This window comes from Miscanthus floridulus, chromosome 3 (assembly GCF_019320115.1).
Source record: "Miscanthus floridulus cultivar M001 chromosome 3, ASM1932011v1, whole genome shotgun sequence".
Taxonomy (NCBI): Eukaryota; Viridiplantae; Streptophyta; class Magnoliopsida; order Poales; family Poaceae; genus Miscanthus; species Miscanthus floridulus.
Window position 1 is genome coordinate 128,185,268 of NC_089582.1, and position 60,948 is coordinate 128,246,215.

Genomic DNA, 60,948 nt, shown 5'->3' on the forward strand with positions numbered 1-60,948 from the left:
GGGGCCGGCCGGCAAGCCCCACCTGGCAGCCACTCGCGGTCTGCCTCAGCGCGGTATCCTCTGGAACCTTCTAGTGTCCGTTTCGCGGCGAATAAGCATGATTAATTCTAACATGTAGGTCCACCTTGACGGTTTTCTAATTAAACCCTACATAAATCATATATTCACCAAAACTTATGGAATTTATTAATTTAGACCCTTGGACCTTTGTTGGTGATTGCTTTCATGCCCTTGTTCATGTTTTATTGATGGTTTATAATGGTTGTTAACTACCATCAACAAGCTCTCCTAAGCTTAACCTTTGCTAGTCCCTTAGGATAGCTAAACTCAGCAAAATGGATCAAGAGTTTCAAGATTTTTGAAAACATTTTAGCAACTCCTTAAAAGTACACATGCGTTCAAATAAGAATTCTTCTTTGGATTAGAGTAAACCGATCTAACTTTCAAACTTACCCATATTATCTTCAACCATGGGGCTTCTTAGCCTTCACTTGAGTCTTGAGCAATTGAAAGACAGAATGATCAAGTCAAACACTATGTCTCAAGTTCTTTGCTCAACCATTATTCTAGAGTTTTTATAAGTTTTCAAAATAAAACTTAGAGCTTCTATTGTATGACACTCTCAAGTCTCTTAATATATGTGGTATTTATAGATCCTCACTAAGGCAATAATAATGTTATGCCTTTCTCTTCCTACAACTAAGGCTTACGTGGAGCTCATAGAAGTGGAAATAGCATGAAAGAGCATACTTGCAATACATATATTGTAAAGTCAAACCTCAGATCCAAAGAGAGTTGAGTCATACAATCAAATCAAGATATGCATGTGTATGGATGTATATGGTGGATATATATATATATATGGTTGTAACACCCTCGTTGTTACGCCCTAAACCAACTACTAAATTATGTCACGAGCATCGTGTTTGTGTAACGTGTTGATAAATTTCTTGTAGCCTTAAATAATCAATAAAAATGTTAAATCAATATTGATACAATAGCTCATGTATATCAAGTAGGGTTTAAAATCAATTTTTATTAAGCAAAAATACTATAGAACATGTGTGTGATACTTAAATAAAGTTGGAAGTACAAATTTTATAGATGATAATGAAACACTTGCTGTTGAAAAATAATATTACTCAGTAATATTTTTAATAGCTTAGAAATGTAATTTGAAATAGAGTTCAACTCAAAAAACTTAGAAAATTTATAGCTTGTGTACAGCTGGACATTGCTAAGTTTAGCAATTTATTTAGAGAGATTGGGTTAGAAGGTGATGCGGTGTTTTAGCTCGGCTGAGCAGCCTCATGCATCAGTTTGATCGTGGTGAAGTCGGTTTCGGTTTAGAGGCAATGGTTTAGTGGTAGTCGCTGCTTTAATATCCGTGCACAACACGTTCTCGGGCTAGCCCTCTGGGCTGGGCGCGGTCACCAGGCCATGGGGGCATGCTGTCGCAGCATTGGCGTGCTCTACGTGCACACGTGCACTACCGCTTTGGCTGGCCTGGTCACCCTGACCCGACCGCGAGGAGCCGACGTTGCTATGGCTTGCCCGGCTAAGCGGCACTGCCCCTACTCTGCGCGCTGCCACCCCGCCGACCCACCTCGTGTGGTGATGTAGCCGCTACCGTTGTTGTCGCATCACATCGTGCTCGTGCCTACCCACTGCATCGCACTACGTCGCCTGCTGCTGCACCACGCTGTGTCGCTGGCCCGCTTTGATGCCGCGCGCACAAGGCCAGACAACGTCGCCATGCCATTTATGGCACTACAGTGTGCGGGCCACGCCGATCGCGAGCATGCACGCCTGTCGATTAGCGTTTGGCCACGGGCCTTGCTAGTCGCGTCAACCACGTCCCGCCAAGGCTCGCCTCGTCGAGTCACCGGCCATACCCCGTCTCTCTCTTCCTTTCCTTCTCTCTACCGCCGAGCCGCGCCAACACGCCTACCTGCGAGGGGTCGTCTCCCATCAATTCCATGCACCCACAGTTCCATCCTCATAGCCTCTCATCAACCGCCCCCACCCTGCCTTGATTACGGCTAGGGCAAGCTCCGATTTTGTAGCTTTGCTCCTGCCATCGCGCCATTAGCCCGCCTCACCGTGGCCAGCTCCAACCTCACCATCTCGTGTCGAATTGACCGCACCACTAGCCCCACCTAGAACCCATCTTCGTCGTGTGCACCCAAGTCATAGCCCTATAGCCGCCTTCACGCCGCTGACACGGCCGTGTCGCTGTAGTTCACCATCGAGTTCGCCGCGCGCACACGGCTAGACTTGCTCAGGGCATCTCTGGCCAGGCCACCATCACGGCTAGGATCGTGGTGCGTCATTGATGCTTACCCATCACTTCTATTATCTATTGCATGATGTGGCTCACCGAAACGCGGTTGCCGCCACCGTAGGTCGCCCACCGCTGGGGAGAGCCCGCTCTGCTTTACCTCCGTTTGTGCAACCACCGCCCATCGTCGTGCGTCGGCCCATAGGTGAGCATCGGTCCCATAGCTAGGTCTGCAAGGGTCCTGGTTGGCCGGTGTAATGGGGCCATACTGGTCCACGCCGCGTCGGCGAGTGCGGGGGTCGCGGGGATCTCCTCGATGCGAAGACAGCTTCTCTCAGGGTCTTTCGTGCATAAGTGTTGACTGAGTAAATAGGACAAATAGTGGTTGCGAGAATAGTAGGAAGCTTAGAGGCATTTTTGCTAAAACACCAGCACGCGTGCGGGTTCCCCACCGTGGGCCGTCTCTGCGCGTGGGCCGCGATGGGCCAGTTTGGTTCGTCTTTATAGTAAAGAATTAGAAATGGTTTTGTATTTTTGTTTGAGAACCAGTTTTGTGTAATTAATCTAAAATCATGTTGGTATCCAAAAATTGTGAAACAAATTTTGTTAGGTTTCTAAAGTTGTGATCTATCTGTTAGTATGTTTTGTTCACATAGTTTTTTAATATTTCTAGAAGTTATCTAATTAATTTAAGATGCTTAATATTGTAAGATATAAACTTGTAGAAATTTTTCTGAGGAATTGGTGATAGTGTTGGCTCTGAAACTTTTACAGTAAATCCCTAACATTATTAGGTGCTCACTGTAATTTTTGTAGCTCCATAATAATTAGTTTGCTAAGGAAGCTAAATGAGCCCTAGTTTGAAAATATATATTTAATCGATAAAATACCAAAGCACCCTGTGATTTTAAAACTAGAATACTTTTTCAGAGACAAAGCCTTACTTGATGACGTGGATATGTAGACCAGTATGTTACTCATTAAATCTAGCTCATTAGCTTGTGGAGCGTAATCTTATATTTAAGAGTTGTGGTTACCATTGATTAATTGTGTCTCTGTGTTGTATCCACGTATATCATAATAGGAACAACGATGGATCATGAAGTCGACTAAAGTAGCGGAAAAAATGATGCCTTGATGATCGTGTCACTATGATAGAATGCGAACTTTTGGTTATATCTTATCCAGGCAAGCCCCGCTGTATAACCCCTATTATTCTACACTTTATCATATGTTTGTGCATTAAGTTTAAATGAGTTAAATGAAAACCACTTGCATATATATATATATATATATATATATATATATATATATATATATATATATATATCCTTATCCTATGAGTCCTACTAGTATGTCAGGATCGTGTAGATTGCTATGCTATAGGATTCGGTAGAAATCGAGTGATTACCTGTCACTCATGAGAGATAGAAAAGATATAATTGTTGTTATTATATTACTGTCACATGGAATATATATGAATGATAATTGAAGACCAGGCGGAATGGTACTTTGGATCTGGACTTGGTTAGGCATTCGAGCGAGGCTCAGATTACACTTGTTCCGCCTATATCGATTGAGGACCGTCCATTACTGTGGATGGTAGTCAGGTTATAGACTTATTATCTTGAGCACATACTTGCGTATGAGAGCGGAAAGACGTGTTACGCTCCTGTCGTGGGTTTCGGCTTTTTTCGAACCGACTAATTGGAGGCAGAGAAAGGTGAAGGTCTAAGCACCATATTGAGACCGGGTCTCAAGTGTGGGGGCTTGGAGTCCAAGTTTAGACGGTGACCTGGACCCCGTGACAGGAGTGGAATGGGTTGGTCTTGTTTGTGTGTGGGGTACAAATAGGGCGTGTGTTTTAGGGTACCCAGCCGGGATACATTGGTTCGTGAATCGTCGTTTCTGTGAGACGGTGCGACTTGGCTATGGTCTAGCACCGTAGTAAGAACTAGAATATGAAAGATGGTAAAATAGTTTTAATTGCTTACCACCTGTTTGAAAGTAGCATAGGTGCTTACATAGAATGGTTAGTTAATGAACTAATAATGACTGCTAATGTAGTTGAATATAAGGATGCACATTTAGTAATGCTCCCACAGATACAATAACCCACAAGTCAAATAGCCTTGCATATTCTTGGAGTCTTTTATTTTTCTCCTGTCGGGTAAGTCTTGCTGAGTACAATCGAGTACTCAGGGTTTTATTCCCCTGTTGCAGGTGATCAGAGGATACTTGGAGCAGACTCTTGTGTGTGGAAATCTCCTAGTGGGCCAGAGAGAATTCCTTACACGTTACGACCGTAGTGTTTATTTATAACCCTCACGAAAGGTTTTTATAAGAAAAGATGTAAAATCTGCTAGCATCTCTTATATAAAAATATCACCATGTCCTTAAATTAATCCTGCTTCCTCTGTACCTCTGATAACATTGTTATATTCTGCTATTATAATAAATTGAGGAAATATTCTGGTAATGTAATAAAGTGATGTAAGAAATGACTTAAGAATATTGTAAGCTTTATTCTCTCATTTATGATCCTGATGGAAAAATGTGGATTTTTGAGTTCTTTCTTGGGGTGTGCTCGATGGAACTACGTAGTTTAGTGTCCTCTCTTGGGGAACTTTGTGTCTAATGGAAGATAAGTATTCTTGGGAAGCATTAGATTAGGTGGTTCTGCCACAATGGTGGCTAACCTGTTTCTACTATGCTCCTTGAAAACATATCTCTCTTTTGAAACATGGAAACAACTTTGCAAGAGAACATGAGCTATCTTATTCATCTTTTTCTTTTTTTAGGCGGGCATCGAAGTACCCATTGTTTTAGATGTCTCGAACACTTGTCCATTTTTTCTCAACTTTTTTTCTTCTTTCTTTTTTTATGAATAACTTTTGCATAGCCCATGCCGCTTTTCTACAACAAAACTTTTAAGAGATAACAATAAGAACTTGGAGCATCTGTTTAGTAAAAAATCCTATGAACATGTTCTTGGTGTTTTACTCCTAGTGTAGCAGTGAAACATTTTTTGTTGATTTAGATGGAAGGCATGTTTTTGCACCTACCCCCATTGTAGGAGTAGTACATATGTGAGTGATGTGTATGTGATCTTAATTTTAAGAGCATGACAAACCTCTTATAAGGGTTAACAAAGCATGACTAAACTCAATGCAAAACAAACAGCATGTAAGTAAAAGTTTTTCTAGTCTAAATATTATATATGGCTCTAGTAGGAATTCAAGCTTTGTCATACAGAAGCTCATCATGTAATATTTTTATGTTTTTCAAAAGATGAATCTCTGGAACTCTAGTATCACTTGGAACAAGATAAACATCAGCTCAGACCTTCTTATATCATATCCGTCAATTATTTAGACTTAGATCAAGCATATGCTACCCACGAGTTTTAAATTCAGAGTAAATTCTTATGTCAAAGCAGTCTTATCCAAAACTCAAAAGAATTCAAGACTGAAAACTAAGTACTTGAAAGGAATTACAATAGAGTAACTATTCATCATTTCCTTTGCAAGAGATTATCCTCATAGTCCATTTATTTAACTCTTAAAAATCTAGACATACCTTACTAATAAAGATCAATTTTTATTTTGCTTTTAGCTATTATTTTTAGCAACTATATAGCAAACTTAAAAATAGCAAACAGAAAGAAATACTTAGCTAGATACATAGGGGATGCTCCTCCCCCAAGCTAGATGTTGGCGTGGTCGAATGTTGAAGTTGAGTGATCCTTCTCAGAGCAAATTTGCTAGTAGATGTCTTTCTCGTCCATCAGGAAGTTAGGTTTCTCTCAGAGGGTGCACTCTTGGTGGAACGAGATGAAGTCGACCGAGTGAACTTGCTCTTGATCTCATGTATATCATCCTGCAAAATACTAACAAGAATACCAAAACTCGTGAAACAGATTAGGATAAAGGGTTAGTGGTCAGACGTCCTGAGATTAGTTGTTTTTTAGGTTCGGAAATATTTTTGTATTGGTAGAATTTTAGCAAGATGTTTACCTAATATATTTTTTGGATTTTCTTATTTATGATATGCAGAACAGAAAAATATGTGTGCATGGTATTTTTAATTTTTATGCCACCACAGCGAATATTCCCTTGGTTACTTACATCGCAGATCAATTCACATGGGGCTTAGAATTTTATGATGCAATAATGCAATTTTTATTTTATTTTACTAATGCAATGCTAATGCAGAAGAGTAAATATGCTCAAGTGAAAAATAATTTATGCAATGCAGAAAAGTAAATATGGATAACTACCGATGTTGCCTCATGGCGAGGGTTTGGATTTTTAAGTCCTCTGAACAGGACTCGGCTAGAGAAGATCCCTTTTATTCTTTAGGTGCATCATCTGGTCTCGGCAATGGAAACCTTGATGGTTGCACCTCTTGTGATGGTGATTTTTACAACGTCGCCTTTTCCTTCCATACCTGCTTGGCCTGTGGACTAGACTTTGGAGGAGTAGGTTCATCTTTCATAGGTTCTTTAGGTTCTTCATCTTCTTCCCATCCATTCTTTGGAGATTGATTCTTCTGGTGTTGTGATGATCGATGTCTCCTCCTAGAGTGATTCTTGTTGGGCTACTCATAAGTGGTATAACTATTGAAATAGCATCGTACCTTTAATCCAGGGAATTGGAAGTGGACTTGTCTAGATCCAACGTAGATGATCGCATTGGTGGTGTTGATGAACGGTCTTCCCAGGATGATGGGTGTATCATCTTCTTCTTCACCCATGTCTAGAACCATGAAGTCGGCTGGGGTAAACTGATCGTGTATTCTTACCATGACATCTTTTGCTATTCCCTCTAAAAATCAAATTGATTGATCTACCATCTACAGTTGCATATATGTAGGGAACAAAGGTTCATCACTAAATAAAAATTCATACATTACCTTGGACATTATATTGACACCCGATCCAATGTTGCAAAAGTTCTTGTGGAAGATTCTTTGTCCAATGATACACTCGATCATGGGTACACCAGGATCATCCTTCTTAGCAAGGAATGGTGAAGTGAGGAGGTGGTCGTACTCTGATCTGAGTGTGTTGATCATGTTGACTGATTCTTCTTGTGACTGTCTAGCCTTGTTCTTCCTCCTTCTATTGTTTTTCTTCTTGGTCACTATTGTATCTTCGGGCAGGTGTGGCGTTTGTAGATGTCCAGGAGATTGCAACATACGATTCTTGAAAGAAAACTTCTCATTTCTATTCTTGATTGTGAAATAGATCTTGGCACTATCTGCTTATATGATGGCTTTCGCGGTGCTCAGGAAAGGTTGACCCAAGATAATGGGTGCCCTTTCATCTCCACCTGTTTCCAAGACCACAAAGTCTACGGGAACATATGATTGTCCCACTCGAACAATGGCATCTTTTAGAACTCCCTTGGGGTAGCGGAGTGATTGGTCTGTAAGCCGCAAACGTATATTTGTGTACAACAAAGTATCTCCATTAATTTTATCATAGATTACCTTAGGCATGATGTTGACACTTGCTCCGAAGTCATAGACAACTTTTTAGAAAATGTGAGGTCCAATAGCGATGAGGATGATAGGTCTCCCTGGATCACTCTTCTTCTTAGGCAAGGTGTAATCTATCCACCTTCCTATCGATGGTTATATATAGTAATATGCTACATTATGAATATCAACAAGATTTCTAGTTTCTAGATCTTTCGGTTGCCCTAGAATCTTAGCTTTATCGATCAAAGGAACAGCGGCCACCAGCTGAGCTATTTGCGATTCTATCATTTTATTAAATCTATGCTAGTTCTTAATGGCAGAGGAGAGGTCATCCATTTTATTACTCATGTTTTCTAATATTCTATCATTGGAAGCTAGTTTTATAGATAAGTTCTCCATAATTTTAGCTTGGCCAGAAATCCATTCTCTCAAGGGTGGTTGATTGAAATTATTAAAATTATTACCTTGAGGGTTACCTTAGTAATTACCTTGGTAGTTCGACCTTTATTATTGATTCCATCCTTGATTCTGTTGAGGATGAAAGTAGTTGTTGTTGACAAAGTTCACATCCTCATGGGTTTTAGGACAATTGTTCCCTGAATGCTCAGTGTTTCTATATTCTTCACATGTTATGCGGGAATCATGAATGTGCATGACTTCTTGCTTCTCATTAGCTCGGTCTTTGAGCTTCTTCAGCAGCAAGTCCATCTTGGCAGACATCATATCTACCTCCTTGAGTTGATGCATACCTCCACTTCTCTTACGGGTCTAAAGAATTTCTTCATTCCAACCTTGGTTGGAGGCCATCTTCTCCACAAGAGCTGTTGCAGCTAGGAGTGTGAGTGACAGGAATGCACCTCTAGCAGCAGCATCCATAGTCTCATGGGTACTGTTAGTCAACCCATGGTAGAAAGTCTGCATGAGTAGCCAATTCTCCATCCCATGATGAGGACATTCTGATATTTAATCTTGGAAGCGCTCCCATGCCTTAGGGACAGATTCATCATGTTGCTATTGAAAGCTTGAAATTCTCCCACGCAGAGCATTGGTCTTGCCTATGGGAAAAAACTTTGTTAGGAAGGTAGTGGAGCAGTTATCCCATGTAGTATTTCTATCTTTGTTGGAGTAGAACCATTGTTTTGCCTTCTGATGTAGACTAGGCCCGATCTTCTGAAAGGTATGATAGCATCGATTGGTGGAGACTCGACGTTCATGATCTAGGCTTTGAACCAAGACTGATTCGGACCCCCGCAACCATTACACCACTGCTCTATTGGTTATCAACCACGCGAACGCGATTGACCTTGCCGAGAAGGCTTTCCTGCAAGCGAATCAAGAACACAAGCAAGAACGAGATAAACGCAATCTGAAATTACAAATAAATATGAGGCTTTTGATAATGAGAAGGAGTTTAAGTCTTTATTCAAAAGGACTAATCACCACAGGCGAACAAGATCAAGAACTGGGGCCCTGGTTCACAGCAAGCGGCCTTGGCGGCGACAGTTGCAGCAAAACGATGTCTATTTCACGAGGAAATCAAGAACTAAATAAAACCCAAACCCTAAGGAGAGCAACGGCTGGTATTTATAGAGTCTTGGGCATCACCCCCCTGGATGCACCCCCTAATGGGCCCAAACATGATACACGGTCCAATGGACCAAAAACTGGTGTCACAGCACCCTGGTAGATTCTAGACGCTGACTTGTTTTGATGATTCCTGTTGATTTCGAAGAGCTTTTGATGTAAAACTACTTGGATTGGCTTCCTTATCAAATTAGCTTTCCATCCATATGTGGATCATCGAAAACAGAGTCCAGATGCATCCTAGGTGACCAGCTTAAGGCAGATTGGTCCTGGAGCCCGAACCGGGCTCGATCTTGAGTTGGACTCGGCTTCCACCACGAAAAAGATGAATTGGACGCCCGTGCTGGACCTCCTCCTCTACTTGGCTTGTATACGATGAAGTAGTGATGTCCTCATCATCCTCCCTTTCTTGAATTGAAGTCGTCCTCGACTGAAGTAGATCGTCTCCTCCATTGGATGACAGCAACGATGGTTCTAGACAAAGACGTTCATTTTGGCGCCCCATCCTTCTCAAAGGCGGCTGCCATGGTGGCTTCCCTATTGGGAATTCATCCTCCTTCACCTGTAAAAGGTTAGTACCAACAAGAGGCATAGCACTAGGAGTAGGATCAAGTGGACATATCGGTGATGTACAAGTTAGAGCATAACATGGTTCATCATGATCAGCAAGAACAGATTTAAGAGCAAATAAAACTTCTTTCATGTTACTTGATGGTTCATTTGTTGGTTTGCTAAAGTCTTTATCATGGCATTTCTTTTTCTTTTTAGCAAGTTTCTTTTCATATTGCACAATTTCAGTAGGTGATAAAGGAAGTAAAGCAATAGTCTTTCCTTTAAACATAAAAGTATATCTATTTTACCTACCATGATGTACAACATTATTATCATATTGCCAAGGGCGGCCTAACAAAAGTGAACAAGCTTGCATAGGCACGACATCAAAATCAGCATAATCATGGTATGACCCGATAGAAAATTGCACACGAGTAGATTGTGTTACCTTTGCCTTGCCACTATTGTTGAACCACTGAACATGGTATGAATGTGGAAGAGCACGTGTAGATAAACCAAGAGTCTTGACAAGCTCAGAACTTACTAAATTATTACTGCTCCCTCCATCAATTATAGCACGAACACGGAAATTATTGACAATGAGGAACATGTGAAACAAATTATGGCGTTGTAGCTTGTCTACTAGCTCAACTTGTGTACTCAAAATATGCTAAATAAGGATTGATTTGTAGTTTGCAGTGCATGCCACACTATCAATTACCTCATCAAGATCTTCAGCACTATCCGTAAATTTATCTACATAAAGATCAATTGCAAGTGCAAATTCATTCTCTTCATCACTAGCACTAGCATACCCACCATCATCAGTAGCAATATATGCACGTTTGCTGGGGCATTCTTTAGCAATATGCCACATGCCCTTACAGCGGTGGCACACAACTTTAGAAGAGCTGCTAGAGGAAGGTGTAGCAGATCCATTGGAAGAAGGTGTGATAGGAGAATTCTTCTTTACAGGCGCTGATGGTGTCTGCACATTAGAAAATTTACTCACCTCGGTTGGACATGAAGGAATGGATGGAGTTGCGGATGGAGTCGTGGATCGCCTAGGTTGTCGTCCCTGTACTTCTCTTTCAGCTTTAATAGCATAATGATATAATTGGGAAAATCTAGTCTATTCTTTATAGTCAAGAACATCCTGTATTTCACGACGTAAACCTCCAAAAAATCTAGAACACTTATCCATATCGTCCTCTTATATGTTACTACGTGCTAGATCAATTAAAAGCTCCTGATAATATTCCTCAGCAGTTTTACTACCTTGATTTAAACGTTGCAGTTTTAATCGCAGATCACGCTGATAGTATGGAGGAACAAATCTTGATTTCATTCGTCATTTAAGAACAGTCCAGGTTTGAGGTATTTGAGCATTAGCATTAGCATTAGCATTAGCATTATTGCAAATATCATTCCACCAGAAAAGAGCAAAACTAGTAAACTCACTAGTAGCAAGTCTAACTCTATATTCTTTAGGTACTTGATGTGAGCTAAATTTTTGATCTACAGCCATCTCCCAATCTAAATATGCTTCAGGATCAGTAGAACCAGAAAAAGGAGGTATCTTAAACTTGGTTTTAGAGAAAAGATCATTATTACCTTGGTTGTTACCTCCCATACCGCGTCGATTAAAGTTCAACCGATTACGGTTACGTGCATCCTCAGCATGTCGTTGAGCTTCAGCTTCAGCCTCCGTGTCGCCATCGTCATCGTCCTCCTCAGAGAGATCATCATCATCATCTTCAGGACGTGGTTCCAGATGTCGTTGTTCAACATCTTCAATCCTCTTGGCCAAATTGGTGATTTGTTGAAGGATCTCATTGAACTTGTCATCAAGAACGGCACGGAGCTCATTCTTAGAAACACAGTCATTGAAATCCATAGGTACATCCTCGTTTCCTTGGCCGCTGCCTCCGGCTTTTCCTGACATGGTTAGTAGAAAGAAAAAGATAATACAAATAGTATTATCCCTACCAACTACTTAGGTTGTGGATAAGGAAAAATAAGGCACTCAACTCTCAAGCGTCTTACCACGGTCTTACAAGTGTTCTTACCAAAGCAACAGGCGGTGCAATCGGTCGGTGACTGTGATACCGTTGTAGCTTGAGTGTAACAATTGCAAGGCAAACCTATACTTGGTTAGAAGAAAATGGAGCTTGGATAGGCACAATATAGTAGCAAGGAATAACAAAATTCGCAACTAAATAGCAAAGCTGAATAAGTATCCCAAGTACTTGTCTTAGTTGCTGGCCTACTCATGTTCTGAGTACCAGATGTATCAAGTGATGTGGACAGCAAGAATATGATTAGGAACAAGGTAGAAATCAGCACACGCAAATACAGCTCAAATGGCGCTCTCTATGCGCTCCACTTTTGCCCCTCTCTTTTTTCTCTATTTTTGGGCTATCGTTGTTTTTTTGGGATTCTTTGACTTTTTCTTTCTTTTTTTGATATTTTTTCTTCACTTAGGAGCACAAAAGAAGTAGCCATAGAAAATTTGAGCTTAAATAAGTGAAAGACGTGGCCTGTGGAATTTCTAGAAGACGTGCTCGAAATTGATAAAGACCTTGTGACCACGAAAAGAGGATCTTGTGACCACTTTTTGGCCAATCTAAAATTTTTGAACCCTGATAAATCAGGGGATGGATGGATCCGAAATTTTTTTCTGATCGATTTGCATATATGGAACGTCAAAAACGGAGTTCGTATGCGAAAACTAGACCAGTTTTAAGAACGGACTCTGAATTAGAGGATAAAACGGGAACAATGTGCGCAAAATTAGTCACGACAGCAAGGATTTGATGAAAACAGTGAAGACAAGTGTAACAAATAATATGGCGTGGACTAGGGTTTGATGAATACAAAGGAATCACAGCAATACTTGAAGGTGTTCACGGATTATGATGAAAAACAAAGGGAAAACACAAACTAGACTTAAAAAACGATCTAAAACCAGCAACAAGAACTTGACCTAGGGCACAAACTCAACAACGCGAAACAGAGACAAAATTACATGGCACAATGAGGCTATAGGATAGGGAATATGTGACGATGTATATTTTTTTAGCTTTTTGTGGACTGTAGGTAATGCAAAAACAGTAATAATCTAAAGGGGGGAAACAAAGGTATACCTAACGGGCAACAAGATCTCTGATACCACTTGATGTAGACTAGGCCCAATCTTCCGAAAGGTATGATAGCGTCGATTGGTGGAGACTCGACGTTCACGATTTAGGCTTCGAACCAAGACTGATTCGGACCCCCGCAACCGTTACACCACTGCTCCGTTGGTTATCAACCACGCGAACGCGATTGACCTCGCCGAGAAGGCTTTCCTGCAAGCGAATCGAGAACACAATCAAGAACGAGATAAACGCAATCTGAAATTGCAAATAAATATGAGGCTTTTGATAATGAGAAGGAGTTCAAGTCTTTATTCGAAAGGACTAATCGCCACAGGCGAACAAGATCAAGAACTGGGGCCCTGGTTCATAGTAAGCGGCCTTGGCGGCGACAGTTACAGCAAAACGATGTCTGTTTCACGAGGAAATCAAGAACTAAACAAAACCCAACCCCTAAGGAGAGTGACGGCTGGTATTTATAGAGTCTTGGGTGTCACCCCCCCTGGACGCGCCCCCTAATGGGCCCAAACATGATACACGGTCCAACGGACCAAAAACTGGTGTCGCAGCACCCTGGCAGATTCTGGACACTGACTTGTTTCGACGATTACTGTTGATTCTGAAGAGCTTTTGACGTGAAACCACTTGGATTGGCTTCCTTATCAAATTATCTTTCCATCCATATGTGGATCATCGAAAACGGAGTCCGGATACGTCCTGGGTGGCTAGTTTAAGGCAGACTGGTCTTGGAGCCCAAACCGGACTCGAACTTGAGTTGGACTCGGCTTCCACCACGAAAAAGATGAATTGGACGCCCATGCTGGACCTCCTCCTCTACTTGGCTTGTATGCTATGAAATAGTGATGTCCTCATCACCTTCCCCAAAAGTGAGAATGAGAAGAGGCAAAGTAGTACGGCATCTCTAGTCACTCCTTTGATGGTGAAAGTACTATAGATCTCCAGGAAGTGTTGGAGATGAGCACTCGCATCTTCATGTGTCTTTCCACAAAACTGGCTTGCTTGCACCATGTTGATGAGAGTTGGCTTGAGTTTAAATCCATTATCTCCGACATTGGTTGTCGGTCCAGTACGGATGTTGGCCATAGTTGGAGCAGAGAATTCACGGAGAGTCTTGTCAGCCATAGCTTCAAATTCATGTGTTAAGCTTTGCCTTATCTGGTTGTCTTCCAACTCTAAAGCTGAAGCTTTCTTGAGTTTAGCTCTAGTTCTCTTAAGTAATGCTTCTGGATCATCAACGTAGTTTGTCGGAAGGTCAAAACCGGTCATACATTACCCTGCACATAAGATACAGAAGCAGACAAGACATGGGTAAGCCTATTTAAGCAGAGGTCAATGGTTATCTCGATCACATCAATAAGTACAAGTTTATCAATACTTCCTTTGCCTAGCTACCTTCCCCGGCAACGGCGTCAAAAATGCTTGTTGGTATTTATTAACATGTCACTTGTTTTAAGTAGCCACCTATGATATGCCTACATCTCTTAGCATTACTTGTACTAGGTTGTCATCCCTAATGATGGTGCCAGAGATGCTTGTTGGTTTTACCTAGTATTACTACTAGAATGATACTAAGTAGTTCTTTATTATTTCATGTGACTAGAAAGAATATATATATAGATATGAATGGAAAGGAATCTGCAAGCGCATAGATAATATACCATTGTAGCACTTCACTCGAGAGTATTCTAGGTATCGTTATTTATATTTTTACCATAGGGAAGGTATGGCATGGACATGTATTGATAACTTATACGATTGATGGAGAAGTAAACCATAACCAATATTCTACTCATAATAGGGGTAAGTCATAGGATAAGATATATATGATACGTATTGATCAATGATAAGGATAAATCACTCAGAGTACTCCTTTCTATGGCATTAGCATGGTTAGGTAGAATATTAGAGGAATAATTCCTAAGTCATTCTTAATTATAAGTCAAAGCATACATTGATTAGTGTAATTATACCTAGTAGTCATTGCTAAGACCATCGTCATATCTAAGCATAAGATATATTACTAAGGAAGATTAAGAACAGAGCTTGTCTTCCTTCGTAATCGCATCCTACGTGCATACCTATATTCGGGGAGTAGACTACAAAGGACTCAACGGGAGTGTCACATCCGCGATCTACCACATGACCCGGAATATAGGGTGTATCAGCAGGTAAACAACGTATAAGCACCATGCTTACACAATGTCGACCACCCACCCATGGATCCTTAGAGTGAGCGCTATACGAACTTATGCATGAACATGATGATAATCCAACTATACTAAGCATATAAAAAAAGAATAAAAGAATATTCCTAAGTGGAGCCGGTATGTTCTAATATAGCTGTGCAAAGAATAGATAATGATCATACAAGTTATATGACTAGAGTTAGAACTATGATTAAGATGGACGGGGAGATCTCTGAGCACTGGTCTGCCAGCAAGCGCGAGAGACTTTAAAACTCCTACATAATATCCAGACATGGGGGATTACAAGGGACGGACAAGGTTCTCACCACCTGCTGCCTACCCCTCAACCGTGGGATACCGTCATATCCAAAGGTTTCCATGCACCCAAGCACCACGCCCGTGTACAAAGGAAACTACCTATACCCCCCCTGGGACTCCAACCCTACGGATTGACAAGCAAGAATATAGGCAACCCCGAAGGAACGATGAATTGCCACCCCAACCCTAGCTCTACTTCTACTCATACAATTCATATGAATGATTAAGCTCAAAGTTGAACATGTTAAGATCATAACACATAAACTATATGCTAGTTCATATATCATGATTATAACATAAAAACTATACTCTAGTTCATATGCACTACTATATAAATGATATGAGAGCATGAATATGGAAGAACTCTTCATAGTATTATTCATATCAAAGTTGCTCTTTCTTCCAAGGAGACAAACTCTCCAAGTAGCTCTTGCCTTGCTCTCAAATACTACTAAAGCTAAGAACTAAAAGAGTACAAGTAGAGAGGTGAGGTGTAGCTCCAAATGTTGGTGTCTCTGAGAGGTGAGCTCTAGCCCTCTTTATATAGTGGAGTGAGGACGGTTTGGTGCTGGAAAATTAGGAAATCCTAGGGAACCGCCTATGCATGGTGGCATGCAACCGCCAGAGCAAGGTGGGGGCCAAGGCGTGCTGGTGGCGGTGCGGCCGCACTCGGGCCTGCTCCACTGACCATCGCCTTGCTCCGGTGGGCTGCTGGCTAGGCCTAGGTCACGTCCTCAGTGGTATTTTGCCCAGGTAAGTTGTGTAGGTGGGCTTCTTTCTCCTTCTTTGGTATAGAATTTGCTTTACGCTTTCATGTTTGCACATTTTGCTATGTTTTCACTTGTATTCGAATATGTGTCTTGCAAAACATGTTTTCTCCAATACAAGTGGAACTAGGTCAATAGTAAATGCATATGCGCCAAAAGTATGTTTATTTCTCCTGTTTTGGACTATAATTGGCGGTTACAAATGGTCGTTAGTGACCGCCAACAGTATATATAGGCCGGAGCATCAATCCTGGGCCCTCAGATCAAACCAACTTGAATAAACAGTGTAGGTGCAATCCTTAAGGCGGTGGAGAACCGACGTAGCGAGACGGGGTTGACATGTGGGCCCTAGGGGCCGGTCAGCCTACAGCCACTCACGGTTGTTTGTTTTTTTGGTGCAAAATATGTGATCAGTAGCCTTTCCTGAGATCCAAAAGAAGCGAGAGGAGGAGAGAAGGGACTCAGATCTAGAAAATAACAAATTTTCGGTGAGCTATTCCTTTCTTCCAATTTTTTAATCATTGTGACACACTTGTTTTTTTATGATGTTCAAATAGCATCTTTGATTCGTTGTTTACCTCAACTACAGTAGGATAAGGATGCTGGTAACTCAAGATCCTATGGTGATCCGGTTGGCTCCGCTTTAAATAATAAAAATTTCAGTGCCGACGAAGAAAAGGACAATGATTTCAAGTGTAGCTTTAAGACCAAAGGACATGTCTTTTTCCACGGGCGAGGCCTCCTCGGTGAGCCATGGTGGCCTTGGTGCCTAGTTTGAAGGCCATGGCCACCTACCACCTCCACCACGAGCACCTTAATTTGGGACACTCGCAGCAGGAAGTGGGGGGAAGAGCATGTTGGGCTAGGAAATACTGGGGGATTTATTTGTATAGGAAGTGGGTGGCCTCATGGTGTGGGGTGGGAGAGGGAGGGAGCAGAGTGGTACGTGGGGAGGGGCCGATGACTATGGCCCATGGGGAACGGAATATGATGAGAGACGTCATAGTCTGCCAGTCTCGCATCACATCATAGTGGTTGCCATTGGCTAGGCGACCAGGAGGCATTGGGAGAAAGGGACCAGAATCATGGATCTAGGGGAGCCAACGGCGTGAAGAAGAAGTGGCTTGATAGATGACCCAAAAAATTTCACGCCATTTGTTGTTCACACCTCAAATTGTATGTACTATCGGTTGTTTGATTTTTTGGTGCAAAATATGTGATCAGTAGCTTTTCCTGAGATCCAAAAGAAGTGAGAGGAGGAGAGAAGGGACTCAGAACTAGAAAAGAACAAATTTACGATGATCTATTCCTTTCTTCCAAGTTTTGTATCATTGTGACACCCTTGTATTTCAGATTACGTTCAAATAGCTTCTCTGATTCGTTATTTACCTCAACTACTGTAGGATGAGGATGCTGGTAACTCAAGATCCTATGGTGATCCTATTGGCTCCATTTTAAATAATAAAAATTTCAGCGCCGACGAAGATAAGGACAATGATTTCAAGTGAAGCTTTAAGACCAAAGAACAGGTCTGTTTCCACGGGCGAGGCCTCCCTGGTGAGCAGCTATGGACGATGCCGCCACATCCTTGGTGCCCAGCTTGAAGGCCATCACCACCTACCAAATCGACCACGAGCACCTTAATTCGGGACACTAGTAGCAGGAAGTGGGGGGAAGAGCATGTTGGGCCAGGAAATGCCGAGGGATTTATTTGTAGAGGAAGTGGGTGGCCTCATAGCGTGGGGCGGGGGTGGAAGGGAGCAGAGTGGTAGGTGGGGAGGGCCCGATGACCGTGGCCCGTGGAGAACAGAACGTGATGAGAGACATCACAGTCTGCCAGTCTTGCATCGCATTGCAGTGGTTGCCACTGGCCAGGTGGCCAGGAGGCATGGGGAGGGAGGGATTGGAATCATGGATCCAAGGGAGCCAACGACAAGAAGCGGCTTGATTGACGACCCGAAAATTGTCACACCATCTGTTGTTCACATCTCAAATTGTATGTACTATCGGTTGTTTGATTTTTTTTTGTGCAAAATATGTGATCAATAGCCTTTCTCGATATCCAAAACAAGCGAGTGGAGGAGAGAAGGGACTCAAAACTAGAAAAGAACAAATTTACGGTGAGCTATTCCTTTCTTCCAATTTTTGAATCATTGTGGCACCCTTGTATTTTTTATGATGTTCAAATAACTTCTTTGATTCGTTGTTTACCTCAACTACTATAGCATGAGGATGCTGGTAACTCAAGATCCTATGGTGATCCAGTTGGCTCTGCTTTAAATAATTAAAATTTCAGTGCCAACGAAGAAAAGTACAATGATTTCAAGTGCAGCTTTAAGACCAAAGAACAGGTCTGTTTCCACGGGCGAGGCCTCCCCGGTGAGCCGCCGCAGCCTTGGTGCGTAGCGTGAAGGCCATCGCCACCTACAACCTCCACCACGAGCACCTTAATTCAGGACGCTCGCATCAGGAAGTGGGGGGAAGAGCATGTTGGGCCAGGAAATGCTGGGGGACTTATTTTTAGAGGAAGTGGGTGGCCTTGATGTGTGGCGAGAGAAGGAGGGAGCAGAGTGGTAGGTGGGGAGGGGCCGATGACCGTGGCCCGTGGGGAATGGAACATGATGAGAGACATCGCAGTCTGCCGGTCTCTCATCAAGTTTGATTTTTTCGTGCAAAATATGTTATTAGTAGCCTTTCCTGAGATCCAAAAGAAGCGAGAGGAGGAGAGAAGGGACTCAGAACCGGAAAAGAATAAATTTACAGTGAGCTATTCCTTTCTTCCAATTTTTGAATCATTGTGACACCCTTGTATTTTTTTATGATGTTCAAATAGCTTCTTTGATTCGTTGTTTACCTCAACTACTGTAGGATGAGGATGCTGGTAACTCAAGATCCTATGGTGATCTGGTTGGCTCCGCTTTAAATAATTAAAATTTCAGTGCTGACAAAGAAAAGGACAATGATTTCAAGTGCAGCTTTAAGATCAAAGAACAGGTCTGTTTCCATGGGCGAGGCCTCCCCGGTGAGCCGCCGCAGCCTTGGTGCCTAGCTTGAAGGCCATCGCCACCTACCACCTCCACCATGAGCACCTTAATTCGGGACGCTCGCAGTAGGAAGTGGGGGGAGAGCATGTTGGGCTAGGAAATGCTAGGGGGCTTATTTTTAGAGGAAGTGGGTGGCCTGGTGACGTGTGATGGGAGAGGGAGGGAGCAGAGTGGTAGGTGGGGAGGGGCTAATGACCGTGGCCCGTGGGGAACGGAACATTATGAGAGATGTCGCAGTCTGCCAGTCTCGCATCGCATCGTAGTGGTTGCCACTGGGAATGAAGGGATCAGAATCATGGATCTAGGGGCGCCAATGGCGTGAAGAAGAAGTGGCTTGATAGACGACCCAAAAATTGCCGCACCATATGTTGCTCACATCTCAAATTGTATGTACTATCGGTTGTTTGATTTTTTTTTTCGTCCAAAATATGTGATCAGTAGCTTTTCCTGAGATCCAAAAGAAGCGAGAGGAGGAGAGAAGGGACTCAGAACCAGAAAATAACAAATTTACGGTGAGCTATTCCTTTCTTCCAAGTTTTGTATCATTGTGACACCCTTGTATTTCTGATTACGTTCAAATAGCTTCTCTCATTCGTTATTTACCTCAACTATTGTAGGATGAGGATGCTGGTAACTCAAGATCCTATGGTGATCCGGTTGGCTCTGTTTTAAATAATAAAAATTTCAGTGCCAACGAAGAAAAGGATAATGATTTCAACTGCAGCTTTAAGACCAAAGAACATGTCTGTTTCCACGGGCGAGGCCTCCCCCGTGAGCAGCTGCGGGCGACGCCGCTGTGGCCTTGGTGCCCAGCTTGAAGGCCATCGCCACCTACCACATCGACCACGAGTACCTTAATTCATGACACTCACAGCAGGAAGTGGGGGAAGAGCATGTTGGGCTAGGAAATGCCAGGGGATTTATTTGTAGAGGAAGTGGGTGGCCTCATAGCGTGGGGCGGGGGTGGGAGGGAGCAGAGTGGTAGGTGGGGAGGGGCCGATGACCGTCGCCCGTGGAGAATGGAACGTGACGAGAGACGTTGCAGTCTGCCAGTCTCGCATCGCATCCTAGTGGTTGCCACTGGCCGGGCGGCCAGGAGGCATGGGGAGGGAGGGATCGGAATCATGGATCTAGGGGAGCCAACGGCATGAAGAAGAAGCGGCTTGATTGACGACTCGAAAATTGTCGCACCATCTGTTGTTCACATCTCAAATTGTGTATGTACTATAGGTTGTTTGATTTTTCCGTGCAAAATATGTGATCTGTAGCCTTTCCGGAGATCCAAAAGAAGCGAGAGGAGGAGAGAAGGGATTCAGAACTGGAAAAGAACAAATTTACGGTGAGCTATTCTTTTCTTCCAATTTTTGTATCATCGTGACACCCATGTATTTCTGATGACGTTCAAATAGCTTCTCCGATTCGTTATTTACCTCAACTAGTGTAGGATGAGGATGCCGGGAACTCAAGATCCTATGGTAATCCGGTTGGCTCCGCTTTAAATAATAAAAATTTCAGTGCCGACAAAGAAAAAGATAATGATTTTAAGTGCAGCTTTAAGACCAAAGAACATGTTTGTTTCCATATTTCCGTAATTCTTGATATTAATTGCGAAATATCTACAACTAATCCAAATATGGATCCAATGTAACTATTCCACCAATGCAACCATACAATTTGGAGCTGCTTTCATGGACAGCTATTGATGCAAGAAGTAATGTTGCGTCCTCTAGCTTGATTTTCTTGCTGCAAGAAGCAGCTACTGACACACAACGACATCATTTTTTTTTTTTTTTTTTGCAGAATGGATGTTTGGAGAAGAAACATTTCAGTGTGCTCCAGTCAGCTCTATAGACCAATAAGTTTTCTGCATCCACCATAGGCTAATGTAACGCCTTCACAGTGAATGATTTGCTCTGTCTCACCATTGTCATTTTCTTCTGTTTTTAAATATAGCTTCTTGTGATCCTATTCTACCTGAGCTCAAATTCCTGTTTGGCTGATGTTGTACAGAGTTAAAAGGAGCTGGCTAGCATTTGGCTCATCCATCAAGGTCAGCTAACTGCTTGATCAACATTTCATGAAGTGAGCCTGTCTCTTTTGGTAGGTGCTAAGCAATTGAGAAAAATGCTCACAGGAAAGCACATGCAGTTCACAGAGGTCATATCTCCCTAGAATCTAAACAGCTTAGGTATTGATGGTGGGCAATAATTGGCTTCTAAGGAGGTGCTTAGTAAAGTGAACTACAAGCTGTTCTGGTAAGATATCTGTCCGTACAAAGTGTTTCGGTTGCCTACGTCTGTACCCAAATCAAAACCACGGTGCACATAAGTCATTTCTTTCATATATGTATTAGCTGAAAAATATATAGGATCGTGTGAATTTATAAACCCGTAGCAATGCACGGGTTGAACATCATATTGGATCAAAAACGATTTGTTAGATAACATTGTTATCTTATTATGTCCGTACGTTTTTAATAAAAAAAATTAGTTGTTCCGTAGCACTGCGCTGGCCACGCTACCTGATCTAGTCTAAAAGGACAAATCCGCACGCAGATTTCCCCGCGGGCCACGGATGCCGAGACATGGGTGGCGCCGTGGCGGACTGGTGGTCCATGGTCCAACCCCGTTGGCGTCATGGCGTCCCATGTTTCTGACCGACCAAACCCGCGCGGCCACATGACCAAACCGGCGACTCCAATCACCGCCCCGCCTATATCAAATATACGGAGTACGTATAAAAAACGCCTCCACGCCATCCGTCGTCCACCCACGCGGGCAAACAGTGACCGCTGGATTCGCCGCCGCCCTCAGCTTAGCTCAATGATTGGGAGCACCAAGCCGCTCGCGGCGCCGCTGCAGCCGCCGTCCCCCACCGGTCGCTGCCTCGCCCCCTCGTCCTGCGCCCCTGACTCTCCCCCAGCTCTCACCCGCGCCGTCGAGAGCCCAGGCCAGTCTCAGTCTGACGGCGCCCCGCCACCACGCCCGGTTGAGGCCGCCGCCTCGTCCCACGTGCTGCGCGCGAGCCCGCAGCTCAGCCGGTGGTCCCGTTCGCGGGCGCTGCGGTCGGGCCGCCGGCCGGGGTCGGACCGCGCGAAGCTCTCCTCGGCCTCGGCCTCGGTGCTGCCAGTGAATAAGTCGCCGCGGCCCGAGGACGCTGCGGTGGCGGTGGAGGATGGCGAGGACGACGACGTGTGCGTGGCCGAGAGGGACGCCGCGGCCGGGAAGGCCATCTACATAGTGTCGGACGGGACCGGGTGGACCGCGGAGCACGCGGTGAACGCCGCGCTCGGACAGTTCGAGCACTGCTTCGTCGACCGCGGCTGCGCTGTCAACACCCACCTCATCTCCATGGTAAATATCTCCCCATGCCTTCATATACTTATTATTTATTTATTTTGCTCGAAGTACGTTCAGTTCATGGTGTGCTAGCTGCTGACAGAGTGAGTAGTTATCATGGAAGATGTCCTGTTTTGTCATCTATCTATCGAATTAGCCAATTAGGGGCCCTGCAATTCTTGAACTGTAGCTGTAAATTTTGATGATGCCACAAGTGTAACTGAATAATTTGAATGTGAAATGCTAATTTGGAGAAATGAAACTGAGGAACTGAGGAAGAGCCAGATCTTCGAGGACAAATCAATGACTGCTAGTTTTACGAATGGAATTTAACACTCTGGGAATACAATGGCACCCTCCTCTGTAGTGATATGGTGGGGTGCACAAGCATGATCTATTTTCAGGTTGATTATAGTACAACTACTATCAAATACTGTGCTATGCTACAATTTCTCAATTTGAAGAATAATTTATTTGTAATACAGAAAATTTATGTTTTGGACGCTTTCTTTGAGTGAAGATAAATTAACAATCTCCAAGGGTATGCATATGGATCATGTATACTGGGGTAGACGGTAGAGGCAGAAGTTTTGTGCAAATTCATAACTGCAAGGTTGCTTCATGCATATCTATTTTTCTGTTGGTTAAAATGTTGTCTCGGTCTTGTACGCACATTAATAAGTGTTTGTGCAGAGGCAACTATGTATCAGGCAGTTGGGATACTAGTTATCAACGTACTGTATATGTTATTTAGGCTGTGTTTATTTCCCCCTAGACTTTAGCCCCTGTCACATCGGATATTTGGACACATGTATGGAGTATTAAATATAGACTAATTACGAAACTAAATGCACAGATTGAGACTAATTTGCGAGACGAATTTTTTAATCCTAATTAGTCCATGATTTGACAACGTGGTGCTACAGTAAACACGTGCTAATGGCGGATTAATTAGGCTTAATAAATTCGTTCCGCGGATTACTGAGGCCTTGTGTAATTTGGTTTATTATTACTATCCGAACGCTCGATGTGACATCCCTAAACTTTAGCCCCTGCATTTAAACACCCCCTTATTCACCCTGTTCGCTTGTTGGTTTCAGCCAGCCCAAACCAGCCAGCCAACAATATTTTCCTCTCACAACAAACTAGCACCAGCCAACCCAAACCAGCCCAGAAACCAACCAGCGAACAGGCCGATTGCCATGACTATTTTTTCTTTTCTTGCCTGTATGTATTGATCATATTGTTGGAGAAAAAACAGATGTTTGTCATATTCTTCTCTCAGGAAAATCCCGACTAGATGCTAGTTATCCACTTTTCTACCTGCATTGGCTTCAAAAATGTTAGCTGAACATCACTTTTTGGTAATAGGCTGCATCTTTTGTAATGTTCTGTAGATCGACAGCATGGATCGACTTCTTGAGATAATAAAGCAAGCAGCAAAGGAAGGGGCACTGGTTCTATATACCCTTGCTGATCCTTCAATGGCAGAGTCAGCTAAGAAGGCCTGCGATTTCTGGGGTGTTCCATCCACTGATGTTCTTCGGCCTACTGTTGAAGCCATTGCTTCTCATATTGGTGTTGCTCCATCTGGAATTCCACGAAGCTCTCCTAGTCGACAGGGTCAGCTAACAGAGGACTACTTTCGACGGATTGATGCTATCGATTTTACCATCAAACAAGATGATGGGGCTCAGCCACAGAACCTCAACCGTGCAGACATTGTACTTGCTGGCGTTTCACGTACAGGGAAGACACCATTGTCAATATATCTAGCTCAAAAGGGATACAAGGTAGCAAATGTCCCAATTGTGATGGGAGTGAATCTTCCAAAGACCCTTTTTGAGATCAGCCAAGACAAAATTTTTGGATTGACAATAAATCCAGTGGTTCTTCAAGCAATTAGAAAGACTAGGGCCAAAGCTCTAGGTTTTGGTGATGGGTATCAGAGCAATTATGCCGAAATGGAACATGTGAGGCAGGAACTGGTCCATGCAAATCAAATTTTTGCTCAAAACCCAATGTGGCCAGTCATTGGTAAGTCAAGTTAGTTGTATTCATGAAACCTTTTATTTGTTGTTTCTTTGTTTAAAAACATGCTTTTATACTGTTTTCATGCAGGGATCACTGGAAAAGCTATAGAGGAAACAGCTGCTGTCATTGTGAAGATTTACCATGACAGGAAACAGAAGTGCTCCATGCCACACATATCAAAACGGTACTAGCATTGTGTTCTATCCCTTCTACTACACCTTGTATTGTGTGCATGTTTTGATAAGCTCCGTGTCAAGCACCATAGCCTTTATTTTTATTTTTATTTTTTTTGTTGGACCACCTTCTTGGTGGCGTTTGTATCTTAAAGATAACTTGAAGTTTAGCGCACCAGAAACTAATGTATATCGCGTTTATGACCCTCTATGGCCTCACTTTATTTGGTCATTAGAGAATTTCAATGTCAGGTAAAATAGTTGGGTGAACTGCCTTTGTGCAAATTACCAGAAAATCAGAGTAATATATCTCCTGCAGGAAACTCAACCCCATGATCACAAACCTTCTAGTTATCTGGGTGGTAGGGACAAATCATTACATTTGGACCTGAATATTCTAACTTTCCTCGTGAACAAGGATTTTGCAAGGCAGTAAGCTCGGATGCTCACCTTTGTTTTTTCAAGTATTTGCCCATAGTATTGTTTGATTTTTTTGGTTAAAAAATACACACTGTTGAATTAGATAGGCTAACCTTTCCCGAAACTCCGAAAGGAGTTCAAAATGTGTTCATACCCAACTTGAAGATCAGATGCCTTCAGTTTTTTGTTGATTTTTCTTTTGCTGTTTCTTTATCAAGTCCTGTTTCAGTTTTCCTGTTAGTGTTCATTTAGCTTGATAGATCATGGTCCCTATGCCTTTACAATGGCCGCATAATGTGGAATGATGTTTTCTACTCTTTCTATTTTTTTCTGGTTGCTGTCTGAACTAAGCATCTTGTGGATGTGGTTGAAAGTACCAGGATGAACTTCTGGTAGTATGTGTACTTGGGTTTATCTGATGGACCAGGAACACCCTGAAGTGAGATACAGACATCTTGACACTGAAATGAACTGTAGCAGCTCAAGAGCTGGCATAAGGATCTTTGAAATGGTCTTAAGATAATCCTTACTACTTGATATTTGTTTCCATTTGATACAACTACAACCCCCCCCCCCCCCCCCCCCCCAAAAAAAAAAAGAAAGAAAGAAAGAAACAGGCTTTACTTGCAAGTTGCAACTGAGTGAAAACGAGTTTTAGACCTGAAAAAAAATGGCAGATATGGTCTATCTTATTTCCGTTGAGTTGCAAGTCTAAGGCTGTCGAGGCTTCCAAAACAGTGTTCGTTATAGACGGTCGGCTGACATGAAATTTTTAGCATTAGACTGAGTAACTTAAGAAATCCGTTTGTGTTGTTGCAGGGTGGCTCCAGTTCTAGTCTACAATTATATGTCAGTTGGTTAACACTCATGTCGAGTATCACAAGGTCTTTGCTACGGAGTTTTAAGTCTGCATACTCTGCTTCGGTGAAGTGATTTCAAAACCCATAAACCTATTCAATCCGGCAATTTTTATCTAAGTATAGCTGGCTAGATTAGAGTAAGTACAATAATGGTCTTATAGCCAAGCAAATGCTCATATAGAGGAGAGAAGAGAGGGGAGTTTGGCTCTTATGCAAGCAACAGGCTGGGCAGGAGAGTCTATGCAGTGGTGGGCCGTCGACCACCAAACATTACGTGAATGTGAGGAGGATTAGAAAATAGAAAGTGGGACATGGGTAACAGTAAGAAATAAGTGAGTACTATTGTATAGTTTGGTTCTTACAACTTGGCTCTATTAGTGGAATTGCCCTTAGTGGCACAGTGCATAGAGCGTCCCAAATTATCTCGGACCACCCCTTGTGATTCGCATCATTCTCTGTTCATTGAGGTTAGGTTCAGCAAAGATATGTATATGTACCACTGTTTGAAGAAACGGCATCCGAGCAAAGACAATTGGCTATCGCTGTTAAGATATGTACCACTATTTGTTTGGTTGTGTTTTTATGGGAATAAAAATCCAGTATTATCTGTTACCCTGTAAAAGTGACATGTATCCCTTTTTTGAGAAAATCCGAAAAAAAGAGAGAATAAAAGAAGAAACAAGGATGTCTACCATCACAAACTTCTCCATCAAACCCCCAGCCGGCTCGACTTCTTCACTGTCGTTGGTTCACTCTATATTCATCCATGAGATTGGCCTTTCAGACTCACGCAGCACCACACCTTTGTTTTATATGCCTGGACTACGGTATTCCTCTCAATCTTTGCAAGTTTGAAAATTCTCAGATCAGGCGAGATGCCCCCTTCGCTTGCCGGCGTTTCACCGGGCGTCGCTGGCGCCGCCGCCGCCGCCAATACTGGTGTCCGCTCTGCTCATGGACAGTGTGAAATAGAGGAGGATCAGCGTTCCCACGCTGGACCTGCAGAAATCAGAAAAGGGCGTGCGTAAGCCACACTAGGATTTGAACTGAAGACATCACTTCTGAACTTGGATTCAGCAATCCGAACAAACTTTTCCAAATAGTTAGCTCAAGCAGCTGGACGGGGCACATGAACCGAGAAACACCACGGCGCCGCACTGGGCACGGCAGCGTCGTGCCGTCGTGCTCGCCACGGCGGTTGCTCGTCGGTCTCCGTCTTTATTAAACCTGCGGCCTGTCCGTCCTGTGCTGCAACCCTGCCACCGCGAGCATCGCCATCGCCATCGTACTGCCGCAACGAACCGAGTGTGTCCTAGCCTATGGGCTGCACAACAGTGCACTTGATGCCCCTCGGCCCCTGACACCGCCCAGTTTCTTGCTCCTAAGATCCGTCGCATCGAATTGATGGAATGGATTTGGTGGGTTTGGTTGTGTACTGAAGATGCTACACTGTGGAATTTACTGGCGCTCACTGTCACTCCGTAGCCTGTTTGTTAGCTTGTTCAGGCTCGCTCGCTTAAGTGCGGTGCCTGACCGTTTGGGCACTTCAGGCAGGAGTATTTAATCACCGCGACTTTGGCAGACACTACTGCAAGACATACGGAGTACTCACTACTGCCACTTGTCAAGTTGAGCTGATAGGTCAGAGCATCTGTTTTTCTCTTTTATTTTTTCTTAAAAAAAAAGAGTTTGTGAGAACCAACGACCGATCGAAGGGGATAGTTTCTACGAGGGCCTCGTTTAGTTTCAAAAAGTTTTTCTAAAAAATGCTACAGCAGCCATTACATCGAATTTTATGATACGTGCATGGAGCATTAAATGTAGACGAAAAAAAACTAAGGGACTGTTTGGATGGCAGCGTGGGAAAGCTGCCTGAGCCAGGCATCACTCCCAGGCGTTCGATTTTGAGCGCCTGGGGTCGGATGTGCATGCCTGGCCGGCGCTCCCAGGCTAGGGCTGCATCCAAACAGTCCCTAATTGCACAGTTTGGTTGGAAATCGCGAGACGAACGTTTTGAGCCTAATTAGTCCATGATTGAATACTAATTGCCAAATAAAAACGAAAATGCTACAGTAGCCAAATTTCCAAATTTTACCCAACTCGGCACAGTCTAGGAGTATTTCTTACAGCGTGGCGAAGAGGAAGACCACCCTCCGGGGATCGAGCCACGGCGCCGGCCGCCTGCCGAACCGCCGGGACTTGCTTCCGGGCGTGCCGGCCAGCGGCGTGTGGACGACCAGCCGCGCGCTGCCGGGCGCGTCCCCGAGGTCGCCGGCCGCCACGTGCACGAACAGCTGCGGCCGCTCACTGCCGCCACCTGCACACATACATCATCAGTAGCGGAAGAAGATGGAGGCTGTCAGCGCTGCATCTCTCGGTAGTATCCGCCATGTCGCGCAAAAATTGTTGCACCTTAAAGATGCCATGCCATGCCTTTGAATATCTGATTCGTCGTTGGAATTATGACACGGTAATACTAATACAGTACTGTCAATTGTCACTTTTACTGACACTAGCTTAAGTGACAAGATAACAATTAATCACTATCAAATTAGCGTGGATAAACGGAAGCCAAACAAAGAAGAGAAGAAGTAGAGAACCACCAAAAAAATAATACTAACCATTGGCATCAAACTGCGACTATCTTTTCACCAAGAGGCAAAATCAGAGCGCGATTTGGATGCTAACCAAAGAGAGCTAATCGTTTGGAGGGACGTACCGGCGGTGCCGTTGGCATCGGCCTCGGCCGGGGGCGGCTTCCTGTCACCCTTCCTCGACAGCGACCTCATCACCTTCTGTAGCGTTCACGGCACGGGCGCGAGGGAAAAAAAGAGTCAGCTTTGGAAGCAACGGAAGCGAATTTGGCGCGTACCGCCGCGCCCGGCCGGCCGGGGCCGGCCCGCGACGCGAACTCGCGAACGTGTGTTTTCTAGCTCGGACTTACGGGTGTCCGCGGCGGCGCGGTGGGCGTGCCAGGCGGGCCAGCGTCGCCGGCCAGAGACGACAGCGCGCCGACGTCGAGGGCGACGAAGCCTCCGCCGGCGACGGTGGCGGGGGACGAGTTGGCGCCGAAGCTCGATTGCCCAGCGCCTCCTCCCGCCGCGACAACCTGCAAGTATGAGAGAAACCAGAAGTGGAAGTTCCTGTCAGTGCTGCCGTTTCTGTCTGCAAGAACAGAGCGCAGGAGAACTCAACCAAAACGGAACCAAACTTGGGAGTACTTTTTTTTATCCCCTTGGGCACAACTGCACAAGAGAATTCAGCCAAAATTCACTACAAACTCCAATTCCTCACAAGGAAAAACGTTAAGCCGATTGGTCGTCACGAGATTACGTACTACGCTGGGCGAGAGACTCACGGGGTGGTTCGCGGCGGCGTCCCCCATGCCTCTGGGCAGGACCGCGGCGGCGACGCTCTGCTGCGTGTCCGTGAGGCGGCGGGCGGCTGCTGCGCCTGATTCGTCCTTCTCTTTTGTTGCTTGCGATGCGAGCTCTGCTGGTTCGTTGGGAAAGGAATGGGCAGAGTGATGCAGCTCAGCTGGAGTAGTACCAAAACAAGGAACTGGGGGAAAGGGCTGACACTTTGCTCTTTTTCAGGGCGAAAGATTCTCCCCCCTCTCTTGGCGCCCTGCCCTGTGAATGTGAAGTGTGGAGGCTGAAGAACATGTGGGGGGAGAGGTCGAGGAGATGGCGAGTACGGCATTTTATATACTGCTGGATTTTGCTTGATATCCAGCTACATTTTGTAAAATTACAATGAGTAATATGCATCGTAGGCCCTTGAATTTGTCTTGGGGTGCCACTTAGGTCCACAAACTCTCAAATCGTATTTCTAGCATCTTAATGTTGTTTAAGTATGCCGCTTAGGACCATAACTCATCGGAACAACGTTTTGCCCGACGTGGCTTAGACAGCGTGGCGCAAGCGCACGTGAACCGCGCGTTTTCTTATTAAAGAAATAGACCTTTTCTTCTCTTTCACGGCACGAACCGGACGTCGCCGCAGGCGGCGCACGCCTCCATGTACTCGAGCTTCCGCGAGGGCGCGGCCTCGCACCCCTCCAGGGCGCGCCCGAGCTCGCCCGCCTCGTGCAGGAAGTGCACGTCCTCGGCACTGGCTGTCGACGAACACGCGTGGGAGCGCGGCGCCTACGAAGCCGGGCCCGAGGAGCTCCGCGAGCTCAGCCTTGAAGACAACGTGCATGGAGACGTCGCGCTCGTCTAGCCGCACACCGTAGCTGCACAGGATGCTGCACACGGCGCAGCAGTCCATGAACGTCCTGCGCACGCCGCGGAGGCTCGTGAAGTACACCACAGCCTTCTGCTCGCCTCCCGGTGGCCACAGGGGCGACACCAAGGCGACGGGCATGTCCATGTCGGCCTGCATCCACTGCGGCAGCGGCGGCGCCTCCAAGGCGAACTCCTGCGGCGACTCATCGAGTGGCAGACTCTTGTACGTGGCGCGCGGCGGCGGCACGTCGTCCTCGAGCCCCGCCATGAGCTCCCATGCGTTGATCACCTCGGGCTCGTTGGGCAGCGTCAGCGTCGACGTGCGGAGCTTCAGGGGCATGGTCATTGTCGCCCTTCATCATCTCCTCCACCGACAGTGTCGCGTGCCTGCACGAGCCGGAGTGACGGGCGTTGCCGGCGAGGCCGAGGGTGCCGAGCATCGACATGGTCCTCAGCCGTAGACGCTGACGGTCGACGGAGGGCAGCGAGAAGCTCCGCCACGCGTGGGCGTCGGCACCGACCCACACCATGTCGCGCCGCGCTTCGGTGGATGTCGCGCACCCCATCGCCGGATCACGTCGCGACGACGCGGGCTTGAGGAACTCAACGTACGGCGCCCACGCGCGCTCAACGCGGGGCAGCGACATGCGCGCCTCCCGCTGCTTGCGGTCGTGGCCCTCACCAGCCACGCCCTCACTGGCTGCGTTCAAGCTCGGCGCCACTAGCGGCTGCACGGCCGGGCGAGCTCGGCCCTAGCAACACTATATGGTTAGGATCAATCGACTGGTTCAAGGAATCGAGCTAACTCCCACCATAGAGGCTTACCCCCAAGGATGCTCTGTTTCGGCGGCGAGATGACCGGCGGCTCGGAAACTCCAAAATTGGCCGGGGACAGTGAACGGCTGAGGCTTGACGTGGTTTGGATGGCTAGGAAACTTTCATGGATACTCTCTGGTGCGAGGAATTGGACCGGGAGGCTCGGGGCAGCGCGAATTTGAAAGGCGAAGAGGTGCGGTTTTTCTAAGCTACACCCGGTGGAGACGGCGTCGAGTACTCCGGCTCGGTTAAGGCCAATAATGGCCGGAGCAGGGCGTCCACTTGCGAGCAGGCGGGCCAGGCATTGATGGGTCGTCGCGACTCGGTTGGACGAAGGGCGCTGCCTCGGGAGGGTGTGAACGCACGCGTGGCATAGCTCGGCAAAGTCACGGCGGACGGTAGGGCAGCATCGCGGCAGCGAGCCAGCGACACAGCGGCAGCGAGCAGTGAGACAGGCGCAGCAGCAGTAGCGCGAGCACGCGCCATAATGGCGCTCGGACGCTCGCCGAGCCGTATGCCGTCCGCCGTCTTTGAAAAGTACAGGGCGTGAGTTGTCGTCCGCTCGCCGAGCCGTACGCTGTCTTCGAAGCCGCCTCCGACCACGAGAAGCCCCGTGGTGAGCTCGCTTTCATCTCCTCTTTCATCCCGTGATTTTACCAAGACGAATCATGGCCTGTAAGCCCTTCTCTATGTTCGCCGGCGAGGTTTCGCCTCCGGCAATGGCCGCCGCTGTACCGACCAGTTGAAAACCAGGCTCACGCGCGGCTCACGTGCGCTTGGACACAGTCAGTGCCACGCTGTCCACGCCACGTCGGCCAAAACGTTGTTCCGATGAGTTATAGATCTAAGTGGCATACTTAAACAATATTAGGGTGCCAGAAGTACGATTTAAGAGTTTGTGAACTTAAGTGGCACCCAAAGACAAGTTCAAGGGCCTACGATGTATATTACTCAATTACAATGATGTTTGCTTGTCGCGCGGATTCTACGAAAGCGGTTCTTGGGTAACTGATGGAGTGGAAATTCTTTTGAGGTAAACAGTGGAACGAAATTTTCGTAGTTCCAATTTTAGTGGATGTCTCCCAAGATACATGAATTTTCCTAGTTTATTATGCAGTAGTGCACTTTAGGTTTTAACCAAGCGACAATCAGATGAATGCACTGTCGAGACACATTTCGTGGAGTCTTTAACGAAGTTAATTTTTTTTTTAAATACACAGTACAATGTTGACCTCCCGACATGCACGCACACTCACACCTATGAACACATGTATACAAACTCTACCCCTATGAGCACATTCGAAAGACTGAGACGGTAGTTCTCAAGATTCACGAAGTCACCATAGTGTTGACGGGGACGTCGCCTACCACTGTGAGTACCCGTGCCAAGTCGAGGACTTGAACCCGAGTGCGAAGGTTCCACTATAAGGAAGCCAATCAACTCATCTAATGTTGTAAATATTGGTGTGTTTTTCTTTGAACTTGGTTAAAGTTAGGAAATTTAGCTTTGTATAAAACTAAATTGACATATACTAAAATGTGACAATATTTTTAAGAATAAAATAAATATGTTAAAAAAACTGGTAGCTATATATCAACAATACACAAATAAAAAATAATTTTTATTTTTTATCAGACTGGTAGCAGAAAACATTAAGTTTTGGTAATTTTTGCTATCTTTGTGTCCCTAGTTTCCTGGCAGATCTGGCATGCATTTATTTTGTTGCTACTAAAGTGGGTAGCCACTTGATTACCGATATGTTTGACCAACCATTGCTTCTCCAATTGGCTAATTATTAATGTCTACTGTCAGGTACTCCAATTGGTTAGTACTATTAAAATTTGGCATGGATTGGTGAGCCAAGTTTTAACTACAGGTATCGACACAACGCTCCTAGATTAAGTCTCTTTTTTTAAACACGTGTGTTTTTTTTCTCGACTACGCAAAAGATTTGCAAATCATTGCATTAAGTAGAAGAGTTTAAGAAAACATACAACGCGCTTGTATCGAGCGTCGAAGGAGGTCGACCTAACACAACCATAGTTGGACCATCCTAGCATGAGAGTTTTATGAGATGCTTCTTGTGATCCAAATAATAAGCCATTAAGGACATCAATAACATGAAATTTTAAATAAAAGTGATCTCGTATTATGAAGGGAACGTCTAGAAAAGAGTAAAGTCCACTAGCAGTCCTCTTATTTTCATGTGTCATTCCTTTTTTTAAGAAAATGGAAGGGCTCGCTTCTCCTTCTCTGCACATAGCGTTTACATTGTTACATAGTTTCAACGGTATTTCTGATGAGCCTAAACTCTCAAAATACTTATTTAGGTACCTAAACACTATTCTGCTATTGGTTACATCGGTTTGGATAGGTAATGAGACATGGACAGTGATAGGTATCTAAATGAACATTTTGAGAGTATAGAGACCGGGTTAACACAATCCAGGCTGATAGTGCTCAAGAAAACATATTGGTTGTGATCGGTGGTGCTAGCCATAGCCAGCAGAAGCCATTGCTTTAGACATACCAACAAATTATAGCCTTTTAGGAGTAAATACTTTTAAGGTCTTATTAGGCTAATCTTAACGGGGTTTCATGAGAGTTTAATGGGCATTAAATATGCTGACATGGCACTGTATTGATGAAGAGAGAGATGATAAAAGTTTCATGGGAGTAGAGATAGTTTTATGGGATGAAACTCTTATGTACTATTTTCAAAATATAAGTGTGTTGATAACTGAATCATGAAACCCCACTGAGACTGGGCCTCATGTCAATTGTCAAATCTTTGCAAGCGTGCCCTTAGAGAATTCCAAAGTCCTCGAGGAGCGATCCATAAAAAGTAGCGAGAAAAGGTCCGATTATATATATATTTATTCACTCGAGGTCGTTTTCGTGAGAAAAGATTTTGGCAGGCGGATATCCTCGAGCATTCAATGGCTGCGTCTTTTCCTTGCCGCCACTTCCAATTGAGCTAGGCAGGCAAGCGTGCGAGTATTTCCCCCAACTCCACCCATTTCTCCCTTCTTCCTCTCCTTTTTTTTCAAAAAATCAAAAGGCAGCATGTATTTTTTTTAAATGAACCCATGTAATACTACTACGTACTACTGGTACTCCTCCAATCTTTTTCTTTTTGCTGAAAGCTGTCAGAATATACGTACATCTAACAAACATGGAAAGTTACGCTACCTAGCTACCATATTACTAGTGTATATGAAAAATGATCAACCAGCCAGGAAGTACAAATATAACGGTGCCAAATTAATGATTATGTGAGTTTATGTTATCCTGATTTGTTTTCGGAAGAGGATTATCTTTGTTTATTCTATTGACGAGACAGCCAACTGGAGGCTGGAGCAGCAATATAATCAGGTTATATTCTCGATCGGACAGCATGCATATGCGCGATCGAGTGGCCATGATACGATCGACCGGCCGGTGACATGGCCGTGGAAAGGAATCCTCAGCAATCGAGCGGTTTTTCTTTTAGTCAAAAAGGAATCTCAGTTGAAGCTGACGGAGAGAGCAACTATATATCTGATGATGAAAATAATCTAAGCTAGAGAGTTCACCGGAACCCTATCTACTTTCTAACCAAATTTATCGTAATTTTCACGAGATTGGCATGATCATTATCATACCATATGGCAGACTATATGTATGGTTCGTTATCACCGGGTCCATGGAATCTTATTCCCAAAATTAAGGCGAAGATTACATTTGAGTGGGGCACGCGCGTAGACCACGGAGCTTCTACCTGGCTAGCTCCCCGTGCGCCAGTGATCACGGCGAGTGCTCGGCACAGGCTGAAGCAATCAACCTCAGCTGCAACGCAATGGACGCGGCCATACGGATTTGTGATCCGTGAATATTGTGCGCGCGGGCGACCTATGCCACAGCTCAACAGCTGTAGTGAACTAGTGATCATCGACCCATCGACGACAATAATATCCGTGATATGATATTATAATTTTTATTAATGCATGGAATCGTGATTTGTGACGGGTGGATTGGACGATCCGTGATGCACGCACGGATATATCATTTGCAGGGGGGCCGCACATGCGCAGATGCGCTCAATGGCCTGATTTGGCACGCAAGTTCAATTCGCCGCACCTCGTGGCCTGATCGACGAAGGCCTCGCGTACGTACGTTGACTTCTCTCGCCCGCCGCGTCCCGTCCCTCTCGCCCTCTCTTGCTGCACGCGCACGCATGATCCTCCCCCACCAATTTCTCGGCCGTGTATGGCGAGCTTTGGCATTTCCCCCGTAATCTTGAAAGAACGGGTAAGAGCATCTTCTGGAGTTCACTGAAAAATCTCCTAATCCTTATTTTTTAGAAGGATAAAAAAATCTTTTCAACGACTCCTAATATTTATTCATAATCTTTTAGGACCTGGAAAATTCCTCCCCTTCCGCGTTACTTTACGCGGACGAAGCCACGCGCGGAGACGCCGTAGTCTGCTTCGTTCTTGCTGGCTCACGCGCCGCCACCGGATCTGTCGCGCTCTTCGACGTCGATGATGATGCGTTCTCGTCGCTGTGCTCTGAGGCGCAGTAGCCGACACGTGGCTGTGGTTCTCCTGCGAAGCGGCCGGACTCCGCGACGTGGGCTCTGCGTTGCTGCCGGCGGAGCTCTTCCAATTGTCTGTGCTAGCTAATCCACTGCCAGCGGCCTTCGTAGCGAGCAGTTTGACGATGGCTGCATGCAGCGTTAGGTTGGGGATCAGGTCATCGGCGCGCGCCTGCGCGCTGCACACGCACCTGGACTTGGCGGCGACCTGGCCCATGATGCACACGCCGCAGAAACTGCCGAAGCAGCACCTGGAGGCCACCACCGCGTCCGCCATCACTTTGTTGCAAATCTTGCAGTGGAGCTCCGGCGGGACTCCATCGTCAGGGGCTCAGGGACGCCGGCGACGGAGCATTTGATTTTTTAGAAGTCAAATATTAGGAACTATTGGATATTGCCTTTTTTTCTCCTAAAACATTTTTAAAAGTTGATAAACATAGACTTTTTAGGAGGAATATTTAGGGAACTCTTGAAGATGCTCTAACAATTGTACTGCATTTTTTCTAAAAAGAAGAAGAAGCAAGTTCTAGTTTGGTCCTTAGGCCATTCACGGTGCTTGATTGCATAGCACTGTTTCCCAGAATAATTTGTTGACGTTGAAATAAATCAAGATCCAAGATGCATAGTTTCATTTCACATTTTTATAAACAATACACATTTAAATATTGTATAGTGTTATGACATAAAATGCTCTAGTAAGTAGAGTTTCACTTAATTTCCAACACCTTGAGATAAAACAAAACGCTCTCGATCAGTAGAGTTTCACTCTGTTTCCGGTGCATTGGCAACAATTATTATTCCACGTCATCATTTTCGCTGATGTGTTGCCTCATCAGTTGGGAATGAAATACCTCCGCTGGAACTGGCCTAAGCACCAACATCTACAGATACCAAATTATTAGTTCCATATAATCTATGATACAGTTAACATGTAACGGTACATTCCTTTATATTGTAGATGTGTTAACGTTTGTTTATAAAGATGATCAATGTTACAGACGTCTTGTCCAGGGACGAAGTCAGCGGTGGGGCTAAGGGGGCTTCAGCCCCCCTACCCATCCTGAGCACGTGGAGTTCCCCTAAGTCCTCTCTTAAAATTTTATGCATACATGTATTAGGTAGGAGGGGCTAAGGTTAAGAGAAAATAAAAAAGTCTCTATTCTTTTGTTCAGCCCCTCCTAAATTTTTTTCTGGCTTCGTCACTGGTCTTGTCCAGGTTCAAAGCTAGAGTTGTGTTTTTTTTTTTGGACGGAGGGAGTACACCTTGTTTGTCTCAGCTTGTCCTCTTATTGTAGCCTAAGCTCGTCGAGTCACTCTTTTCGGATTTGAAAGGATCAAGATGCCCAAGAGGGGGGGTGAATTGGGCTAATTCGAAATTCTCTTGCAATAAACAAATCCCACGGATAGCCCAATTAACCCCTTGTGCCTAGAAAAGTATTTCTATCAAACTAATGCACAACGAACTCACCACCTATGTTCCAACCTTACTCAAGCAAGCAATTCTATGGATGTAAAACAAGTATTGAATTGCTTAAAGTAAATACTCAAAGTAAGTGCTCAAAGTAAATAGGGAGAGAAAGGAACGCGGCGATGTTTTGCCGAGGTATCGAAGAGTCGCCACTCTCCACTAGTCCTCGTTGGAGCACCCGCGCAAGGGTGTAGCTCCCCCTTGATCCGCGCAAGGATCAAGTGCTCTTTACGGGTTGATTCTTCGACACTCCGTCGCGGCGAATCACCCAAAGCCGCTCACAACTTTGAGTTGGGTCACCCACAAGCTCCGCCGGGTGAACACCAAACTCCCAATCACCACCAAGCCGTCTAGGTGATGGCGATCACCAAGAGTAACAAGCACGAACTCTCACTTGACCACGCGAAGCCTAATGAGACGATGGATGCACACTTGGCTACTCTTGATTTGCTAGTGAGGCTACTCTCTTGGATTCTCAACTCACAAACACCTCACTAGGAACTTGCTCTTCTTGGCACTCACAAACGTGTTTCTCAGCTGTTGGAATGAGCAAAAGTTACTCCACTCACGAGTGGAGCTTCTATTTATAAGGCAGCCTGAAAAACTATCCGTTATGAGCTTCTGCGGGGTGACCGGACGCTCCGGTCGTGATGACCGGACGCTCCGGTCAGTTCTACCCGCGAACCAGTAATTAAAGAGTCGACCGGACGCTGGCAGGGTCCGGTCAGCACTGACCGGACGCGTCCGGTCGCATAAAACCCTTACTGGAACCTTACTGGACTCGACCGGACGCTGAACCCTCAGGGTCCGGTCGCACTGACCGGACGCGTCCGGTCACACTTTTCCAAGTCTGGACCCTTACTGGAGTCGACCGGACGCTAGCTCTCAGCGTCCGGTCACACGACCCTCCAGCGTCCGGTCACAACAGACTTAACCACCTCAGTCAAACGAACTGACCGGACCCTGCGGCCAGCGTCCGGTCGCACCGGAGCCAGCGTCCGGTCAGTGTTTGACCCTCCATTCACTTTCAACTCTCGATCATATGTGAATGAAGTTTGCTCCAAAGGATCTTAGGCATTCATAGGAGCTACCTAGAGCTAGTTTTAACAAGTGTGCACCACACCTAACTCACTAGACTCAACTAGGTCAAGCTACCCGTTCATACCCCCCTTCATAGTACGGCCAAAGGAAAAACAAAGTCCTAAACTACTCTAAGTGTCTCTCCAACTCCAATCGACACTTAGAACTAGTTATCCTTAACCTTGTCGTCCATCCTCTGAAAACCGAAACGATTTCCATCGTAGGGGCATGACAACCTCGATTGCCCAATCGATCTCCATTACCATGACCTAACTTAATTGCCTCTGCAAAACACACGTTAGTCATAGTAATCTTGTATTGACATTAATCACCGAAATCCAACTAGGGGCCTAGATGCTTTCAATCTCCCCCTTTTTGGTGATTGATGACAATACCACCTCGAGTATGTTATGGAGTGAGGTTTTTGACGGGCTTGGTTCATATAAGCTTTTGTCAATAAGAACAAAGAGTTAGTCAAGCTTATATGACCCAAGCCAACACAATGTACTCAAAGGATATGAATTAAGCATGAGTACAAATAATAAAGCTCATTTGCTTCGAAGTATAAACGCGGAAGCAAACGCAAATGAGCATAATCACAAGTGATATGACATATAAAAAAGCGAAGTAGAAATCACATATGTCAAATATCACAACCACGTAGATAGCACTATCACATATATATAAAAGTATGTATGAAAGTAAACACACGAATGCATAAGTAATAGTGTATCACACAAATAAAACTCCAAATGTATATAAAAAGCTAATACTAGATAACTAGCTCCCCCTAAAACTCGCTCCCCCTAAGTCTACATACTCAAACCCTCTCCCCCTTTGGCGTCAAACACCAAAACCTAAGGGTCGGACGGCGGGGCTGCAGCGGACGAGTCGGGCGCTGAAGTACGTGGAGCAAGATGGAACTGGGCGCCATCATCATCAGATCCTGAGCTCTGAACTGACTGACCCTCTGAAGCAGGAAGTGTCGCTGAAGCGGTCTGGGTCTGAGCTGGGGCTGGTGCTGCCTGTGATGCTGCAAGTAAGTCTGTCGTAGGATCTGACGAGGCGACAGACGAGGGGAGCCTCTGAGTGGTCATGATAGGTGGAGCTGCTGTAGATGGTCCGGCAGTATGCATGTGAGGCGGAGTAGGCATGCCGGTCAACTCGCTGAATGATGCTCCAAGACTCCTGGAGACTGACGACTCAGGCACAAACAGCGAGGAAGACTGCTCTGGTGTAAAGCCCGTCTGAAAGGGCGTGAACTGCGGGGCGACACCCGGTGAGGCTAACCACTGGGACACCTGTACTGGAGGTGACGTGAACTGAACTGGAGGCTGTCCCTGACTCTGAAGCCCGATGGGCTGTACTGCTGGAGTCGTCGAAGTGGTAGGAGGCTGTGCAAGCTGAGGCGAAGTCTGTGGCAGTGGAATCCCAATAGCCGTCACTACATGCTGCATGAATCCCATGAGCTGCTGCTGCATAAGTAACTGCTGGTGCTGAAGGAGCTGCTGCTGCCGCTGAAACTCGTCCTGACGAGCCTGAAACTGTGCAAAGTTGGCAGCTGTCTCCTGTGCCTGTCGTGTCTGATCCTGCTGCATCCGCTCAAGAATAGCAATGAGAGCGGGGTCTGTCTGTGGAGCAGGTGGAGCAGAACTGGAGCTACCGGCCTCTGCATCGTGTCTGCGAGGAGGCATCTGAGGTATAGGCTGGTAGTCGTCGTCGGAGCTATCACTGTACTCGCTCACCTCCTGCTGTGCCTCTAGCTCCGCCTCCTCAGTAGCTGCAATCCCTCTGATGATCTCATCCTGCTGAGCTGCAGACTCTGGCACGTCGGGGCGACGGCTAGGCTGACTGGGTGCCTGAGGAGTGGCGTGTCTGATCCTCTGTGACAGGTTGTAAGCTGGGAACTCTGTGGTGGCAGCTGTATACTCATCCATCATGCCAGGGGGCTTATCCATCACAACTCTGCGAATAAGGAAGGTGATCCAGTGAGCATAGGGAAGCTGCCTGCGACCCTTGAATCCCTCAGCGATAGTATCCTCCATCTCAGAAAGAAGGAGGTCCCAGATGTCAAACACTGTCATCTGCATGATAGCATTGAGAAGCCAGAGCTGTAAGCGAGTCAGGCCCTCCCTGTATCCCAACCTGGGAAGCAGTGTCCTCCTGATGATGGCCTCTAGTATCCTCGCTGTAGGAGTCAAGTCACTGGGGTTCCTGCTCGACCCCTCACCAAATGGCTCCTTGAAGCAATGCCGCACTAAGTCTGTAGGGGGTACCAACCCTCCATGGGGACGCCTGGGAGGTCCCTGCTGTCCATAGCAAACCTCATGCATCCTTATAGGTTGCTCCTGTAGTCTCAGTATCTCCCTGGCTCTGCCACTAGTCACTCTATGGTCTTTGCCGTTGAAGGCAAAGTGAATGAATCTGTGATGAGGATCAACATAGAGCGAGGCATAAAACTGACGGACCCAAGATGGTACATATATCCCCGTCCGTCCAATCAGATCTGACAGTCCTGGCAAATATGACAAGTATTGCCGAATGCCCTCTCCGGCTGCTGCCACAATGGACTCTATCTGACAGACCCTCTGTGATCTGAACACTGCCCCACTGTTAAGATATGCATTGTAGAAATCCTCATGCAGTGGCGTGTAGAACCCCTCAGCTGCTCTCTCATCCCTCCTCGGAGGAAACCAGACCTCAAACTCCACAAACCGCAGCTGCTGAACCTGCCTGGCTGTAGCGGCCCTCAAGTCGAGGTGAACCACTGGAGGCGGACCCTGTGAAGGACGTGAACCCCTGCGCCGTGTCACTGGCCTCGGTGGAACTGCAGCACTGGTACGACTCGAGCGGCGTAGCTGAGGTGCCGGCTCGGTCTCCTGACTCTCCTGAGTCTCCTGGGCTGGCTGAGGCTCTGCTGGTGGGGGCTGCTGCTGTGCTGACGGACCCTCCTCAATGGCAACCCGTCGTCCTGCCAACGTGGCAGTCCCAGCTGGACTACCATGACGACGCTCAGCCTCCTCAATCGCAGCTCTGAGTGCGGGTGAAACTGGCTGATCTGCAATAACAACTCCGCTGCGGGTACCACCTCTCTCTGCACGCTCTGCGGCCTCTGCAACAGCTGCTGCTCTCGCTGTCTCGGCGTCGGGGTACTTGCGCTTCTTGGATGTTACTTGCTTGGTTGACTTGCCCTTGGATCCGGCTGGCTGACGAGGCGGGGGCCTCCGATCATCATCGCCTGGGCCACCACCAACATTCTTGGTGCGAGCCATCTGAGCTGACAAGATGGTGAACTGTCGCTGATGAAGATCAACTGTCAATCTGCCGCTTTCGAGGCTTGGCCTCGATCCTTACTCGCGAGCTTGGCTCCGAGTTTACTGCCAACTGCCAGACGAAACACAACGGAACCGACTCGCTGCACGATAGAATAGATGGATATACAAATAAATACCATATATCTAATAGTTGCGAAATCCTAATAGAGAAAGCAATGTAGATGCGAAATTGAATCGTATGGCTTTCTACCTGACGAACCGCGAACCGAGAAGAGGTAAGTTGTCACGCGGGGGATCTCAGAACCGGTTAGGGTTAGGTCAAATGCCCTAAATGCAATGGGGAACAGTGAATTTAGAATTTGATCTAGGTCACAGTTGAGATCAAGATTGAATTGCAAAGATTGCCATACCAATCAATGGGAGGATAGCCCTGGGTGGAGCGCGACTGGCGAGCGGGGGCCGAACGTGGAGACGCGGCGAGGCAAGGCACGACGGCGCGGCCAGTCAGGCGCACGGTGGCGCGGGTGCAGGCTGACCGGAGAGGTGGCGCGTGGCTGGGCTGCGACAGTGGCTCGGGCTAGGGCACGGCTGCGCGGACGAGAGGTGAGGCGCGAGGAGGCTGCGGCGCAGTGGTGCGGCGGCGACTTGGGCGCGGCGGCGGCTCGGCGAGGCAGCGGCAGCGCGTGCGCGAGATTGGGGGCGAGAAGGTGGCGGCGCTGGTTAGGTCGGAGCAGAGGAACACGGCACGGATAAATACCCCCCCCGAACGCGACAGAAAGGAAAACCGGAAAAGAGTCCTTAAGACGCGCGAGATCCATTGACCGGACGCTCCGGTGGTAGCGACCGGACGCTACCACCCAGCGTCCGGTCGATTCCAGAGAGGTCCAAATCCTCTGGAATCGCGACCGGACGCGTCCGGTGGTCCTTGACCGGACGCAGGCAGGGTCCGGTCAGTACAACTTTGTCATCCTCCGATCGACCGGACGCTGAGCGCTTTCTGACCGGACGCACAGACGCAGCGTCCGGTCACTCCTTCAACAGCAGTTCACCTCCTGTGAACTGACCGGACGCTGGACAGCAGCGTCCGGTGCAGCGTCCGGTGCACCTTTTTCAGCAATTCTTCAACATACCTTCGCGCTACCTGTTCCCAATCAAGTCCCAACTTGAATAAGATCCAAATAAACACCAATTGGGACTGATGTGAGTGACCTCTCTCAAACCCTCATATTTTTCAAAATATTTTGCCTTAGGCTATAATTCTTTTTAAGAAAGTAGGCAACAAGAGGGCAAATGGAACAAAACGACAAAACAACATTCATGCAAATGTAATGCTTGTAAGTAAATCTAGTTGCTTGTCAAGTTTGATCCAAGGTTAAGCTTCTTCACACGCTTTTCGGCGGTTATCTTAACCATGTTAGACAAGCCCTATATGCATTGCCACAAATTAAACATGTTGTATTTTACAATGAATGCAAGGGACAACACAAGCTCAATTTTTTGTGAAGTTACTAAAATCAAGTACATTGAGCTCGTTCCGCAATCTACAAAATGCAGCTTCATCTAGCGGTTTAGTGAAGATATCCGCTAATTGATCTTCGGATCTTACACCTTCTAGTGATATATCATTTTTGGCTACATGATCTCTTAGAAAGTGATGGCGGATATCTATATGCTTGGTGCGAGAGTGTTGAACCGGATTATTTGCAAGTTTTACCGCACTTTCATTGTCGCACAAAAGAGGTACTTTCTCTAGAACTACTCCATAGTCTAGTAAAGTTTGTTTCATGTATAATATTTGTGCACAACAAGCACCCGCGGCAATGTATTCCGCTTCGGCGGTGGACAAAGCCACACTATTTTGTTTCTTGGAGGACCAAGACACAAGAGATCTACCAAGCAAATGGCACCCTCCGGATGTGCTCTTTCTATCAACTTTGCATCCGGCGTAGTCCGAATCGGAATAGCCAATTAATTCAAATAAAGCTCCTTTGGGATACCAAAGGCCAATGCTTGGTGTGTGCTTAAGATACCTAAGGATTCTTTTTACGGCAATTAAATGTGTTTCCTTAGGACTAGCTTGAAATCTAGCACACATACACACACTAAACATGATGTCGGGCCTAGATGCGGTTAAATATAACAAGCTACCAATCATAGAACGGTAGAGAGTTTGATCAACCGAGTTACCTCCCTCATCTAGGTCGAGATGTCCATTTGTAGGCATTGGGGTCTTGATTGGCTTACATTCATCCATCTTGAATCTTTTGAGAAGATCTTTTGTGTATTTCTCTTGAGAGATGAAGATGCCTTCTTTCATTTGCTTGACTTGAAAACCAAGAAAGAATGTAAGCTCACCAATCATTGACATCTCGAACTCCTTAGACATCAATTCACCAAATTCTTTGCATGAGTCTTCATTTGATGATCCAAAGATGATATCATCAACATATACTTGACAAATGAAGATATGCCCATCAAGCTTCTTGGTGAATAGTGTGGTGTCGACCTTCCCAATGGTGAAGCCCTTCTCAATGAGGAAGTCCCGAAGGCGCTCATACCAAGCTCTTGGGGCTTGCTTAAGCCCATATAGTGCCTTGGACAACCTATAAACATGATTAGGATATCTAGGGTCTTCAAACCCGGGAGGTTGATCAACATAGACTAGTTCATTAATAAAGCCATTTAAGAATGCACTTTTCACATCCATTTGATATAGTTTCATTTCATGATGTGATGCATATGCAAGAAGGATACGGATGGCTTCTAATCTTGCAACCGGTGCAAAGGTTTCTCCAAAATCTAAACCTTCAACTTGAGAGAACCCCTTTGCTACTAGTCTTGCCTTGTTCCTCACAACAACACCTTGATCATCTTGCTTGTTGCGGAACACCCACTTCGTTCCAATGACTCTTGCATCTTTTGGTCGCTCTTCAAGATTCCAAACTTCATTGCGAGTGAAGTTGTTCAACTCTTCATGCATGGCATTGATCCAATCCGGATCTTTAAGAGCATCTTCTACCTTGGTAGGCTCATAGCAAGAGACAAAGGAGTGATGAGCAATAAATGAAGTAAGTTTTTGAGATCGAGTCATCACCCCCTTTGTTGGACTCCCTATGATGAGATCTTGTGGATGATCTTGTAGGAGAGGTGTATTTCTTCTATTGACCACTTGAGGAGGAGGTTGTGGAGCATCAACATCTTGTGCTTGTACCACCATTTGTTCATGGGAGATATGAGTATCTTCATTTTCTACTCTCCGAACTTTTTCACCATCTTGTGGTACATTTGATGAAGAAGGTTGGTTAATGACTTGTACATCATCTTCATCATCTTTTGGCTTGATGTCTCCCACCGGAATGTTCTTCATAGCCTCCCTCAATGGTTCATCACCTACATCATCAAGATTCTCATGTGCTCCTTGGGAGCCGTTAGATTCATCAAATTCCACATCATATGTTTCTTCAACCAAGCCGGTGGCATGATTAAATACTCTATATGCTTTGGACTTCAATGAGTAACCAACAAGAAAACCTATATCACAACGCCTTTGAAACTTCCCTAGGTGTTGCCGCTTCTTATAGATGTAGCACTTGCAACCAAACACCCTAAAGAAGGAGACGTCCGGCTTCTTCCCATTGAGCAACTCATATGGTGTCTTGACAAGGAACTTTTGAAGAAATAGGCGGTTGGATGCATAACATGCGGTGTTGATTGCTTCCGCCCATAGAGCTTCGGGGGTGTTGTACTCATCTAGCATTGTCCTTGCAAGAGTGATCAAAGTCCGGTTCTTCCTCTCAACTACACCATTTTGTTGAGGAGTATAGGTTGCGGAGACTTCATGTTTGATTCCAACTTCATCACAATAAGCTTCTATATTTGTGTTGTCAAACTCTTTGCCATTGTCACTTCTTATCTTCTTTAGCTTCACTTCAAATTCATTTTGAGCTCTCTTGGCAAACTTCTTGAAACATGATGCAACTTCGGATTTGTCATGAAGGAAGAACACCCATGTATATCTTGAATAGTCATCCACAATCACAAGACAATAGAGATTTCCTCCCAAACTCTTGTATGTTGTTGGTCCAAATAAATCCATGTGTAGGAGTTCTAGCACTCTTGTGGTTGACATGAAAGCTTTGGTTGGATGAGTGTTTGCAACTTGCTTGCCGGCTTGACATGCACTACAGAGCTTGTCCTTCTCAAACTTCACATCCTTCAATCCTCTTACCAAATCATTCTTCATAAGCTTCTTGAGTGAGCTCATCCCAACATGAGCAAGTCTTCTATGCCATAACCACCCAAGTGTTGTTTTGGTGAATAGGCAAGTTTTCAAGTTTGCATCTTCGGAGGTGAAGTCAACTAGATATAAGTTGTTGTATCTAAATCCATTGAATATCACTTGATTGTCATCTACTTTGGATACAACAACCTCCTTTTCGGTGAATAAGCATTGAAATCCAAGATCACACAATTGCCCAACGGATAGCAAGTTGAAGCTCAATGAAGCAACATAGAGTACATTGGAAATGGAATGATCATTTGATATTGCCACTTTGCCCAATCCTTTAACCTTGCCCTTTGAATTATCTCCAAATGTTATTTTCTCTTGTCCATCTACCTTTTCATCTAGTGAGGTGAACATACGAGGATCACCGGTCATATGTTGAGTGCAACCACTATCAATAACCCAATGACTTCCACCGGTCTTGTAGTTCACCTACACACAAGAGATTCAAGCTTTAGGGATCCAAGCTTGTTGAGGGCCCTTCACCTTCTCAACAAGTGACTTAGCCACCCAAATTTTCTTAGGCCTACTCTTGTTGGGGGGACCTAAGAACATGACTTTCATCTTTCCACTCGAATCTTTTCTAAGCATGTAGTGAGCATTGAAGGCAAAGGGTCTAGCATGCTTGGGCAAGGGTTGTGGTGGTGGAGTTTGACACTCATGAGCAAAGTGGCCTTCTTGTCCACACTCAAAACATCTCTTTGGCTTTGGCTTTGGCTTTGATTGTTGGTGTTGAGCTTGAGCCTTCTTCTTCTCTACACTTGCCATATATCCAATGCCACTTCTATCCATCTTCATGACGGTATTCATGAGTAGCTCACTTTGGAGATGCTTGCCTCTAGCAAACTTGCTCAATCCCACCTTGAGATGCTCTTTCTCCATCTTGAGCTTCTTATTCTCTTCCTTGAGAATATCATTGTTCTTCTCCTCCTTGAGTTTCTTGATTTCTTCTTTTAGCTTCTCATTCTCAAGGATCACCTCTTTGTCATGATCAAGAGTTTCTAGCACAATGGTGTTGTGACTTTTCATCTCTTCAAGATCTTTCATGAGCTTCTCATTTTCACTCTTGAGCTTGACAAACTCATCATAGTCATTGCACTCAACCACTTGCTTGCCCTTGCTACTAGATCCATGCTCAATGCTTTCATCAATTAAATCATCACATGAGGTAGCTATATCAATCTTAACAACATGGTTAGTAGCATCATGTGGCTCATTTGGTAAGAATTCTTGTGCAATAATAAGAGTATCATAATTGATCTTTAGAGTTGTATATTCATCTTTTAGCTTATTGTGACTAGTGATAAGCTCATTGTGCACCCACTCAAGTTTATCATTTTTATCTTTAAGCTCTTTCTTAGAAGATTTGAGCTCCTTAAGTTTGGATGATATGGAATCATTTGTTTCTTTGAGCTCATCATTAGTCTTTTCTAATGTATCACACTTAGCTAAGAGTGAATCATTTTTAGCATCAAGTTTTTCATTTGTAGCTCTACTCTTTCTAATGATCTTTGTATATTTTCTTAGTATTTTGACAAGATCATCATATGTAGGTGAGTCATCATCATCGCTATCACTATCATCATCACTAGCATGTTCATCATCACTACTATCATCACTCTTAGTTACCTTTCGTTCACCTTTGGCCATAAGGCATAGGTGTGTAGAGGATGATGGCGATGGTGGTGGTGAAGATGCAAGATCAATAGCAATGGCGGCCACCTTTTCATCGTCACTCTCATCATCGGATGATCCACTTGATGAATCAATGTCCGTGAGCCAATCACCGACAATGTAGGCCTTGCCACTCTTCTTCTTCTTGTAGAAGTCCCTCTTTTTGCCATCTCTCTTCTTGTATGGCTTGTTCTTCTTCTTTTCATCTTCATCACTTGAATCATCTTTCTTGCCCTTGTTCTTGAACTTGTCTTTCTTGGGCTTTGTGCATTGATGAGCTAGATGGCCAAGTTCGCCACAATTGTAGCAATCCATCTCGGAGATTGGCTTTCTTCTTGAACTTGTGAAGAACTTCTTCTTCTTGCCATCAAACTTGATGCCACTCTTATTTAGCCTTTTTAGCATCTTGGTGGTCTTCTTCACCATGAGGGCAAGACTTTCTTCATCATCTTCATCACTTGAGCTCTCATACTCAAGTTTTGCTTTGCCCTTGTCTTGGCTAGCTTTGAATGCTAAGTCCTTCTCTTTCTTCTTTGTAGAGGATGAGCCGTCTTGTGGTGTGATGTGCATGTACATCTCATGAGCATTGATCTTTCCCAAGATTTGTGTCGGTGTAGCGGTGGAAAGATCACCTTGATGTAGCACGGTCACAATATGCCCATATTTGTCAATGGGGAGGACACTCAAGATTCTTCTCACAACATCGGATGGTGACATTTGAGTAAGTCCAAGCCCATTGACTTCCTCTACAAGAACATTTAGTCGAGAATACATCTCATTAGCACTTTCTTTGGGAAACATCTCAAAAGAATTTAGCTTTTTAATCACAAGATGATAGCGTTCCTCACGCTCACTCTTGGTTCCCTCATGGAGCGCACAAACGTCCGACCATAGTGCATGGGCGTCTTTGTGGTTCCTTACACGATTGAACACCTCTTTGCAAAGGCCTCTAAAAATGGTGTTGCGAGCCTTTGCATTCCATTTTTCATAATTTACTTCATCGCCTTGAAGTTGGGCGGCATTCCTAGGTGCGGGGAACCCTTGGGAGGCGGCTCTAAGAATTCCAACATCTAGAGCTTCTAAGTATGCCTCCATGCGGATTTTCCAATATGGAAAATCATCTCCCTCAAAGATAGGAGGAGGACCATCCCCGTGAGACATCTTGCTCTAAGCGATTAAGCTTAAAAACGTGAGCACGAGGCTCTGATACCAATTGAAAGGATCAAGATGCCCAAGAGGGGGGGTGAATTGGGCTAATTCGAAATTCTCTTGCAATAAACAAATCCCACGGATAGCCCAATTAACCCCTTGTGCCTAGAAAAGTATTTCTATCAAACTAATGCACAACGAACTCACCACCTATGTTCCAACCTTACTCAAGCAAGCAATTCTATGGATGTAAAACAAGTATTGAATTGCTTAAAGTAAATACTCAAAGTAAGTGCTCAAAGTAAATAGGGAGAGAAAGGAACGCGGCGATGTTTTGCCGAGGTATCGAAGAGTCGCCACTCTCCACTAGTCCTCGTTGGAGCACCCGCGCAAGGGTGTAGCTCCCCCTTGATCCGCGCAAGGATCAAGTGCTCTTTACGGGTTGATTCTTCGACACTCCGTCGCGGCGAATCACCCAAAGCCGCTCACAACTTTGAGTTGGGTCACCCACAAGCTCCGCCGGGTGAACACCAAACTCCCAATCACCACCAAGCCGTCTAGGTGATGGCGATCACCAAGAGTAACAAGCACGAACTCTCACTTGACCACGCGAAGCCTAATGAGACGATGGATGCACACTTGGCTACTCTTGATTTGCTAGTGAGGCTACTCTCTTGGATTCTCAACTCACAAACACCTCACTAGGAACTTGCTCTTCTTGGCACTCACAAACGTGTTTCTCAGCTGTTGGAATGAGCAAAAGTTACTCCACTCACGAGTGGAGCTTCTATTTATAAGGCAGCCTGAAAAACTATCCGTTATGAGCTTCTGCGGGGTGACCGGACGCTCCGGTCGTGATGACCGGACGCTCCGGTCAGTTCTACCCGCGAACCAGTATTTAAAGAGTCGACCGGACGCTGGCAGGGTCCGGTCAGCACTGACCGGACGCGTCCGGTCGCATAAAACCCTTACTGGAACCTTACTGGACTCGACCGGACGCTGAACCCTCAGGGTCCGGTCTCACTGACCGGACGCGTCCGGTCACACTTTTCCAAGTCTGGACCCTTACTGGAGTCGACCGGACGCTAGCTCTCAGCGTCCGGTCACACGACCCTCCAGCGTCCGGTCACAACAGACTTAACCACCTCAGTCAAACGAACTGACCGGACCCTGCGGCCAGCGTCCGGTCGCACCGGAGCCAGCGTCCGGTCAGTGTTTGACCCTCCATTCACTTTCAACTCTCGATCATATGTGAATGAAGTTTGCTCCAAAGGATCTTAGGCATTCATAGGAGCTACCTAGAGCTAGTTTTAACAAGTGTGCACCACACCTAACTCACTAGACTCAACTAGGTCAAGCTACCCGTTCATACCCCCCTTCATAGTACGGCCAAAGGAAAAACAAAGTCCTAAACTACTCTAAGTGTCTCTCCAACTCCAATCGACACTTAGAACTAGTTATCCTTAACCTTGTCGTCCATCCTCTGAAAACCGAAACGATTTCCATCGTAGGGGCATGACAACCTCGATTGCCCAATCGATCTCCATTACCATGACCTAACTTAATTGCCTCTGCAAAACACACGTTAGTCATAGTAATCTTGTATTGACATTAATCACCGAAATCCAACTAGGGGCCTAGATGCTTTCAGGATTCCTTGGTGGAAAGATTTAGCATCATGATCGACGAAAGGGATAGAACAAACAAAACATGCTGATCTAATGTCTTGGCTGAAAAAAAATCAAGAAAAGCATATTCGTTTTTGATGTCTTATATGCAATTGATCCATTCATTCCTCAATGCAAACTGAGTCCCCGTTTGGTAGAGCTCCTATCGGCTCCAGCTTCTCTGACGCATTCACTATTGATGCACTGTTTACAGGAGCTATTTGCCTATTTTTCTCTCTCCTCTCCCCTTATCTCACAGAGCCGGTGGAAGCAGGAGAAGCCAATTTTTTTGGCTTCACATGCTCCCACCAGCTCTGTGAGAGAAGGAGAGAGGGGAGAGAAAAAACAGATCCTATGAACAGTGCATGAACAGTGAATGCATCAGAAAAGCTGTAGTACGTAGGAGCTCTACCAAACGGGGCCTGACTCTAGCACCCTTCTAGACTAGTTTCACTATCACTACTACATAAAAACTTAACCAAGACGTTTGGAAAAAGGCCTCCGAGGCGGTTGGGCCGGTTGCCCGCCTCGGTTATTCATGGCAGGGCAGTTGCCCCAGCAACCGCCTCGGTTAATGCTTAAGTGAGGCGGGCAACGTAACAGAACCGCCTCGGTTAATGCCTATTAACCGAGATGGTTGCCCTAACACAACCGCATCAGCTAATCGATTAACCGAGGCGGTCGTCTATACGGCCCGCCTCGGAAATTTCGCCCTAGCCCGCTATTGTTTCCAGGACCAATATCCACCTCCGAGTATATATAGCGGGATGAAAACCCTAACCGTGACCACTCCCTCCAAGCCTCCTAGGCGCCGCTCTCTGTTTCCCTCCAGGTGCCACGCGTTTTCCTCTTTCTCCTAGGCAGCGGCGTAGGCCCAACCCTTCCCTCCCACTCTCTCATCTCCCTCACTCGACGACGTCGCCGCTCTCCTCTCTCTCCCCCACCGCCGCATCCCACCTCGATCTCCTCTTCCTCTCTCGGGTCTCCCTCACCAACCGCCACACTCCCACCACCGGTGGCCGCTCTCTATCTCCTCTCGCTTAGGATCTTCTCCTACGACGGCGGGAGGCGCTCGCGCCCCGGTGGGCCGCATGCGCCAGGTCTTCCGGCGCTCGCGGGGCTAGGGAGCCCTCCACCACGTCGCGGGCTAACTGGTGGCAGCACGAGCTTGGGGGTGGCGGCGCGGGCTCGATACGGTGGAGGTGTGTGGCGGCAGGCTCGATCTGTCGCGGATCTGGTGGAGGGGCGCGGCGGCTGTTTGATCCGGTGAGGTAGAGCCCCCCGGCGGCGAATCCGGCAGCGTGGCGTCCTCCCCGACGGCGGTTGCTTCGATCTGCGGTGGATCCAACCAGGAGGTACCCGGATCCGGCGAGGAGGAGCCCTATGGCGACGGATCCGGCAGCGTGGCGTCGGCTGGGATTCGAACTGCGCTCCCCGGTGGCGGATCTGACAACGGGGCAGCATGGTGCGAATCGACGGCGCGGCGGCGTGGTGCTGCTGGTAGCGGCCCAGATCTAGGCCTAGACCCGGTTTCCAGCCGAGTTTGGGCTTTTTTTTGTTTTTTTATTTTCGTTAACCGAGGCGGTTCCGTTAAGGCCGAATTAACTGTGACCTTTTGACGAAGGCGGATCAGTTGCCCGCCTCGGTTAATAGTTTTTGCCTGCCTCGGTTAGAATTACAGTAGTAGTGTATGAGGTCACAACATAGCCAGTAGCAACATGATAAAGTAGCCTCGGTTGCAGGCTTGAGACTAGCAATTCAATGGCGTCAGCTGTGGTTCCACAATTTGTTTGGGAATGCCTGATGCACTAAAAAAATGTTGGGATCGGTAATACACCTTATCCAATATCTTCTCATGGCCCAACTTCTCACGCGGACAGACCCATACGCATACCACATATCTTATATTTTAGTTCTTACTACATATAAAAGGTTAATTCATAGGTGTTGTGTTTAGAGCGGCAAAGATTATAAGCTAACCCTTACCCTCTTAAACTTCCAAAGCGATACTAAACCTATTAACTACAACCACACATGAAACAACTGCACAACTATTACAGATTTTTAATGGGCAGATGTAACACAGAGCAGGCTATCGATTAGCTGATGCAGCAGTGGCTCCTGTAGATATGAGCAAAATAATATGAGTGCATTCAGAGGAGAGGATAATTTCAATAAACAAATAAAAATTATTTTCAAGAAAACCAAATGCCAAAAAAATGTAAGGCACCAACCTTATTTGTGCGAGTTACTTACTAGTTATTTCAGTGGTAAGCGTTGTTTTCGTCAGCGAGACGCGTGTAGTGGCTTCGTCAATCTCGTCTCGAGGATTTCTCGGCCCAATCTTTGAATGTGCTCATAGGGGTAGGGTTTATATGCGTGTGTTCATATGGGTGATTGTGCGTGCGTTGTTGTGGGGTGTATGACCCCGAATACCCACGGCAAACCACATGGGCTATGCCCCTAGGGGTAGCCTAGCCCACAAGAAGAAGCCTTGCGGGGCACGACTCTGCTCGGCGCCTTCCGCAAGACATCGGAAAGATATCCTGAAGATACTACGAGATCTGTTAGATATGTATGATCCTAAGATTTCTGTAATCAGTTATTACTTTCCGGTTATCTCTCAGATCTAACCGACTTGTAACCCTGCCTCCCAGACTATATAAGGCGGGCAGGGACCCCTCTAAAATCACGGCATATCATATGATAGCTAATACAAACCAACAGACCACATGAGTAGGGTATTACGTCATCCTGGTGGCATGAACCTGTATAATTCGTGTGTCTCTGTTACCTTCTTGTTCTTGATCTCGCTCTCCTCTGCCGATCAATCTACCTTCGTGGGATACCCCTCAGAGGACTATCGACGATATTCTGTCGACAGTTGTGAATAGGGTTAATTTTTCACCATGGTTATGACTCAAATCTACGTATCTACGAGGCAACTGCACCCCCTCGGATTTGCTTTACCTCCACCTTGCATCGTATTGTGTAATCTAAAAAATTGAAATGTGCATGGGCCGCTGTCATGCAGTGGTCTTTGGCAAATAATGACCTAACCGCTTTAACAGTCAAACTTAAGAAAAAGTCACAGCATAAGTATATATACTACTATGTAAGAAAGAATCGTCTTGTTCGCTGGGCTTATAAGCCGTACTTTTTCAGTCAACGAGCAGTATTTTTCTCTCATAACAAATCAGCCAACAGTACTTTTAGACATGATTTATCAGCCAAACAAATAAGACAATGGTTTCGAAGGCAACAAGCTTATGACGGTTACGTCGTTGCACTAAACAGCAAAGCAGTCCACTATATATATGCCCTTTTTTTGTTTCTTCCGCATGCTGTAGCCCTTCAGGTGCCCCACCTTATTCTCCCCCCAAGGCAACCCGTGTAGGACTTGCATTGCATCTCGAATGAATCCCAGTCGTACCTTCTTTCGTCTTGAAGCTGGCGAGTGGCGACTCGTCACCGTACCGCTACTAAATTGATTCAGAACATGTTATAAAGATTTCCAAGGATGATCACTACAACATGACGCGCACTATTAGGACGTCCCAACGAGGCTGAGTCAGCTAGCTATTTAGATGTACAGATCAGCGTGCATCCTACGTGAAGGAAAGAGAAGATGCCAAGAAAATCGAGCCAGCGACGAACTCGTCGCTCATCTATTTGTGCATCCCGAGACAAAAAGTCACGCAGCTGCACCGATTTTTTTTTGTTTTTCAGCTTTTTTTTAATTTTTCATAAATACGCTCCTAGCAGTATCCTTTCAAAAAATAGATCCTAACCTCGGCGCCGTGACAATTGGCGCCAAGCTTACACGTCTCGGCACCAAAGCAATTGGTGCCGAGGTCCAAAGTCATTTTCTACGTGTTGTTGACGTGGCTGCTTGTTTGGCGCGAACGTGGCATGAGTTCGGCGCCGTGGATCTTGATGCCGAACTCGACGCTAATTACTACGGCGTCGAGCTATGGAAATTGACAAATTTTAATTTTTACCATGACTTGGATATTGAGAAATGTGGTTAACTCTAGATTTTTTATAGTGACTTATTGATTGATCACTTAAAACAGTCTAGAAATACTTAAGATAAAAAATGATCTAGGATTTATGCTCATGAACTAGCCTAAAAATGCTTATAAGTATTGGATCAATAGTCAACTACTTTTTTCATGATGTTGTTTTGACTAGGGGTAAAACTATAGTTTCTTTTCTAGATATGAAGTTTGACCTTTAATAGAAGTTGTAGTTTGAGTTGAGTACAATAAACTTTACTTTTGGACCTAAACCTAAATCAGTCTTTAACATGGCCGAATTGTGATGCTGTTTTGGCCTCTCTAAATCTTTCTAATTCACTTATCGCCGGTAGTGAATTTGACATGTTTGTGATATTTTATCTTTCAATTTTGTATAGCGACTTAATTTGATACCGTACTACGAATTTGAATACTCTCTAAGGAGATGACAACAAAACAAGTCTCGTCAAGTTTGGACTTAACTACGGTAAAAAATCAGACTTAGCCACGATCATAAATTCTAGACTTAGCCATATTTCCACGTGCTTACAAGTCATGACGTGCTTACAGGTGAGGTGTGTTGCGTCCGTGCTTGGATGCCTACACATGCACGTACGGTTCGTTGCATGCACCGATGCATCTCCGGTTAGCAATGCAATAGACGCATAGAGCCAAGTCCTGCATCGTCCTGCCGTACTGTTATGAAACACCATATGTTCAGCAAATGATCGAGCTCCCTTCTTTAGCCTCCCAAGTTTGCAAAGATGGATCAGCGGCACACACTCACAGCGGTGTACACTGCACACAACAGCCTACAAGCCTCACCTTCACCTTGTATAGCAGTCCCCTGCAATGACACATGATAAGATGGACAGGAGAACTGGATCAAAAGTTCATAACCAACTAAATATGCTTGGTGAACAATACCATTTGTTCTAGGAAAAATATCAATTATTGCACCAATAAATGGAGACAAGTAATTCCACTGTCCAGTAATAAGGTACTTCACAGCTTACAGTCCAATCTATCTCAAAAAAAAAAAAGTTTACAGTCCAATCTCTATCAGGAGCAGTATATAGAGAATTAAAAATAAAGAATTTCTGGGAGCACGAAAGAAGCACCTACCAGGAGCAGGTGAGCCTTGCCAGCGCCAGTGGCACAATTACCATGGTCACTGCTTTCATGTAGAATCAAATGTTAGCATTATTTGAGGAAGAAAACCAATCCAACTAAATAGGTGACGCTCATAGCTAGGTTTGGCAATCTGTTCACACCAAAGAAACAGTAGAAGGAAAATGTAGTATGATAAATACTTGTCAGAAAAAAGCATGACATAAACAATAAAACACCAAATGAAAAGTATGTATTAGGAAAATTTAAATACAAACACAGATAACTTGAAATGGATTGATTAAAAAACATTGCAATTGCAATTCTAGATAATTATTGGATACTCTGCTAGTTGGACTGGATTCTTGGTTCTTAGACTTGGATACTCGTGTTCAACTGCAACTACAATATTATCTACAGAAATACTTAAGTACGAAAGATTGGGGAGTTTTTCCCCTCATAAAGAAGCATCGTGCGGAAGTTGGTAAAGAGTAAGAAACATACGTTCTGGAGAACCACAGAAACAAGGAGAATTTTGCTAGAAACAGTTTAGGTCCGAAGGTAGAATGCTGCATATAATTGAATCGAAAATTCCTGCTGTTAACTAATGGTAAATAATGCCTGCATATATATGTAAAATACCATCATGCATCATCTATATGTGTAGTGAGATCATGAATTTCCGGTACAAAATACGATCCTACATGGCAATTAATCCAACGAAAATAACAGCAAGATCAAATAAGATCATAAAAGAAATGTCAGAGCACACTGCATCCCAACCAGTTCAGTGCCTAGTTTTTATACTATCAATTATCTGAAATTTACAGTTTGAGCACCAAATCAACGTTAATAAAATTAATCCACCAAGCTTATTCATCCCTTCCGGATATAAGTGAAGGTGGCCACTTACCAGAAATAACTGAAGATGTATGACATTTCAATTCCAGAAATAACATTGTAGAAACTAAGAGAACACATGTATATTGTGGCCACTGCCACTCCTAATGAAGAAACTAAGAGAACACAGGACATCCCTCAAGCCTCTAGATCTCCAAGGATCAATTCGGCACCTAGTTTATTTAACTCGTCACAAGTTGCAAGGGACTCTACTGCATATAGAAGTGGAGAAAAAAGGCACAACGGAAGAAGACAGAGAGAGGACTTTCACCGTACAGAGGGCTCAGCAAAGATGGATCTGCAAAAGACGATGACGTCTCCTCACTGGGCTGCGACCTCCGCACGCCACCATCGGCCGTGGGGACCATGACCTTCGCACGCTGCCCTCGGCCGTCAGGGCCGCGACCTCCGCGCGTCGACCTTGGCCGCTGGCGCTGTGACCTCCACGCGCCGCCTATGGCCTAGGTCGGTGACTCCCCAGCCATCTCCGCCTCGCCAGCAGAGAGGTCCCCAACTAGGACGCACGAGAGGTGCGGCGGGAGCGACGCCGACAGCGGGAGGCGTCGGGCGAGAGAAAAGAAAAGAAGAGAGGAAAAGGAAAGGAAGGAAGAAAGAAAGGAAAAGGACCCACCTGTAAGGCCAGCTCGGCGCCAGGATCTACGGCGCCAAGATCCACAGCGCTGAGCTGGCTGCCATGTCACCCTCGGCTCTACTTTGATGCAGATGTGGCCCCGACGCCAAACCCTTTAGCGCCGAGACGTGTAATCTCAGTGCCACCAACAATGACGCCGAGCTAAGGGTCTAAATTTTAAAAACATATCACCAGGGGCATATTTGTAAAAAACTTTAAAAAAAAAAAAGCAAAAAAAAAATCGGGCAGCTGCATCACCTTCTCTGCTTTTGGAGCGGGGACAAGAGTGCGGGTGGGATCCACGGTGGTGGAGAGAAGATAAATTGAATAAAAAATTCTTGCAAGTGGGATCAACATCAACGTAAATTAACGTGGCACTAAATAGATGGCAGCTAACTCTTTCCATTGAGGACGCCCTTACTGCTCGCAAATGAACCAAGAAGAGGTCACTCGAAATATGAGCGTATATACTCACTCCTGTCGGTCACACACTCCCTAGTCCCTACGCAGCACAGAACTCTTTGTATCATGGACTCCTAAAATAAAGTTGGTTGGTTTTTTTTTTTTTTTTTGGTGAAAGCTGCCCACCCGAATTTAAGTTCCCGACTTGACACAAGTGCTCGTATTTTTCTAAATTTATTCCAGGATTTAACGGGCAACGTGTTCATCGACAACGGGGTGCTTATGGTGACTTTGTCATTCTCGAGATTTGCCGGTCCAACCCAATTCTTCAGATATGCTTATGAGGGTAGAGTGTGCATGGTTGCGTTCATAGAGGTAAGTGTACGCTCGTGTATGTGAACGTCTACGTCTGTAACGGCGTCACGAAAATAAAAGATCGTATGAGAAAGCAGTGGCCCAAAAAAGATCTAACTGCATGCGCTACACAATATACTAAGGCCTTGTTTAGTTTCAAAAAGTTTTCTTAAAAAGTGCTACAATAGTCATCACATCGAATCTTGCGATATATGCATGGAGCATTAAATGTAGACGAAAAAAACTAATTACACAGTTTGGTTGGAAATCACGAGACGAACATTTTGAGCCTAATTAGTTCATAATTGAATACTAATTGCCAAATAAAATCGAAAGTGCTACGGTATCCTAATTCTCAAATTTCATCCTACTGAACACAGCCTAACATATATACACGTTTGTGAATTTTTCCTTGTGGCCGATCGAGCTAGATGGTTGATCCCGTACGTCACTAGCACAATGGGGACACAGAAGTCTTGCATGTGTTACATACTTGGACCCGGTAGTGATATATAGTGATACATACAGGTCCTCTACTGCATACACACTTGTGCTTCCATTCCATTCCATGTGGCACACAGGGCATGCAACTGGCGCTTCAACTTGGGGACGAACGTACGTGCGGCGGCTGCTGTCCAAGCAAGAATGCGGCCGGTATGTTCCAACGGACCAAAGTGCTCCACCACAAGAGGACCACAGCCACAACGGAGACGGCCGGCCGGCGACCGGCCAGAAAAGGTTCAGAGAACCTGAAACATATTGCAGGTCTACCCAATAAAATCACGCACTGACATTAATGATCCATGCGCTTTTCGTACGTGCGTCGTGCGCGGCGCCACACACATTATATATAGGACTGTGCCCGTACCTTACAACGAAAAAAAAATCATAGCATTACCTTTTTAATTGTGGTCTAATTTTTTTTCATCCCCAATAAGTTAATCACGGCATTGTCTTCCATATTAATTCTCTTTTTTCCTCCTAAGCACGGCATTGTCTTTTGTTCTGGGTTTCTTTCCTTTAACTGTGCTGGTAGAGAAGCGGTTATATAGAAAGTTTTTTTTTGCTGTCGGGTGGACCCATAACTGGGGTGTTTGTCCTACTAGGTAGATATTAGTAATTCATATATTTTAGCGGTAGAGATAGAGATATGCATATAATCTAACCGGCCGGACCCTGTGAGCGAAGGCACTGCACGCATGCACTTGGCCATCGATAGATCGCGAGTTGCATTTGGAGCCGCAGCACTTGCTGTCCTTGTCCTTGTCCTTGTCCTTGTCCTTGTCCTCGATTTCTTTATCATGCATGGGCAAAAGCAGGGCCTCCAAATGTACGATCACTTCATGAATTCAGCAGCACTTGTACTGCTCGATTAAAACTGATCGATCTATCAGCTCTCGGAATGATAACGACGTGGACCAGTGGAGCGGACCGCTGGGCGCCACTGCACCTTTTGGTTTGTTTTACACACCATCCATGCTAGTTGCTGGCTGTTTTGCCCGGCCGCCGTCCATGGTTCAGCTTGCTAGTTTCAGCTGCGTGGTGCATCACATGAGCACGTATCAACAGCGACGCACCCACTAGCGAGCGAGAGGCGGAGAGTGCGAGACGATAAGATTTAGGGCGTGTCCGGGACCGTTCCGCTCCATGTTTTTTTTAAGCTCTGCTTCATGTTTTTTTAGCCAAATAATTTCAGCTCCATGCATTCTGTTTGAGAAAAAATAGTGGAGTTATGAGAGCACCTAAAGATGTGCTCCATAAACTCTAGTTTTTTATAAAGCTGATCCATGATGGAGTTTATAGAGCAGAGCTTATGGAGCAGTCCCAAATACCCCTAAGATTTCCCTCATGATCCGATTTGGTTCTTAGTTCTTCGGAGGGGGTGCTGTATCTAACCAGATATAGTTTTTTTTTCTATTCTTTTTTTCTACAAGTTCAGTCATTAGTTTTTTTTTTTTTGAGACACACCTCTATATACGCCTTCTGACGAGAAACCAAACAAATCTACGACTAGTGTAGTAGATGCTACCTTTTGCTACACTATCAGCATCTACATTCAACTTACGATTCTTATGAGAAAACTCAACCCAAACAAACAGTTCAGTCAGTAGTTAAGCTTTGAGATAGCTTGGTGGGAAATTCAAGTATCGTTGCCCAAACTGCAGCGATCCAATTGCAATGACTTGAGCTAGCTCGGCCCGTCCCAACTGGATCTTGGCCCGCATCCTCAATAGGTTCCCCGGTTCAGGCTATATAGCAGCTCAACAACCCAAAACTAAACAAACAGGGCCTAGTAGTTCAAGTACAATGCCTGCTCCATAGACATGTAGATAACCACAATCAAGATGACATGCCACAATCAAACAAAGACATCCTTCATTCAGCTACAACATAGGTAATCCATAATAGAAAATATCTTCACCATCTCATATTTTAAACCTTTTCCTTTGTTGTAACTACCCCAGTAATTACATCTATAAAACATTTCATTTTCAGGCCTTCCGCTCTTCTTTCAATTCTACCAAATTTCCATGTTAATAAAAATTCATAAGATCAATGTATTGTTAACAATTAGTCATCCATTAAAGATACATGCCTAATTACTATAACATATCAAGAATTCTCCCTTCTCAACTATATCTTTTTTCCTATTATTCATTGTTGATGGGTATGTCACCTACCATTGAAAAAAAGCACACCATTACTTATTCAGGAAATTAGAGCACCCGTGCAAGTTGAGAACTTGCCGAAGTGGGCAAGCTCTACCACAATAAACTTAACTAATAGAGCTGCAAAGTTCTCCTATTCTTTGTTTGGAATTCAAATATTTTTGAGATTTATGCTAAAGTTAGATTGTTTAAGAGGGGATCATGCAATTGTTTTGGTCTTAAGTTGCTTACTACGAGTCAAGTGGGAGAAAACAAAGTGTTGGTTGGATGAATTGTCTAGATTAAGTTGGAGGCATGGGTAAAGGATTTGCTTTGAAAACCCATTAAAAATACTCAAAGTATGTGAAATATAGGATCAAATCGTTTCTATTTTTAACCTAAATACATGCCATAAATAATCAAACTTTAGAAGTTTAGAGGGAGGATTTCGTCGTTGCCTTCATAA

At 45.3% G+C, this 60,948-nt stretch overlaps 2 protein-coding genes, 1 long non-coding RNA gene, 1 other non-coding gene and 1 pseudogene across 4 annotated transcripts; 2 read left to right on the forward strand and 3 right to left on the reverse strand.

Moving 5' to 3' along the window:
- Nucleotides 1-8,702: 8,702 nt before the first annotated feature.
- LOC136547637 (small nucleolar RNA R71) lies at nucleotides 8,703-8,811 on the forward strand. The gene has a single exon (XR_010781602.1). It is a non-coding gene; the product is annotated as a small nucleolar RNA R71 (small nucleolar RNA).
- A 13,184-nt stretch (nucleotides 8,812-21,995) lies between these two features.
- On the forward strand, nucleotides 21,996-26,597 carry LOC136542408 (pyruvate, phosphate dikinase regulatory protein, chloroplastic-like). The gene is made up of 4 exons (XM_066534827.1): nucleotides 21,996-22,727; nucleotides 24,110-24,749; nucleotides 24,834-24,930; nucleotides 26,159-26,597. The coding sequence occupies exons 1-4, from the start codon at nucleotides 22,011-22,013 to the stop codon at nucleotides 26,199-26,201; spliced, it is 1,497 nt and encodes a 498-aa protein (XP_066390924.1). The 5' UTR covers nucleotides 21,996-22,010; the 3' UTR covers nucleotides 26,202-26,597.
- Nucleotides 26,598-26,740: 143 nt separating this feature from the next.
- On the reverse strand, nucleotides 26,741-29,689 carry LOC136542410 (uncharacterized). The gene is made up of 5 exons (XM_066534829.1): nucleotides 29,558-29,689; nucleotides 29,144-29,308; nucleotides 28,919-28,994; nucleotides 28,327-28,516; nucleotides 26,741-27,198 (listed from the first exon to the last, which is right to left on the reverse strand). The coding sequence occupies exons 1-5, from the start codon at nucleotides 29,582-29,584 to the stop codon at nucleotides 27,099-27,101; spliced, it is 558 nt and encodes a 185-aa protein (XP_066390926.1). The 5' UTR covers nucleotides 29,585-29,689; the 3' UTR covers nucleotides 26,741-27,098.
- A 375-nt stretch (nucleotides 29,690-30,064) lies between these two features.
- Nucleotides 30,065-32,132, reverse strand: LOC136542409 (uncharacterized protein At5g39865-like; annotated as a pseudogene).
- A 22,800-nt stretch (nucleotides 32,133-54,932) lies between these two features.
- On the reverse strand, nucleotides 54,933-56,988 carry LOC136546881 (uncharacterized). Its single transcript, XR_010781445.1, has 4 exons — nucleotides 56,724-56,988; nucleotides 55,563-55,611; nucleotides 55,365-55,461; nucleotides 54,933-55,284 (listed from the first exon to the last, which is right to left on the reverse strand). It is a non-coding gene; the product is annotated as an uncharacterized lncRNA (long non-coding RNA).
- Between the last annotated feature and the right edge of the window lie 3,960 nt (nucleotides 56,989-60,948).

Coding starts and splice junctions, on each gene's coding strand:
- LOC136542410 (XM_066534829.1), bottom strand. CDS start 29,584: ATGGGGGACGCCGCCGCGAACCACCCC. Junction 28,995..29,143: donor CCGCGCCGCCGCGGACACCC/GTAAGTCCGAGC, acceptor TGAACGCTACAG/AAGGTGATGAGGTCGCTGTC. Junction 28,517..28,918: donor CGATGCCAACGGCACCGCCG/GTACGTCCCTCC, acceptor GTATGTGTGCAG/GTGGCGGCAGTGAGCGGCCG.
- LOC136542408 (XM_066534827.1), top strand. CDS start 22,011: ATGGCGTCCCATGTTTCTGACCGACCAAACCCGCGCGGCCACATGACC. Junction 24,750..24,833: donor CCCAATGTGGCCAGTCATTG/GTAAGTCAAGTT, acceptor GTTTTCATGCAG/GGATCACTGGAAAAGCTATA. Junction 24,931..26,158: donor ATGCCACACATATCAAAACG/GTACTAGCATTG, acceptor GTGTTGTTGCAG/GGTGGCTCCAGTTCTAGTCT.